The sequence below is a fragment of the Mchenga conophoros genome, linkage group LG16 (assembly GCF_057382185.1).
Source record: "Mchenga conophoros isolate Kocher_MC1m ecotype Shallow Benthic linkage group LG16, M_conophoros_male_GT1.1, whole genome shotgun sequence".
In the NCBI taxonomy this organism is placed as follows: domain Eukaryota; kingdom Metazoa; phylum Chordata; class Actinopteri; order Cichliformes; family Cichlidae; genus Mchenga; species Mchenga conophoros.
The window spans coordinates 11,528,485-11,599,804 of NC_140541.1; the positions used below are offsets into that span (position 1 = coordinate 11,528,485).

A 71,320-nucleotide genomic window follows, 5' to 3' on the forward strand; every position below is an offset into this window, starting at 1 on the left:
ACCTGTTCGCCGCTCAGACATTGTTCTCTTCATGTCAGGAGCTCCGAAACCTTGCCGACGTCAGTCGCCGCCTGATTCACCAACTGTGAGTGTTTTTCCTCTCGACTCTTTTTCTCATCCCGGCTCCGCTCGCTCTCCGTCTGTAACGCCAGTTCCGAAGCTCCGCTTCGTGCACTGATCGTTTCTAGAATAACTGCGTGTCTGTTCCAACCCACCGCTAGCCTTTGCCGCGTTTGGGTCTAGCCAGCACGCCACACGGGCACGCCGAATTACTGTGTGTAATCCGCCCGACCGTGACATAAACATCGTCATGAATTCCCTCTGACTTTTACTGTTTTTCTTCCACCACAATAAAATCACACTTCATGCACAGCTCTCTCTCTCTTTCTCTCTCTCTCTCTTCAAGAACAGTTTCCCGTCTAAAAATCAGTTTTCTGCATTATTCGCTTGCTTGTTACGCACAAGTCTACCGTTGTTTACAGCGCTGTCGGCCGCTGTTTTTTTTTCTTCCTTTTACTTACTAAAAGAAAACCTAATTTCTGCTGTTCAATCGGCTTCTGAACAAATTTAAACTTTTTAAAATTATGCAAAATGCAAAACGCTTAGGCGTGTCTCTAATAAAACCGCTGTAACTTCAGACGTAATGTTCACATGTTGATTAATGGTTTTCTTTCGTTTTTGATGTACTGCAGAATATTTTTATAAAATCCCAGGCCAGGAAAATCACCTTCATGTTTTTCTGCATTTTATCCTCAGCTGCTTTGACACAAAGGCATCTGCTGTGATGCTTACTCCTTTGATAAAGTCTTGCGAGTGTCAGCTTCCTTGTTGTAGATACAAAAATATGTAAATGTACTGATCTGAATTATAATATTTCTGCCTGTCTGAGGCACAATTTCCCGATTCAATTTCAATTGAATCGAATGGAATCGTGGATCGAATCGATTCGGGACCTTGTGAATCGGAATCGAATTGATTGTAGAAATCAGTGACGATACCCAGGCCTAGTTAGCTCTTTATACACCAAAGTTACAGTGGGATACAACTGCCAAAGTTTGGTCCTCTTGTCCAAATAACTGACAAACAGTATCCCACAGTTCTTTATGTTTTTAAAACCCATTTTGCACAGAGAGGCATTTTTTGAAAAATGTTTCTCTTGAATATTCTTACACAGTAAAAAAACAAAAAAAACAACTGCATGTAAAATAATTACACCATAAAGTCTGTTTGTTTTCCTATAAGAAATGATATGGAACATGAATAAAACTATAAACCCAGCAGTCTACAATTTCTTTAAATGCAATGATGGCCCAATGTTCAAGGACATAGATCCTTACTGAAGCTGTTTTGACAAAAATAAATAAATAAATAAAATTTAAAAACTTGAGAGAAATCCTTTGTGTGTCAGTAGCTAAACACGTACTTAGTTTAACCCTCTGTGCTCTCTTACCAGCCCTGGATTACTGAATTACACTCCCTGCCTCTATGATTCATCTGCCATCTGCTTACTGCTGCTGAGGCTATCCAGCTCCTCTCCATAGCTGTAACCATTTGCAGCTGTCTTCATGTTCTTTCCATCAGCCACAAACAACAAAAAAGAAACATGGCTCTCAGTAGTAACATATGATGAACTGGTTTAATGTTGATACTCTTGGTATTATTAGTGCCTACGGACTCTGAGCCACCCAGGATAATAGTGATGCTATAATCTGCTTCCTCTGTAACTGTGGTTCTGCCAGACACCTCAGAGTCTATTATCCTAGAGTCTGAGGTCATAAACCATAAGTTAGAGGCTCAAAGCCAACTCTGGATGTCAGCTTTGTGGTTTTGTTTGTTGAACCTGTGCAAGCTGCTCAAGAGACTAAAAATGTGTTTCCTCTTGCTGAGCTAGTCTACCTTGAGTGTCTTTGTCCTGTGCCTGAGTCAGCTGATCCCAAGTATCTAGACTAGTGGTGCAACGGATCACGGTTGATCCGTAATCCGAAACGATCCCACTCCACAATAACGACAACTAGATTCTCCCGATCGTTTACTCTTGCTGTCCTGTGAACAACATCGGCGTGGTGTTTATTGTTTGCTGTTTTCGCGATCACGTCTTGCATGAGAATATCACCAGGTAAACTTGCGACATTTTTAAACATTTTGTTATTCAACAGCATCAAGACTGACTGAGTGTGTTTGAGAAACCTCACAAGTGTCACAGATGACACATTTGGCGTTTTTTTGCTGGTTTGTCAGTAGCAGCTCCTGAAACGCAAGTCTGCCACACATCTGTTCGACCAAATCCAGTTAATCTGTGACGCCAGTTAATCTGGAACACCCTAACTACAAATGGGTGGACCTCCAGGGCAACGGAAAGCTACATGACCGTGACCGCTCATTATGTCGCAGTGGAGTGGTAGATAGAAAGCCCTGTACTGCCCTATATTGCACCTTAATTTGTTTTTATATACCGTATTTTCCGGACTACAAAGCGCACCTGAATATTAGCCGCACAAGCTAAAATCAGGGGAAAATCCTGTTTCGTACCTACATTAGCCGCACCTGACTAAAAGCCGCAGGTGTTTTAATGTTTGCTTACCATGTAAGAGAATATGCACAAAGGGGATTGTCAGGAAAGAGATGGCTGTTTGGGAACACATCCCTTTTATTAATATTTTGAAAAACAAGTTACAGGTACATATTCGTATAACTTTTTATGTATATGTACAAGTACCGGTAATTACAAGTACGAAACATGTACTATGCTTTATAAACGAGTAACAATGTAGTGTATAACAATAACCTACAGCACACCAGAAAAATAGATTTGGTCTACCTTTTAGGCTCAGGTGCAGTGACACGGCTTTAACAAGAAGAAAAGTCAGTCACTCACCACCAACTTTCTCTTCTTCCTGCGCAATAAAACCACCAAAGTCCTCTTCTCCAGTGTCAGAAACGAACAGGCTCAGGATGGCTTCATCATCCACTCTCCGCTTCTTTCCTTCGTTGTCGCTTTCAAAACCAAAGAAATCCTCGTTGTCAGTGTCAGAGTTGAACACCCTCTGAAGGGCCGTGGCGGTGTCCTCCTCTCCATCACGCAGCAGTCCTGCCCTTCGAAATCCGTTGATGATCTTGGATGTTTTCACACTTATCCGCGCTGTCAGAATACACTGGCAGACTTGGGCAAAACTTGCTCTTCGCATGCGACCAGTTTTGGTGAGTGATTTATTGCCGCTCGTCATCCACGCCTCCCACTGAACGCGTAGTGCTACTTTGAATGCACGATTCACTCTGATGTCGAGTGGCTGCAGGTGCTTCGTTGTGCCAACAGGAATCACAGCTGGAATCGAGTTTGTGCTCTTAATGGCTGCTTTCACAGAATCTGTGATATGGGCCCTTATGCTGTCCACAACAAGCAACGCTTTTTTTTGGCAAAAGAATCCTCCAGGTTGCTTCCCATAGCACTCTTGCAGCCATTCCTTCATTACGCTTTCCACCATCCACCCTTTCTTGTTGACTTTAACAGAGATGTCACTCGGGATCTCTTCACTTGGCATAGTAATCCGCTTAAAAATCACCATTGGCGGAAGTTTAAACCCTGATGCTGTGCAGCCCAGCACACAAGTGAAATTCGTTCTCTCATGGCCAGTGGTTCTCACCGTGATGGTTGATTCACCTTGCTTGTTAACAGTCCTTGTGAATGAAAGCTTCCTTTGCTCCTGTAATACTCCTCTTGCTCTTGCTATTCAAGTTTGTTTTTCGCGCTCCGGACGGACATGTGACCAGCATTGTACTCTTGTGTGTCTGATCACATGCCCTTCCGTCAGGCAACGTAGTGCCGTACAACAGCGGAACAACCAAAACAAATCCTCTTACGATATCACAAAAATCATAGACGATCCTTAGAAAAGCCGCACCTGACTAAAAGCCGCAGGGTTCAAAGCTTGTGCAAAAAGTAGCGGCTTATAGCACGAAACATACGGAGTCTTGAGTTGAATGTTTTTAATAGGCAAAAAATACTTAAATAAGTAAATGACGAGTTAAAATTTTGTCTTTTTTTTCTGCTGATCCAAAAATTGATCTGATCCATAACGAAAAAAACGTGATCCGATCCGAACCGTGAGACTTTTGCACCACTAATCTAGACTATATAGTATCCTGCCCCCTCTGCTTTTCCCCCAGATCAACCTCCAGAGACCTCTCCTCTTCTTAATAGGCTGAACTGCTGAACTGTTCCTGAATCCTGCGCTACCTATAAGCTACTACGTTATTATTGTGGTAACGAGCACGGTAACTAGTTATTATGCCAAAATCAGGAACGCGTTAGTCGTTACTGGGATTTAGATAGGGTCGTTACTCGTTACTTCGTGTGGTGGCTATCGCGGAGCTTCCACAGATTCAGTAACATTAGCAAGTGGTGGAGGCCAGCAGGTGAATGAGAGAAAGCAACACGTTCTCGGGCTGGAGAATAGACCCGAGGCGGCCGCCGGTCCAAGTGTGAACTGAACTTCAGGTAAGAAGTTATGACCTGCAGTCTATCTGGGTCAGATATAAACCAAGTTTAGGTGGAGTTTATTTTCGTTATTCTGACTTTATCCGTACTGCTAGCTAGCATGACAGAGTTTCTATACAGCTGGGTGGGTGCTATGAAGTTAATGATGTTGAACTTTATTTTGTTCATAAGTTATTAGAGTTGCCAACCGTCCCGTCTGGTATTCAGAGAAAATATTACGCGTTTCTTATTGAGGTGAAAAGGAACAGTTTGTCCCGTAATTCAGCTACAATGAAAAAGACACAAAGCTGGAGTTATTCTGTGTCTTTGCTGCACAGCTGCCTCTTCTCCTCTCATTCTCCCCCCTCCCTCTCCCGTTTCTACTTCAATCATGAAAACTGATCAGTGATCAGCTGATTGGCTCTCTTGTTTGTTTATCGCCCACTTTGCGCCGAAAGAGGAAACCAGCGGATGTCGCGCTAAACAACAGCAGCACGTTTAAGCTTGATCAGCTGTTGTTAGAATTTATTTAATATTAATTTCTAGTATCAGCTGATGTTTGCTGGAGCCACAGCTGCAAAAAAGCTGCTGGTCATGATATCGGTTTGGATATCTGGTGAGAGGGAAACATGAAGATGAAACCAGGAGATGTCCTTACTGAATCATCAGAGCTGAACAGGTGATGGAGAAACAGGTTTACCTTTTAAGTGACATGAATGAGTTGAAGGGAAGTTATGAACTGTTTCTGAGAGACAAATAACACCAGGATCCTTTTTTAGGTAGCTGACAGCTGGTAACTGTGCAGGTGCGGATCTAGCAAAGTTTTGCCAGGGGACCAGGTAGGGCATTAACAGGGAGAGGTGGGCACAAAGAAATACTTTTCTATCTTATTCTCATTTAAAATGTCTAGCTTTTAAAAAATAATTATCTGAATCTTACAACAAACGATTGATAGATTGATGCATATATACCATCAAAACAGTGTACATCACTGTCACAACAGCGTTTGTTTTCATTCAAAGGCTTTATGATTTTTCCTATAATGGTGGGCCAGTTTCTAGTCAAAATGTCCGGGCCAATTTTCTGTCCCAGTCCAGCTCTGTATGCAGCTCATCTGCAGTCTGGTGTTACCAACATCTTCCTATTCAGAAGGCAGAATTTCCGAGTTCTGAGTACAATCGAAAGCACCACGACTGCAGTTTTTGTGTTGGATGTAAAAGGCGCACATGGCGCTGTGACGTAGGCTAGAATCATGGCAGCAGTCAATGACGGCCCAGGCGTGGGATTTCTCTCGTGGAAATATGCACATTATCTTTTCCTTTCTATTGGTAGGTGGCACAGTGCACTTGTGGCAAGTAAACAAGCTAGAAGACTGGCAAAGTTATGGAAGCAACACATTAACAAGAGAATTCTGAGTAAAACCAAAGTTACTTTCCCTAGTAACTAGTTACTTTGAAAGTAACGAGTAACTTGAAGTAACTCAGTTACTTCAAGTTACTCGTTACTTTCAGTTACTTTTGAGAGAACTAACTAGTAATGTAACTAAGTTACTATTTTAAAGTAACTTACCCAACACTGGTCATCACACAGTCGTTATCAGGGAGTTGTTTTGGTGGGCTCCAGCCTTGGGCCTTAGCAGCTGGTGCCGTGGTGTCCAAATGTAGAATATTGTTGATTTCTCCTTTATGCGAGCAGCGAATTTAGCACTCTGACACTGGTCTCTCGATCTCCCGTTGGAGAGCCGCGAGCCTCCCCATGATGTTATCAAGCTTCTGTTCCGTGGTGTTGTCGTTCTTTTGATTCTGAGACCTCACAGTAGCAGTGAGCCGTTCCGCGATGTGATCCAACTTTCGCTCAAGGGTGTCATTTTGAGCAGGCCCCTCTCTGATGTATCCCATCATACGCTCAATGGTGTTGGTTTGAGTCTTCACGGCAGCTGTAAGCGTCTCCAAGGTGGTGCCCATGCTGCGTTCAGTGTGAGAGATCGCGCCTCGTCCCATCGCTTCAATTCCAGCGGTCAGCTTTGGGGGGGTTTGAACAGCCGGTTCCGCTCTCTTATTTCTCCGATAAGTCAGGGCCAAGCCAGCGCCGATCAGCAAGAACCCTGTTATCATGGTTCCGAATAGGTAGATATCTTCAGCGTCCTCGATAGACAGTCCCGCCAGGCACAAGATCCTCCAGTTCTGCCACCCATCCATCGTGTATCCGGCAGGGAAAGTCCCTCCAGGGCACTCGGGTTCTCCCGAGCCCAGACTTCTCGTTGAGAAGAGGGTGTCAATAGCATTCAGAGACCAGTTGATCAAATCCATAATTCTCTTTTAGATTTTAGAGAACGACAGTGAGAGACTGTTCTAGGGAAAAGTAATGCACACGAGACAAGGCAAGGACATAAGAGGCTAAGCAGGGAAGATAAGGGTGAGGAGGAGAGGAGAAAAGTGCGACCGCCTTCGCTGAGAGCCAAAGAGATCTAAAGAGATCTATAGTTCAAAAGGTACTGTACGGGTATCAATATTTTCTTATTTTATAGTTTTCACGGTGCTCAAGGTCCAGAGAATGAGCCGTGTGTGGTGATGAAATAAATGGCTGCACCCGTTAGAGACTCTTCTGTCGTTCTTGATGCCAAGGGCTGCTACATCCCCTTTTCTTAAAAACATCTGAGAACCAGTTGCTGGATCATGGGAGAAGGATCTATTCTATCCTTGTCCGATAGCTGTCCATCAAAGTCCCAGAACATGACTCTTGTATTTTTCATCATGCTCCAAATAATTTAAATTCGTGAACGGTCTGTACTTTAGTCAAGTCACTTCAGCACTTGGACAGTTCAACTACCAAGCTATGCTGCTGTAATGGATGCAGTATGTGGTTTAGTAATGTCTCAATGAAATATACAAGTCCTGTCCTGAAAAACATGCCATTTGGAAGAAAGCATATGTTGCTCTAAAACCTTTACATACCTGTCAGCACCAATGGTGTGTTTCCACATGTGCAAGCTGCCAATTCCATGGACACTAAAGCTGGAGAACAAGGACCAGTGTAAGATGGAGAAGAGAGTTCACTGGACAGAAAATAATTAAAGTCACACTGCTGTGTTACATCAGTGTCCATTGAGAACACATAAGAAAGGGGGAGGGGAGAAATGATTCAAGGTTCAAGGTTCAAGGTTCTTTATTTGTCACATGCATAGTTATACAAGTATAACACACAGTGAAATGTAGCCTGACACGCTCCTCGACATGTGCAAAAAAATTTGGGGGGGGGGGGGGGGGGGTGTAGAGGAAGAACATATATATATACATATATACATATATATATATATACATACATATATATAAAAAAAAAAAAAAAACCACCCAGCACGCCCCTGCGGGCGGTTTATCCTTCAAGCTCGGGTCCTCTACCAGAGGCCTGGGAGCTTGAGGGTCCTGCGCAGTATCTTAGCTGTTCCCAGGACTGCGCTCTTCTGGACAGAGATCTCCGATGTTTTTCCCGGGATCTGCTGGAGCCACTCGCCTAGCTTGGGAGTCACCGCACCTAGTGCTCCGATTACCACGGGGACCACCGTTACCTTCACCCTCCACATCCTCTCGAGCTCTTCTCTGAGCCCTTGGTATTTCTCCAGCTTCTCGTGTTCCTTCTTCCGGATATTGCTGTCATTCGGAACCGCTACATCGATCACTACGGCCGTCTTCTTCTGTTTGTCTACCACCACTATGTCCGGTTGGTTAGCCACCACCATTTTGTCCGTCTGTATCTGGAAGTCCCACAGGATCTTAGCTCGGTCATTCTCCACCACCCTTGGGGGCATCTCCCATTTTGACCTCGGGACTTCTAGGTTATACTCGGCACAGATGTTCCTGTACACTATGCCGGCCACTTGGTTATGGCGTTCCATGTATGCCTTGCCTGCTAGCATCTTGCACCCTGCTGTTATGTGCTGGATTGTCTCTGGGGCATCTTTACACAGCCTGCACCTGGGGTCTTGCCTGGTGTGATAGACCCCAGCCTCTATGGATCTTGTGCTCAGAGCTTGTTCTTGTGCTGCCATGATTAGTGCCTCTGTGCTGTCTTTCAGTCCAGCTTTGTCCAGCCACTGGTAGGATTTCTGGATATCAGCCACCTCCTCTATCTGCCGGTGGTACATACCGTGCAGGGGCCTGTCCTTCCATGATGGTTCCTCGTCTCCCTCCTCTTTCTTGGGTTTCTGCTGCCTGAGGTATTCACTGAGCACTCGGTCAGTTGGGGCCATCTTCCCAATGTATTTTTGGATGTTCCTTGTCTCATCCTGGACTGTGGTGCTGACACTCACCAGTCCCCGGCCCCCTTCCTTCCGCTTAGCGTACAGCCTCAGGGTGCTGACAACTGCTCCGTTCCGTAGTCGGTATCCATAGCCAGTCTTGTTAATGATCTCACTGAGGGGGTTCAGGCCTATGCAGAACAGCAGTGGGGACAGAGCATCTCCTTGGTAGATCCCGCACTTGATGGTAACTTGTGCTATGGGCTTGGAGTTGGCCTCTAGTGTTGTACGCCACATCCCCATTGAGTTCCTGATGAAGGCTCTTAGGGTCCCATTGATCTTGTACAATTCTAGGCATTCCAGTATCCAGCTGTGGGGCATTGAGTCATAGGCCTTCTTGTAATCAATCCAGGCAGTGCACAGGTTGGTCAGTCTGGTCTTGCAGTCTCGGCTGATTGTTCTGTCTACCAGTAGCTGGTGTTTTGCACCTCTGGTATTCTTGCCAATTCCTTTCTGTGTCCCGCTCATGTATTGACCCATGTGCCTGTTCATCTTAGCCGATATGATGCCTGACAGGAGCTTCCATGTAGTACTGAGGCAGGTTATTGGAGGGGACCGGTCCCTTCTTGGGGTCCTTGGGGATCAGGACCGTCCGGCCTTCAGTTAGCCATTCCGGGTGTCTTTCGTTAACTAGTAGCTGGTTCATTTGTGCTGCCAGACGCTCGTGGAGTGCAGTCAGCTTCTTCAGCCAGTAGGCGTGAACCATGTCGGGCCCTGGTGCTGTCCAACTCTTCATACTGGAGACCCTTTCTTGGATATCTGCCACTGTGATGGTTACTGGACCCTGTTCAGGGAGGTCGCTGTGGTCTGCCCTCAGATCCTCTAGCCACTGAGCATTGCCGTTATGGGTTGCATCCTTCTCCCATATGCTCTTCCAGTATTGCTCCGTCTCCAGCCTTGGTGGTGCTATTCTCTTATTGTTCCCTTGCCACTGAGAGTACACCTTTGCTGGTTCTGTGGAGAACAGCTGGTTTATTCTCCTGCCTTCTATCTCTCTGGTGTACCTCCTCAAGCGGCTGGCCAAGGCTGTGAGTCTTTGCTTGGCAGTTTCCAAGGCCTCAGGTATGGACAGCTTGCTGTATTTCTTAGGCACCTTATTTGTCGCACCTTTCTGCAACTCCGTTAGTTGGCTAACTTCCCTCCGTGCTACTTTGATCTTGCCCTCTAGCCTCCTTCTCCATGGAGGGTACTGCCCCTTGTGGCTGTTCAACTTGTAGCCAAGCATCTCACTGATCACTGCTGCCGTATTGTAGATCAGCTTGTTAGTGTCGGTAATCGTGGTTGTAGGTATTGCCCGTAGTGCTGCATTAACATCATCTAGCAGACCTTCTGAGGGTACTTCACGTAATCTTGGTAACCGGCTACGGGGGATCCAGGTTTCAAGCTTGGCCATGATCCTATTTTTCAGGTCAGTTCCTCTGGCACTCAACGATCCTTCTCCTATTGCACTTGGGGCTATGTACCCAATCTCGGGTGGGGGTGATGATATCTCCCCCCTGACCTGGCGTCCTGACTCCTCCTTGCCGTAGCATTTGTGTTGTACCTCGTCAATCTCTAGCTGTGAGAGCAGTCCCTTCTTTCGAATGTTGGAACACTGAGCTACTAGTTGTTTCGCCGTCATTGTGGATGTTGGGTATCGAAGAATCCATAGGTCCGTCATCCTATTCATGTAGCCCCTTCCGCCGGGGTTACTTGCGTAGTAGCATTCCAACAACGCCCTGTTTTCGTCCCTTGCCCACCGATGCCTTCTTGTTCCAGTAGCCCACTTTTCGTCAGGGTGCCCTGGTTCCTCAACACCTGACGCGGACCTTGTTGATCCGGGCGACGTCCGAGCCGGCATGCCTTCATATTTATCTGTCTCGCTCATGTCTGCGGTAGGCTTGCTTAGCATAGGGGGTCTAGCCTTAGGACCCTTACTGGATACAGACGCCCCAGGCAGGAATCGAACTTGCGATCCTCTGTTCCAAAGGCGTGTAGTCTAACCACTACGCTATCCAGCTGCCATTATATATATATATATATATATATATATATATATATATATACACATACACACATATACATATACATATATACATACACTGGGTGAATGTGCAGTAGTAGCAGCAAGCAGGTGAATTCTGTACATTAATATGAATAGACATCTGACTATTTTACAGGATAGACAATATAAACATATTTAAAATTAAAGGAATTTGAAATGTACATTGTGCCTTGGTTTAGAGTGTCTGGAAGAGAGTCCTGTCTCAGTCAATTATAGATGATGTGAGAGGGCGGGTGTGTGTGTTTAGGGCACGGATGGCTTGGGGATAGAAGCTCCTCTTGAGTCTCTCTGTCTTTGCCCGGAAGATGCAGAACCTTCTACCAGATTGCAGAAGTTGGAACAGTTTGTTGCCTGGATGGGACGGGTCCTTCAATATCTGCGCTGCTCTAGTCCGGCATCTCCTGGTGTAGGTGTCCTGAAGCGGGGGGAGAGCAATCCTGCAGCAGCGTTCTGCTGTACGGATCACTCTCTGGAGAGCTTTTTGGTCCTTCACACAGCTGTTCCCGAACCACGATGTCATGTTCTGTGTGAGGATGCTCTCCACAGCGCCTGTATAGAAAATCCTGAGGATCTTTGGAGAGACCCTGAACTTCCTCAGTTGTCGTAGGTGATACAGGCGCTGCCTAGCCTTTTTGGTCTGGACCTGAATGTGGGCAGCCCATGTCAGGTCTGAGGAGATGTGGACACCAAGATACTTGAAGGACTGCACCCTCTCCACTGGAGCTCCATTGATGATAATGGGCTTGTAGTCTCTGTGCTGACCCCTTCTGAAGTCCACCACCAGCTCCTTGGTCTTGCAGACGTTCAGCTGGAGGTGGTTGTCCTGGCACCACGATGCCAGATTCTTCACTTCATCCATGTAGGCCGCCTCATCGTTGTTGGAGATGGCACCCAACAACAAATGAAGGTCCGGAAACAGCTAATTTCATCAGATTTGAAAGCTTAAACAGACTGTGTCTGCTGATACTCTTGTCCTCATCTAGATGATGGAGAACAAGGACAGTATATGCTTTCCAGAAGTCTTCAACTCTTCCTGCAGGAGACCAGCATTTCACTGGTCTGAAGCTGTGCCCCTGAATACCCTGCTGTGCTCCATCTCTGTAATCACCATAGCTCTGAACCTCCTTGTCATCATCTCAGTCTCCTACTTCAGGCAGATTCCATTTTCTATTAGATTTAATTTGGGAAGTTTTCGAAATATGATCGTGCAAAACCTGATGTACAGAAAACCACCACTACACCTTTCTCCAAAACAGGTTATTTTAATTGTTTTACAAAGTTAAATTTAACATAATGTTATGGCAAGTTCTGTGGCACTAACATAAAGTTTCTATTTTTAAGGGAAGATTTTTTTGGTAATGGTGCTTTTTTGACTTATTCCAGGCAGCTCCACACACCCACTAACATCCTCCTCCTCCTCTCTTTGGCTGTGTCAGACTTTCTTGTGGGGCTCCTGTTGCTGCCTGGAGAAATCGTCCTAGGAATAGCCTGCTGGGCTTTCGGTAACCTTTTGTGTTCTCTCTTTAATTATGTGTCTTTCATCATTACCTCGGCTTCAGTGGGAAACATGGTTCTCATATCAGTTGACCGCTATGTGGCGATCTGTTATCCTCTGCATTACTCTACCAGAATTACTGTGACAAGAGTTAAACGTTCTGTTTGTTTGTGTTGGCTCTGTTGTGTTTTGTATAGTAGTCCTTTTAAAAGATGAGCTGATTCAACCAGGAAGGCATAATTCCTGCTATGGAGAATGTGTTTTTGTCATCAACTTTACAGGAACTGTTGATCTTTTGTTAACCTTTATTGTTCCTATTTCTGTTATCGTAGTTCTGTATATGAGAGTATTTGCAGTGGCTGTGTCTCAGGCCCGTGCCATGGGCTCTCATGTTACAGCTGTCACACTGCAGCTTTCAGTGAATCTGACAAAAAAGAAATCTGAGTTGAAAGCAGGAAGGACTCTTGGTGTTCTAATAGTTGTGTTTCTAATGTGTTTCTGTCCATACTATTGCATCTCTCTTGCAGGGGAAGACTCACTCAGTGAGTCATCCACATCAATTGTCCGTTATCTCTTCTATTTTAACTCCTGTTTGAACCCTCTGATCTATGCACTATTTTACCCCTGGTTTAGAAAAGCTATTAAACACATTGTCATGCTTCAGATATTTCACAGTGGCTCCCATGAGGCCAACATACTATAGAGAGGACCTAAATGAGTGAATAAGTGAAATCTGCTGAACATATATTTTTATCCTTAAACCGTATAATGTTATGCAAGATGCCTGGAATCATTTTGTTGTTTTAGCTCCAAAACTGTCATAAAATCAGCGGTATGTTCTTTGGTCCCTTTTCAACATCTGGTATGTAGTTGTTTGGCATTACTGTACACTATCAGTGTGTTATCAACGATTAAAAACAGAAGAACACATTTTCCTGAATAAGGCACTCAGAATGTACATAAATATGTAAAAAAATATATATATATCATTTTCAATTTGAACTCTAAGCTGTAAAATATAGAATAATATCAAGTATGTGACCTTTGGCCATGTGGTTTGTTATTGGAAATCTTTGTCTAAATAAGTCACTGTGTTTTTGGCCCCTTGAATAGCTCCGAATGAAGCTCCTCTCAAGCTACAGGCAAAAGCCTACATTGCACTGCTGGCACTTTTTGCTTGCTTTTATACAATATATTTTCCTGAGTCCATGTTACATCCCGGTCTAGGGGTACACAAGTGCAACATAAAGGCTAAAGAGGGTCCCCAAAACCAGACCCAAATAGCCAATATACTATTAAAGGTGAGGTTTATTGCCACCAATAACACCAAAACTGAAAGCATTAACTCCAGGGTTACCAAGGGTCAAAATAATAAACAAAAGAAGCCATTTCAAAAAGTGCTACCTAAACCCTGCATGACACAAAACTAAACAAAAGACAAGCACTAATGTTAGCGCCCTAATTTAACAAGCAAAAGAAAACAACAAATGGGTAGTTCACCCCCTTCTGCTTCCGTGCTCATTTACAAGTGGACCAGACTATTTACAACACTATATACAAAACCTAATTTCTCTCAGAAGACTAATACTCCACTGCACTTTGCTGAATTACCCAACTGAATTCAACCTTTCTACTACTGTTATTATTCCCTATATAAAAGTATTTGTGGTTTTGTTATGTTATTTGTAGCTTTGTGGTTAGTGGCTTTGGTTCATTGTAAACCAAAGATGGTAATGAAGGAGCTGGGCAACAAACGTTCTGTGACGTTCAGTCCTGTGACTTTATAGTGGATGGTGTTAATTTACAGGATAATATTATTAATTGTGTCTATAGACTTTCATTTTCCTGTTAAGGAAGGAGAAACGTTTACAATCAATTAGACAGAAAAAAAAGACAGCCTACCATAATAAGTTTATCTGAACAGCAACAAAAATGTGGACCCATATGACCAAAGGTACAGTACTTCCTCAGAAAACCTAAAATATTGTTGTCTGTTTTTTACAAATAGAAAACTAAAGTATTTGTCTTGTGATTATGTTAATATATAGTTTTGTAATGCTTTAAGCAACTTAAACGCTCTAAGAGGCATTCCTAAACCAGCTGAGAGATGTAACCTCAAGCATTTCCAGTGCCTGCTCCAGGGTCTCCTCCAAGTGTGTCAAGCCCAAGCAATCTAAACTGGCTCCTTTCAATGTGAAAGACTGCACTGTAAAAACTATGCAAACTTGTTGCCTCAAAAAAAAATTGAGTAAAGTTGATTTAAGACGACTAAGTTTTTGCAACTTATTCACTTTGAGTACAGAGTATAAAATCTATTTAGCTTCCAGAACTCAAAAAAGCTATGCATAACTAAGTAAGGCTTACTTAAGATGACTGTTAGGATAACTTATTCATTGCAAGTCTGCAGAATTAAGAATAACTTGATATTTCTGACTGTGCAATACTAATTGTTTACCCTACTGACAAACATTTCAAGTTCAACTAAATTAAAAACCAATTTGTGGTAACCTGAATATGAGTAAAAAATAATTAACAACACTTTTTGTAATGATGTTAAAATCGGCCAAACTTTTTTTTTTCAAATGCAAAAAAGTATAATAGCCAACGTACTGGAGACTGTTCTGCTGAACAACAAACAATTATATTGCCATCATTGTTATAATCTCACAATGAAACAAAGTCTCAGATTTAATTATTATGAAACTAAGTTTAGGCTTTCCACAGCTTTTTTTTGTACTTACATTACTTATATAATGAAAATAAAATTTTTATTTATTGTTCAGTCACAAGTGCAGTCTCTACTTTACATAACACATTTTTTTTTCATTCAAAAACATGAGCTGGAATGTTATAATATTTTAAGGATGGCTTGTTTCCAGTCCAGGCATTATTGCCTGAGTGACTATCATGGATCGAGGTGATCCAAATGTAAGTGCAGGAGAAAGTCTTTAACTTCCCTTAAGTACAGTGGCAGTGGATGTGGATTGGAGATGCAATGAGCTTGAACCTGCAGGTGACCATCTTCACTGACCACACCATCTGTGACGGAGGACTCATCTTTCCTGGTGTCCTGCAAGCAAACAATCATATTTTTTGGAACACCAACTTATTTGCTTTCTTAAAACATTTTTTCTGCACTGCGTATAGATCAGACTCCAATTTAGACAATCTCAGGCCCCCTCCCCACCGGAGAGGGGAGGATGTCAATCTGGATAGCCCTGTCCACCACCCGACACACAATATGTCATGTATATATATATATTTTTTTTTTAAAAAGGGCTATGCAAACATGGCCAATAACTTTCATTCTAATGATGTGCAAATTTATTTGGGCACAAATTTCACTGTTCAAAAACTTCACTATATACAGTGCAGACAATGTAGACCCTCTAAACCAGCGGTCCCCAAACTTTTTTGCGCCATGGACCGGTTTATGCCCGACAATATTTTCACAGACCGGCCTTTAAGGTGTCACGGATAAATACAACAAAATAAAACTAGTACCGGTACCGAAAAAAAGGCCTCCTGAGGCCACATTTGTAGGCCAATTATGTCACAGCGACTGACGAAGGCTGTCCAAATTCGAAGACTCCAGCCGAAGACTCAATTCTCAAGTACGCAAGTCTGTACTTGCGTTCTATGTGCTGATTCTCATTCCCACTTGGCTGCGAACTATTCCTGTACGAACTGGAGGCCATTACCTGATGAAGCCAAAAGAACCAAGTCATCTCAAAAAGCAGAGATGACATTCTGAGACTGCCCAAGTGGAAGCCTTCCGCCACTTGGCTACACCTAGAAATTCTGTCCATGAAAATTATGAACAGAATCAGTGACAAAGATGACAAAGGGCAGCCCTGGTGAAGTCCATCACCCACCGGCAACAAGTCCAATGTATTGACAGCTATGTCGACCAAGATTTTGCAACGAATTGAATTGCCCGTAACAATGACCAGACACACACCATACTCCTGGAGCACCTCCCTACCGGACACTCCGAGGGACACGGCCAAATGCCTTTTCCAAATCCACAAAACACATATAGACTGGTGGGGCAAACTCCATGCATCCTCCAGTATCCTCAAGAGAATAAAGAGATGGCCCAATGTTCCACAACCAGGAAAAGGGTGGGGTGCTCACTCTGGGTTAGGAACGAGTTTCTGCTCCAAGTGGAGCGCATTGTTCCTCCTGTATCTTTCTAAGGGAGGCTGAGGAGTGTGATCCCCCTATATCAGAATCAAAATCAGCATACTTTTTTAATCCCTAAGGAAATTATGTAGGTTTAGTTGCTCCAGAACAGTAACAGAAACAGACTAGGCTATTTAACAATACAATATGTCGCAGATTCACAAATTTAAGAAATAGCACAATACATACAAATCACTCAATAATATATATGAAGGATTGACAGAGGGGTTTGTAAATAAATATCAAGAATACTGACAGCAACATTACTGAGTAGAAAAGAGTGTGTGCAAAAAGGATGAAACTATTGTAGTGTTTACAGTGTACAAGATGGAGGAGTTGTTCAGGGAGATGGCCAATAGCAGAATAATTTCCTGTGTTGTTCAGTGGTGCTTTTTGATAATCTCAGTCTCTCACTGAGCGTGCTCCTGTGGCTAGCAAGCATGTCATGGAGTGGGTGGGAGATATTATCCAACATTGTCTTTAAATTGGACAACATCCACCTCTCTGACATCACCTTAAGGGAATCCAGCTCCATCCCCATAACATTAATTCAATTCAATTCAATTCAATTCAATTTTATTTATATAGCGCCAAATCACAACAAAAGTCGCCTCAAGGCGCTTCATAGATACAGAGAAAAACCCAACAATCATATGACCCCCTATGAGCAAGCACTTTGGCGACAGTGGGAAGGAAAAACTCCCTTTTAACAGGAAGAAACCTCCGGCAGAACCAGGCTCAGGGAGGGGCGGCCATCTGCTGCGACCGGTTGGGGTGAGAGAAGGAAGACAGGATAAAGACATGCTGTGGAAGAGAGACAGAGGTTAATAACAGATATGATTCAATGCAGAGAGGTCTATTAATACATAGTGAGTGAGAAAGGTGACTGGAAAGGAAAAACTCAATGCATCATGGGAATCCCCCGGCAGCCTACATCTATTGCAGCATAACAAAGGGAGGATTCAGGGTCACCTGGTCCAGCCCTAACTATATGCTTTAGAAAAAAGGAAAGTTTTAAGCCTAATCTTAAAAGTAGAGATAGTGTCTGTCTCCCGAATCCAAACTGGAAGCTGGTTCCACAGAAGAGGGGCCTGAAAACTGAAGGCTCTCCCTCCCATTCTACTTTTAAATACTCTAGGAACAACAAGTAGGCCTGCAGAGCGAGAGCGGAGCGCTCTAATAGGGTGATATGGTACTACAAGGTCATTAAGATAAGATGGGGCCTGATTATTTAAGACCTTGTATGTGAGGAGCAGGATTTTGAATTCAATTCTGGATTTAACAGGAAGCCAATGAAGGGAAGCCAAAACAGGAGAAATATGCTCTCTCTTTCTAGTCCCTGTCAGGACTCTTGCTGCAGCATTTTGGATTAGCTGAAGGCTTTTCAGTGAGTTTTTTGGACATCCTGATAATAATGAATTACAGTAGTCCAGCCTGGAAGTAATAAATGCATGAACTAGTTTTTCAGCGTCACTCTGAGACAGGATATTTCTAATTTTAGAGATGTTGCGCAAATGGAAGAAAGCAGTCTTACATATTTGTTTAATATGTGCGTTGAAGGACATGTCCTGGTCAAAAATGACTCCAAGGTTCCTCACCGCGTTACTGGAGGCCAAGGTAATGCCATCCAGAGTAAGAATCTGATTAGATACCATATTTCTAAGATTTTCAGGGCCGAGTACAATAACCTCAGTTTTATCTGAATTAAGAAGCAGAAAGTTAGCGGCCATCCAGGTCTTTATGTCTTTAAGACATTCCTGCAGTTTAACTAATTGGTGTGTGTTATCTGGCTTCATGGACAGATAGAGCTGGGTGTCATCTGCATAGCAGTGAAAATGTATGCTATGTCTTCTAATGATACTGCCTAAGGGAAGCATGTATAATGTAAACAGAATTGGTCCTAGCACTGAACCCTGTGGAACTCCATAATTAACCTCAGTGTGTGAAGAGGACTCTCCATTTACATGCACGAATTGGAGTCTATTAGATAGATATGATACAAACCACTGCAGCGCAGTACCTGTAATACCTACAGCATGTTCTAATCGCTCTAATAGGATATTATGATCAACAGTATCGAACGCTGCACTGAGGTCTAGCAGGACAAGCACAGAGATGAGTCCACTGTCAGAGGCCATAAGAAGATCATTTGTAACCTTCACTAAAGCTGTTTCTGTGCTGTGCTGAGCTCTAAAACCTGACTGAAACTCTTCAAATAAACCATTCCTCTGCAGATGATCTGTTAGCTGTTTGACAACTACTCTTTCAAGGATTTTTGATATGAAAGGAAGGTTGGAGATTGGCCTATAATTAGCTAAGACTGCTGGGTCTAGAGATGGCTTTTTGAGTAAAGGTTTAACTACAGCCAGCTTGAAGGCCTGTGGTACATAGCCGATTATTAGAGATAGGTTGATCATATTTAAGATCGAAGAATTAATTAATGGCAGGACTTCTTTGAGCAGTTTTGTAGGAATGGGGTCTAAAAGACACGTTGATGGTTTGGAGGAAGTAATTATTGAAGTTAACTCAGAAAGATCAATTGGAGAAAAAGAGTCTAACTTAATATCAATGGTACTAAGAGTAGCTGTAGATAATATTACATCTGTGGGATGATTATTGGTAATTTTTTCTCTAATGATAAAAATTTTATTTGTGAAGAAGTTCATGAAGTCATTACTAGTTAACGTTAAAGGGATGGTTGGCTCAAAAGAGCTCTGACTTTTTGTCAGCCTGGCTACAGTGCTGAAGAGAAACCTAGGGTTGTTCTTATTTTCTTCAATCAGTGATGAATAGTAAGATGTTCTGGCTTTGCGGAGGGCTTTCTTATAAAGCAGCAAACTATTTCTCCAGGCTAAATGATGATCCTCTAGATTTGTGACACGCCATTTCCTCTCCAGATTACGAGTCATCTGCTTTAGGGTACGTGTTTCAGAATTATACCACGGAGTCAGGTACTTCTGATTTGAGGCCTTAGTTTTCACAGGAGCTACAGTATCCAGAGTCGTACGTAGTGAGGAGGTTTACTGGCCTTGTGGATCAATTTATTGAGTCTGTTGGCATCTGCGAATCTTAACCTGCTCCCCCAGCATGCAACCACATAGAGCATAGCACTGGCCACAACAGACTCACAGACAAATCCTGAGCATTGTCTGACAGATGTTGAAGGACTTCAGCCGCCTCAGAAAATAGAGATGACTCTAGCCTTTCCTGTAAAGTGCAGTGTTGTTTTTAACCCAGTCCAGTTTATTATCTAAGTATACTCCAAGGTATTTATAGTCCTCCACAATGTCCACATTGATCCCCTGGATTGAAACAGGGGTTAAGTCCACCATCAATTCCTTGGTCTTTGCCACGTTGAGCTGCAGATGTTTCTGCTTGCACCATGTAACAAAGGAATCAACCTGGTCAGCCCAGTACTCTGACTAATCACCCCTGCTGATGCATCCAACCACCAGAGAGTCATCAGAAAACTTCTGAAGATAGCAGGTCTGTGCAGTGGCTGTAGTCTGTGGTGTAGAGGGTGAAGAGGAAGGGGGAGAGGACATTCCCTTGTGGTGGCCCTGGTGGTCACCACCTCAAAGCCCCCAAAGCACTCCATTGAGCTCCCTCCCTATGATTACCTTGTCAGACACACAATGTGGAAAACGCACATATTGTGGTCTTCGCGGTTAGCATTTATGTTAGGTTATCACCCAGGAGGGTTGGCCTGATGGTGTTGAATGCACTGGAAAAGTAAAAAAACATGACCCTCACAGTGCTCACTGGCTGGTCCAGATGGGTGTAGACATGATGGAGCAGGTAGATGATGGTGTCCTCAGGGCGGGGCTGGTAAGCAAACTGAAGGGGATCCTGATGTGGTCTGACTATGGGTTGGAGCTGGTCCAGGATAAGTCCTTCCAGAATCTTCATGAATGTGGGAGGTCAGTGCCACAGGCCTGTAATGCTGGGGGGCACTGCGTCTTTGGTACAGGGATGAGGCATGATGTCTTCCACAGCACTTGGACCCCCTGTAGACTCAGACTCAACATGAACAGTTTATGAAAGACTCCACAAAGCTGGGAGGTGCAGGCCTTAAGGACACGGGGACTCACCCTATTTGGTCCAGCAGACTTGCCTGAGTGGAGTCTCCTCATTTGCTTCTGAACCCGGTCATGAGTGACAGTAATATGTGGGGGAGAGGTGTCAGGACTTTCACCGGAGGCAACTATGTGGAGAGAGAGAGAGAGACAGTGCACAGTTCAATGTCCGGGCAGCAAATCCTTTCTTTGATTGTTACGTGGGCAGGGTTACATCAACGGTTGTCAACAAGAACAGGAAGCCCCCGTCCTTTCACTTTGGCTATTAGTTTGCGGCGCTGTCCCTGTCTGCCCGAACAGCGTGGAAGCCTTCCCTTCCACGAATGTGTTGTGGTCGGGAATATCCTGGTGCATCCATGATTCAGTGAAACACATCGAGCTACACTCCCGGTATTTCCTCTGACTCCGTGGAGAAGTCAGAAATACTCCTGTCTCACCGTCTCCTTCCTTGTCCTCTTCTGTCCTCCACCTCTGCATCCTCGGTGTGTTTTCCTCCAGATTTCAGCTGGTACATCTGTGGTTCTGACCGTTGAGCAGGCGACATCAGTGCGATCAGCTTATCTCTCGAGTAAGCAGCCTGTGTGTATGTAGTAGCTGTGTTGTGGTCCCATTGCTCAATAAAGGTAACAGTTCTGCGGTCACAAGCAGAACAAAAGTTCTCTTGATCCACATGACTGAACGAAAGATATTCAAACAGACCAAAGTCCAAGTAAAGAAAAAGAATAAGTAAGAAAAAAGCTAAACTAAAGAGAAAAAAGCAGGAGCAATTGTAACAGGCCTCACGCTGGTTGCGCACAAAATCTATATCTTGATGCATGCTCAATCATCCAGATGAGTAAATCCCAAAAGGTTCTTTCTGTACATCTGGACGTAGCGTTTTCTTTGGGAGAAACATTTCATCACTCATCCAACTTCAGTCTGAGCTGACTGCAGGTTTCCCCAACCTTCCCAAAGTTTCTCCCACTGAAAGCTGTACTTCCAAATGAGCAGAATCAGCATTTTTGGGTTGGCTATAGTTGGAACACACCCTTTGATCCCCTTTCTTAAAAATGGGTACCAACACCCTAGTCTGGCAATCAATAGGTGCCACCCCTTATCTCCACAAAACATTGTAGACGCGCGTAAACCAAGACAGTTCTACAATATCCAGACCCTTCAGGAACTCAGGACGAACCTCATCCACCCCAGGGGCCCTGCCACCAAGGAGTTGTTGTTTAACTGCTTCACCCTGGAGATAGACGAGTCATTGCCCTTGTCCCTAGACTGCTTCCTCCAAAGAAGACTGTGAAATGCACTACACACAGGTACACACACACACACACACAGGTCTTTATCACCAGATTCCACATTTATTTATAGTTTTCCCTGGGTTATGACTGAACACAGTCTGACAGCTGTCGGTCCCAGCTGATTTCCCTCCCCCTCCGCTCCGTCTCACTATAAAAAGGGAAGGAAACCACCATCAGTCCAAATCGCCATCAGCTGTTCTCACCGGCATCTCCAGCACCGCCCCGTTGAGCTCACTGCACCACTCCTCCCCTGCAGCCGCGCCCGGGACCACACCTCCGCCACAAAGACATGCCAGTGGTATTCTTTTCACCACCTGACAATGAGTCAGGAGCGTGCCACACGCACTATACACACATTTACATTTCATGTTCATACTTGAGGTAACTTGTTTGATGCATATTCAGAAAATTGATGTTTGAGAATATTTTACATTTTATCATTATTTCAGTTTATTTTGAAAAATCTCAAGGATGTTGAGCTTTATTGTGAAAGGTTTATGTGGAAAATAAACAAGTGGCTGGCGGAGCCAACACTATGGTTTCACCGTCGTTGTTGCTAACAAACCGAGGCATAAAACTAGTTGTTTGTCTGTCCCAAATGTGATTATTATAAATGTACAATAAAGTGAAAACTCAGCAAGAATAATATAGCCACTACAGTTGGTTGTTTGTTTGGTTTTTTTATTCTTGTAATCACAACTGATTTCGGGGCAAGATATGTTTGGAAAAAGCAAAAACAAAGGACTGTAGAGAATTTAAACATATTTTTGGATATTCTGGTGGTCGTCATAGAATTCATCTTTTTACCTTCAAAAAAGACACAACACATTCTATTAAATTGTTTATTCTCAATTGATAATTTGTGTTTAACTAGCTCAGATTGCCCCAGGCTAAACCTCTTGATCCATCCAACATTGCAATAAACAAAATAAAAAAAAGTGCTCTGGGTGAAATTAATTTTTATCTTTTACATTTTCTCTAGATACTGCAATAATATTGTGAACATAAAATTATTTTAGCCAACGCAATGAAACAAAAGCTCAGATAATGTAACAGCTGTATTTTCAAACAGAGTATTATTTGGCCACATCAACACAGTCTTGACTTATGAGATTCTGGATCGTTTTTGAATTTTGTTAGCTCTCAAACTCTGAAAGTGCTGCCGCTGATCTCAATAAACAGACTTTACTCACTTCCTGTACAGAGATTTAGAGATGGGTAAAAGCGGAGTATAGATATGTCTGTGAAGGTTCTCAGTCATCCAGGTCTTTGTAGTCTAAGGAGCTTGGAAAGACAAGTGTCTGAACTTCTTTGAGTTGCTGGACGATGTTTCAGGTGAAACATCTTCCAGCAACTCAAAGGAGTATAGATTCTACAGGTGATATGCCATAAAAGGCAGAAATAGTCCACCATCAAAGCAGCCTGTTTTCCAAGTTTGATATGTATGTGGGTTTTTTTTTTTACTGAGAACATTTTTGCTTTTGAAATTCAACATTATTACATTGTAAGTCAAATGGCAAACAAGTGCCAACTTGAAGTAGAATTTAACTCTGGCACAAATTTCACCCTGGTCTTGGCAAACAAAAATTTGTAATGTAAGTGGAAGTGCTCCTCAGCAGCCATTAGAGACACACAAATGTAAGAAGTCACTTAGTCTGAAAATATTGGCATCAGACAGGACATTCTTTTTTAGAAGAAAAAGAAGTTGTAAATGGTGAAGAAGGCTGAGTATACCAGTTAGAAAGATCAGAGAGAGAGACACAGCTAAGGGTACTGCAGAAAAGAAATTGAAATCCACAGTGAGGGATGGAGCACATAGATATCCAACTGACATTGAGAAAAAGACGAGGGGCGGAGTGAGAAGGGGTGAGTTATATAACTAATTCAGTTTGTAATGCTACATAGAGCTACAGGTCTCTCTGAAAATGGATACACAGGATGTGGCAGAGCTCTGTTTTCCACAACTCTTCAACACCTCCTGCAAGAAACCTCCTCTGTCAGAATTTGTGTTCCTTCATGTTGTGTTGTCCTCCATCTCGCTGCTAACTGTGACTCTCAACCTGCTCATCATCATCTCAGTCTCCCACTACAGGCAGAGTTGTTGTTATTTTTTTAATAGCTGTGTGTAGCTTATACATTCTGTGAGCTAATTGACTTAAGATGTTTTTGTGACCTCAGTGGTGTATACAATTAAACTATCTGATATAGAAGTGGTCGATAAGAAATGATCAAAACTGTTTTTCTCTTACCAAGAGCTAATGTTTTATTGTTTGTTGGGTTGCTTTAATTTAGCGATTTGAGGACTGTTAATTTAATAATTTTTGTGTCTTCTTGCAGGCAGCTCCACACACCCACTAACATCCTCCTCCTCTCTCTGGCTGTCTCAGACTTTCTTGTTGGTCTCCTGTTGATGCCTGGAGAAATCCTCCGAAATACAGCCTGCTGGTTTCTCGGTGACCTCACCTGTTCTATGTACAATTATATGTCTTTAATTGTTACCTCTACCTCAGTGGGAGACATGGTGTTAATATCAATTGACCGCTATGTGGCTATTTGTGACCCTCTGCATTACCCCACCAGAATCACAGACAGAAGAGTGAAACTCTGTGTTTGTCTGTGTTGGCTCTGCTCTGTTTTCTATAGCAGCCTGTTTGTAAAGGATGATCTAACTCAACCAGGGAAGCATAATTCCTGCTATGGAGAATGTACAATTGATGTTGACTTAATTACAGGAACGATTGACCTTCTTTTAACCTTTTTTGTTCCAGTTACTGTCATTGTAGTTCTGTATCTGAGAGTATTTGTGGTGGCTGTGTCTCAGGCTCGAGCCATGCACTCTCATGTTACAGTTGCTGCTCTGCAGCTTTCAGTGACTCTAACAACAAAGAAATCAGAGTTAAAAGCAGCCAGGACTCTGGGTGTTCTTGTAGTTGTGTTTCTACTGTGTTTCTGCCCTTATTATTGTGTTACTCTTGCCAGGGACGACCTACTCAATAGTTCATCTGTATCCTTTTTGCTCTATCTGTTCTATTTTAACTCATGTCTAAACCCTTTGATCTATGCACTGCTCTACCCCTGGTTTAGAAAAGCTGTGAAACTCATAATCTCTTTACACATACTGCAGCCTGGCTCCTGTGAGATTAGCATTCTGTAAAAAAAACAAAACAAAACAAAAAAACAAATAAAAGGAACACTGAACAATTGTTGAGTTATTTTGTTGCCCTACTGGTTGGCTACTTTTGGGCTTCCATTTGTGTTATTCTGTGGCGCTGGAAATGATGCTGTGTCAGTATCACTGTGTCATCGATGACAGTAACTTGTTGGAAAAGAAGGATGGAAAATATTTTTCATGTTGGCCCTATTAAATGCTGCTACCTGTAATCTGAACTCACCCATTGCTAATTAGCATTTTGTTTGTATATCATCAGAATTATCATTATCGCAAATTTGCCCAAGTATTGCAATATACTTTTGAAGCTATATTGCCCACTGCTACACAGTAATTGTCTCTTGTCTCTCTGTGATCCACAGAGAAGTTTGGTAAATGGCCAGCACCATGGACCTTTTTAGATGATCCAGACCGCAGCAGTCTTTAATGGCAGCGCCTTCAGCATTAGTACGCACATATGTAAAATTAGTCTCAGTCCTGGGCTCAGTTAGAGAGGTAAACAAAACGCACGGACAAAACTGTGGGTTTTCCATGTGTGTAACGTGCAAGAGCTGCGGCTCTGTCAGAGCTGTTTTTTTCCATGCTAACATACTTGATGATTGTGTGGAGCATACACCTGTGTGGGGAGCCTGCCGTTAATATTTAAATATGAGTTAAGGAGAGGGTCACTTGCTGTGGGGGGATAGTACTGTTCACCTACAGGATAACTGCTTACAACAACACAGCTATGGATTTAGGGGGAGAACATAAATGTAAATAGAAACTGTTTAAATAACCTGTTTAATCATCTCAGTTTATTATTGGTGAGAACTTGTGCCTTTTTAGAAATACAGTAAGCATGGCTTTTACTGTGATACCTCTGCATGTATGTGTATTTAATGTAATTTTCTCATTTCTAATTGGCACACTAACCAGATTAAAAAAACATTTGGATCACGTGAGGGATCACCTTGATATATGATATATATGTGATATTACCATTACCAATAAGTTTGATGTTGTCACGGCGGGGTGCACCGATGTGTGTGGAAACAGGACCCAAAAGCAGATGATGACGAGGAATTGTAATGATTAACAGAAAGGTGAACCTTTAATGCGATGACGGCAGGGAAATGAACCAAGAGACCAAAAACAAACAGGCAAAACACTAAGAAACAAAATACTAAATGGTACTGAGACCAAAACCTAAACTATGACTGTGGTGGAAAAATAATAAACAAAGACCATGACTAAGACTAATAATACATAACAGATGAAAACTAGAACTATGACTGAGGTGAGGTAAACAGGCTAAGACCATGACTAAAACTGTGACCCTGGTGAGATAAACAGACGAACCGACAATGGCATGAAGAAAACAAAAGGCTTAAATACAGACATGAGGTGATCAGGGGAAGTGGGGACACATGGGGGAACAGCTGACAGACATAAACCTAATGACAGGACCAGGAGAGAAAGCTAAATACAATGAAGAACACATGACATTGTCAAAATAAAACAGGAAATACTAACAACTAAACATGACAACACAACTCAACAGACCCAACATGTGATGAATAAATACCAAACCCCAAAACATAGAAAACCCAGGAACAATAACCAATAACTGCCTAAAATAAAGGCAAAATAGGAAATAACACAAACTAATAACATATCAAAAAATACAAAGAAAACTCAGAGTGCTGGGTCGGAGACCCAGCCTGTGACAGATGTGTCACATGGCCCTCTTCCTATTGAAAAAACAAAAGTTGTATCCAAGATGGCCGACTTCTAAATGGCCACCATGGTCACCACCCATCTTGAGGAGTTTGCCCCCTCACATATACTAATGTGCCACAAACAGGACTTTAATGTCACCAACCATTCCCATGTTATTACGGTGTATCCATATAAATGGCCCACCCTGTATATGTGTGTATATATAGAAAAGAATTGACTGCCCACAGGGGGCGAGTGGGGAATTTTTTTACATTTAGAGAGAGAGAGATATCTATCTGTGGTCGTGTCCAAATTCATGGGCTGCATCCTCCTGAGGCCGCATTTGTAGACCGATTACGTCACAGCGATGCGCCAAAGGCTGTCCAAATTCGTAGACTCCTCCGAAGGCACCCAACAAATGCGTCCTTCATTTCCCCGAATTTGAAGGATGGGTCGGGTGTGTCCTTCGTGGCCCACCAATATCCCAGAATTCATAGTGCGGCCCAGCCAAACTCCAGTTTCCAACAATGGCGGCCGCTACTAAGTTTTAAAATTACTCATACTGTCATGGTCCTGGGTCGTGCGACCCAGTGTTTTGTGTTTAGTCTATTTTGATGTTTATTGTTTGTTAGGTTCATTAAGTTATTCCAGCTCATTTGTAATTATATTACCCTTGTATTGAGCCTCCCTAGCCCTTCATGTGTTTATGTCTGTGTGTCTTGTGTTAAGTTCATGCTGTCGCTTCTGTCATCTTCCCCTGTACTCCGTCTCCCTGGTTCGTGCGTCTACCTGTCATGTCTGCATGGTTATGTTTAGTTCAGGTCATGTCTAATCTCCATGTTTCCTGTGTTACTTTGAAAGTCTGTATTCAATGTCAGTGTATTTAGTTTCACCTCTCCTGTCCTGTCGTTAGGTTCATGTGTGTCAGCTGTGCTCCCATGTGTGGCCACTTCCCCTAATCATCCCTCATGTGTATTTAGTCTCGGTGTTTCATGCAGTCTGTGTCGCGCCGTCTGTCTTCCCACCCTCCGTGTTTCCATGCCCAGTCTTTTGTATTCCAAGCCATAGCCTTACCATAGTTTGTTCCCAGTTTAGGTTTCTGTTTAGTTACTGCTCTTGCGCTGCCCTCATTCTTGTTTGTTTCTTTTGTGTTCATCAGCCACAATAAAGGCTCGCTTTTGTTTAAGTTCACTCCCGTATCACTTGTGTCTGCACCTGAGTCCTCCACACACAGCGGACCGTGACACATATTAATCTTTCTGGGTCACAAAATAAACTTTTAACATATTTTCAGGCGAGAAAGTAGCCATGTAAACATCAAATATCTGCTCGGTTTATCAAGATATCGCATATTTGCAAAAGTGCTTCGACGTTTTCGGAGACATCTGCTACCCACCAGCTCGATAGCTAGCCGGGAGCTCGAGGGTTACTGATGCGGCCGAGAACGGCACAACTCCCGGCACATCATTTTCAGATCACCGCGGACTTTTGCTGCTCGGGTTAAACGTAATATATAAGTCACTTAGACAACCTAAAAATGTTATTGTTGGGCCTTTTTCAGTGTTTTGTTTGTTCGTGAGTAAATCGGTTTGGCTGAGATTAAAGTTATTAGATTAGATTAGATAAAATAAAATTTTATTAATCCCCCGGGTGGGTTCCTCCTTGGTTTTTACACAGCTGACTAAACGTCAAACAGAAAACTGATTAAACAGAAGTATGAGACAGTCGAGAATTTACGCCAGTGTCCTGCTATATTTTAGATAGCAAGGAGCAGACGGCTGAGTTTATTAAACTCCACCGAGACAGCGGTGACGCTAATCAGAAGGCTAGACCGTCCAATTTCACGGCCGTTTACTTCCGGCCTACCCGACCTTCTGAGGACCCGGCCCACGTAGACTGCGAAGGCCGGGTCCTCAGGAGGATGCAGCCCATGAATTTGGACACAACGTGTGTGTGTGTGTGTGTGTGTGTGTGTGTGTGTGTGTGTGTGTGTGTGTGTGTGTAAATAAGACTAGAATTACTTTATGTACTATTTAGGTTCAGTGCTTGGTCTGTGACCAGCAGCTGGCCTACAACAACAACAACACCTCATCAATGCTGAGGTATTTCCGTGCTAAGCATGATGCGGTCCCATCTACGAGTACAATGACAGTGAATCCAAGCATTTATGGTATGGACATCAACTGTCAGTCATTCATTCATGTCTCCCATCACTAGCACAAAATGTCACTAATTGCGTTTGACTTCACTTTTTGGGTGAGAGGATGTACTGGTTAGTGGTTCTTCCGCTTCCTATGAAATGTCCGCAGGCTATTGGTAAGATGGGAGACCCATTTACTTGATCCCACAACACATAATGACTATTGAACTACCTGCGAATAATGGCATTAAAGCCTAATCAACTTATACAACATGTTAAGCCTATTTTTATCCTCATATTCAAATGTTTGTGTGTATTGAAGGGATCATGAACACAAAGCCCACTAAGGTGGTCGATGCTGCTTTGGTGAACATGATCGTGAAGGACTCGCAGCCCTTTTCCATTGTTGACGATGCTGGTTTCAGACAGTTTGTTGGTGTCTTGGACCCAACTTACACAATCCCCACCAGAAAGGCTCTAAAGGAAATGGTGGCGGAAAAGTTCAAAGAGGAAAAGGAGAAAGCAAAGAGAGAAGTGGAGAAGGCTACAGCTGTCAGTCTCACCAGTGACATGTGGACATCCATTCATATGGATGCCTACTTGGCTGTGACATGTCATTTTGTCAATGAACAAGATACACTGTCCACAGTATTGCTAGGAGTGGGACATTTCTCCAAGGCAAATACAGCCGAAAATATTGCTGAGGTGAAAAAGGTTTTGATGGAGGAGTGGGGCATCCAAAATAAAGTCAGATGCCTCGTCACTGATGCAGCACCAAACATGATTTCCTCATCTAAAATATTGAAAGTGCGCCACACAAAGTGCATTGCACATACTCTGAACCTCATTGTGAGAAAATCAATTGACAACACGCCTGGGCTTGAGGAGATCAGAGGTAAGGCTTGTAAAATGGTAAGCTATTTCCGATCTAGCGCAACAGCAAAGGAGAAGCTCTGCCAAATGCAGCAGCAGATGGGCAGATCACATCTAAAGCTCCTTCAGGAGGTTGACACCAGGTGGAACAGCACATACACTATGCTGCAGCGTCTGTATGAGGAGAGAGAGACAGTTAGTGCTGCCCTTGTCTCAATGAGAACAGATCTCACACCTGTCACTGCTGAGGAGTACCTCTCAGTTAAAGAGTGCCTGGAGGTGCTTTCTCCTTTTTACACAGCCACTACTGAACTTTCTGGAGAGCAGAGAGTATCTGGGTCCAAAGTCATTCCACTTGTCTGCATGCTGCGGTATTTAGCAATTTTAGCAATTGCTAAAAAAAAAAAAGTTCTGGATGACAAAGCCCGCCAGCTGTGCATGAACCTCACAAGAATGCTGGGTGAATGTTCGTCTTACTTGGAAACAATGAGTGTCATGACCATTGCTACCCTGCTTGATCCAAGATTCAAGGCTGTGGGGTTTTGCAGTCAGACCAATGCTCAAGCTGCAGTGAGACGTCTGACTGCAGAATGTGCCACCATCATTGAAAATGAAAAAGACCAGATAATGCCTGTCCCTCCTGTCCCATCTACCTCGTCACAGCCAGAGCCAGCAACCAGTTCTGCAACTCAGTCAGGTATGGCTTTTGTTGACCTGAAGTCCATAACACAATGAAAGGGTTCCAGCTTATTCTAAAAATGTCTCAATTTTAAATACACGTAGACATTGAGGGCTAGCAGGAGGGACTATGCGCTTACCTGCTGCTCTCTGGCAGGTAGCTCCATGCCCTCCTGGGTTTTAATTGCACCTTAGAACACACATGCATCAACACTACAATGAGCGGGTGGAGGGAGGTTTGGAGTCTTCTCTCACCCCCGTTCTCTGCGGCCTGCTGGAGCGGGGGGGCTAGGAGGAGTTGGCCGTCCGACTGCGGTCTGGGGTGTGGGGCCTCCCTGCTGCTGCGGAGTCGGGGCGGTCTGCCTCTCCCCACCGCAGGGAAAAGGGTAACACCACCTGGGTCTGGGTGCAGTTCCCCCCTCCAGGGGCAAGGGTACCTAGACCCGGTTCGTAGAGTACGCTTGGGGAGTGTGATCGTGTATACAGCGTCTCTTTATGTCTGTCTCCACGTCGGTTGAGTGTGAAGTGCATATGAGAGCATGAGGGTGGGAATGGATGTTTGTGTCTGTGTGTGCCTGTATGTCTGTGTCTATATGTCAGGTTGGGTATCAGACGCCACCTCTCTGGGGACACCTCAGGCCCTCCAAGGTTTGGAGGCCTATCTCCCCCCACCACCACTTCCCCTGCCGGTGGCGGACTCCCTCAGGTGTCGGTGCGTTGGTGGTTCTTTGTATCTGGGGGTGGGCGTCCAGGTACACGCCGGCTCACTCCTTGGCGGCCGCTTATTGGGGCTTGCTCGGGCCACTTCGGAGGTGGGGTGCCCCCGGCCTCTCGGCCTGGGGCTCGGTCACTCAGGCACAGCTGGCTGCCGGCGGAGCTCACGGGCACGTCACTGCAACTCCCCCTGGCCTCTGCTCCGCGGCTGCTGAATGAGCTCTCATCTGGGACTCTCCTTAGCTCTTACTGGGACAGTGGCGCGGCTGCCCCTCTGTGGGTCTTCCTTGGTCTCTTGTGCTCTGGGGGCCTCTGGATGTCTGGAGTTTTGATCTCCTCCATATCTGCTTGATACCATAGAGGACAGGGCTGTGGCTCCCCACACTCCCTAGCAGATCATTACATGGAGAAACCTTTGGAATGCAAGCATGCTGATCCACACAGGTATGCACACAGGTGTACACATGGGTATTCACAGACGCGGACTACAGCTTTCTTGGCTGCTGCCTCAAAGCACACTGTGCGCTGTCTATCTTGCGTGCTGCACAATATCGTTTATTATTTAGTAACTATTGATATCACTGCTAGCTAGTTTATTGTGATGGTGCTTTTTTTTCTTATTATGTTGCTCTTTGTTGTTTGCTTTCCCCTCTGTTTTTTTTTTTCTCCATACAGGTGACCCAGGAGTTGTTTTTTTTTTTTTTTTTTGTTTGTTTGTGTTTTTCTCTCTTCCCCCCCCTTCTCACCGTCTCTTCTCCCCTTTGGTTTTCTTTCTTTCTCTCCCTCTCTTTCTTTCATTCTTTCCCCCTGTCCTATCCCACAGTCATGTCTGTCCTGTTTGTAGCAACTGAAAATAAAATAAGTTCATAATTATAATCAAGGTCAGTCAAATGGACCAATATGGCAAGGCCATGATGATCCACTTGGTAAAATAAATCCGCTTGGCATCTTTCTTGGCCTTAAGACAACAATTCTGATGGCTATAGATCCAAACGGGACAAGAATAAAAAAAATGTCTCAACAGTAAGAATATGTTTTAATATCCCAAAGTTTCAATTCTGTTATTGGAGATATGTGACTACAAGAAGTTTTTTAACAAAACTAAAATCTGTTTGTCAAAATATACATTTCATTAGATATGTTTAGTATCACTTACATTTGAATATTCACATTTGATGTAATGCCCGACAATATTTTCACGGACCTTTTTCACGGCCTTTAAGGAGTCGCGGATAAATACAACAAAATAAAACTAGTACCGGTACCGAAAAAAAGAAGATTTATTCATAACACACGTGAAAAGACCCAGGAAAACAGAGTTAACGATAAAAACGATAACAAAATAACGCTGAAAACCGTTAAAAACCCTGAAAACCATACATTTCACACTTGAGCCTCAACTCTCGCGGCCCGGTACCAAACGACTCACGGACCGGTACCGGTCTGAGGCCCGGGGGTTGGTGACCGCTGGTTTATAGGAAAGTGAATCATTCGCTGGATTTTGAGTTGATTTTGCTCAATTTATTTTATCTGCCGAAACTTGAAACGTCCAAAATCATGTTACCATAATGTAAATATCATTACAGCATATGACTTTAAAAACACTTCCATGTGAATTAAAGCTAATAAAGACTAAAAAAAAAAAATGTATTTGACACTATACGTTAGATTCAATTACATTGCTACACATTTTAGAAAATCATTTTGTTTATTGTTTTCAGGTGATAGTCTGCAGGAAGCAGTTCCGGCACTCCACAGCCTCTTCTGTTCCATGCGAGAGGATTTTCTCTAGGGCAGGAGAAACTATTTCTAAGAAAAGAAACAGACTCGGCCAGTGCACAGTAAAACTAATCCTCTTTTTAAATGAAAATAACAAAAGGGCTACCTTACATAGATCATGTTTTTACTTTGCAAGTTCATGATTAGGGGTGGGTTTTGATTATCACTTTTCTGATTAAAATCCATACTAAACTGAATAAAGTGATATTGATTCATTAAAATCCTGCGTCGATTTGTAAATTAAACGTTATTATGCCTGAAACGCCAGCATCTCAGGTTAAACCTCAAAATGTCGTCAAACAGAATCAGAATCAGATTTTGTGTCGGCGGGTCCGCCCTGTGTTTACCTCTTTTTTTTCCCCCGCTGGCTTCTGCAGCTTTCATAAATCTCTGTTTACATCTCTAAGTCTCACAAGTGTCAGCTTTCTTTTAATAGATACGAAATTATGGATATATACTGATAAATGATCAGAATTGTAATATTTCTGACTGTCTGAGGCAAAACTTTCCAGATTCCAATCAAATTGAATCGGATCCTGTATCGAATCAAAATGATTCTACAAATCAGTGACGATGCAGCCGTACTCAACCCCCTAAGCATTTCCCCTTTCCAGTTCACAATCAATCCTACCCCTAGGTCAAAAATATGTATAGGACAATTGGCCTAATCTAATAGTTTGTATGAACCTGACCAGCTGTCCAGTGATTAAATGCACAAGTAAATGGAGGCAGGACTTCACAGCAGGAGCATACTCCATCATGTGCTGTGCATTATCATATGTATATTATATATATTGCTCACTTATTGTATTTACCAACATCAAGGAGTCATGAGCAAAGAAAGGCCACACCATAGTGCATGTTTAAATAGGGAAAGTTTATTGATCAAAATGCAAATAAGCATTACATTTTTTTCAGCCCCCCAATCGAGAAAAAAAAAACAATTACATGTTCAAAGCAACGCAACGGTGGCAAAATATCAGAGAGAACTCCACCCTGTGGAATGAGCAGTGATAACTAAGCAGTCTGTTTTATTTTGCAGATTCAAGCTGCTCTTCATAATTTTCGCCACCAGATGTCACCGGGGAGGACTGTGTTGAAAAGCTTCGAGTAATGAACCGTTTTTCAATACAAGCTTCAGTGCTTCAGAAAGCTAATTTGGCCATCACTACCTCTCCCACCTGCTCCTACCACTCCACACCGTAGGCAGGGCACTCACACACCTAGCATTCAACATGGAGACACTAGAGAAAGCCACCCTGCCACATCCAGCCCATCCCCAGCTTATATAACCTCAGAGAGGTGATTGCTGACTGGGCCCAGGTGGTAAATGAGGCCAATGAGCAGCAGCTGTGTCCCGGGGAGAGAGAAGAGCAAGAGAGAGACAGAGGGGTGGAGCAAGAGAGGAGGAGGTGGAGAAAAACGCCACGCCCACACAAGGGCAGTTTCAGGAGGCCCAGCTAGGGCGTAACATTGCAAATCAAACAGTAAGCCTGTAACAGACTTTAAGTAGAAAGTACATTTTTAAACTAATATGAAGTTATTAAAGGCTTATTTTTTCTGACCTGTTTTGTTTTTTCTTACTGCTGGAACACAACAAGATTCTGACAGCAATGTAATGGCAGTTACCAGAGAAGAACCGCCTCCTGTGCTGGAAGATCCTGAGGTTCCCCCGCTGATGAGAACAGACAGCGTCTATGCAAGTTTGCTTTATGACATCTACACAACACCAGGATTATCTTTACTTTTCTTAGATATAATGCTTAATCCATGAAATACTGTTAATGCTAAATTGGTACTTGAACATCCTTGTTTTTTTATGCTTTAAAGTTTAACATTTAGAATACAAGGTTAAATAATTGTTGTCCTCTGTTTGAGTGGAAAACTAACTTAGTTTGAACATGTCTTACATTTGAGTCATCTCTGTGGACTTCTAGAAATGCTATTGTTTCAAGTTGTGAAAAAAAAAAACATGTTTAATTTGATTTTGATTTTCCAAGATATTTTTTTAATTACCACTGTTGCACAAGCTTGAGCCTTGGTCCTGTTAATTGTTTATACCTAAACTACTGCAAAAAATTGGAACAATGTGGGTTTTTTTTTTTTTTTTTATTGTATATGCCACAAGACTACCTTGACCAGCTATCCAAGGTGTTGAATTAATCTGAGATCCTTTAAGCTGCGTCGAATTGACTGACAATGAATTTGTCCCACCACAGGAGCTGATGGAGGAAAGCAGTTCTGAAGGATCTGTTGATGTTCCTGCTCAGGCCCCAATGAAAGGGAAAAAAAAAAAAAAAAAAAAAAGGTCTAAGGACTTCCAAAAGAGCCAAACAGACAATTACTTGCTCAGACAAAGATTCCAGGAGTACAGAGAATGAGGAGGAAACTAACACAGGCAAGGTGTCTGCCATGAAGCTGCAGAAAAAGGAGGATGGTGAATTTACAGTAAGAAGCATTGTCTTTATTGTACGATTAGTTGCCACAAAATGGCAAGGCACTTGTTGTGGAAACACAGTTCTGAAACAGTGGTTGCAAAAGCAATAAGCTACCCTTTGACATCAAGACAAAGAAAACTACATTTTGGCCTCATCAGAAATAAAGGAGATCATGCTCATAATAATGAGGTCCTTAAATAAGGAAGTGATACCCTGATCCCAAGTGAGCAGGCTTCCAAACCAGAGAATGCGTTTGACTACATGCACTGTATTAACTGTGAGGCATTGCTCAAAAGAAAAGTATTATGGAGACATGTGTTACTATGCAGACTCTCACAAAAGTGCAGTAAACAGAAGCCAGGCAGAAGTCGAATTCAGTCTGTGCCTTCGCACAGCCTGCACCAGAAGGTGTGAGCCATAAAATTTGGGAACTACTAAATGTGATGGATCAGGAAGAGATCTCACAAGTTATAAATGAGGAGAAAAAAAAAAATCATAGAGCTTTGAGAGCAGCTGTAAGCTAAGTATGGCCACGAAAAGTCCAAACATGAATACATTAGACAGAAATTGAGAGAGATGGGAAGACTGGTTTGAGTTTCAAGAAAAGGGGGTAAAATTCAAAGAATGGAGGTGGGTTTTTTTTTTTTTTTTATAAACACTCCAACTTCAATGTGGTTGTGGAAATGGTAAAAAGGTGTTTGGTTTTGATAATGACACAAACACAAAATTCAGTCTTTGGCTCTCAAACTAGGTCATAGCTTGAAAAAGATTGCTGATATTTTGGAGTGTGAGACACAGATGTCGGAGCATGTTGATGACCAGTTTCTTGAAAACATAAAAAGGACGAGAAGTCTACTGGAAAAGAAGTGGGATGTGTGCATTTCATCACGTGTGTTGCGAACTCTGAGTGAAGGGAAATGGAACACACCACAGCTTCTTCCTTTCACAGAAGATATAATAAAAATGCGGGCCCCTTGGACCCTCCAGCGGGTGCAGGAGATGGCTGGACGGGCCCCTCGGAGCCTCCAGGGGAGACAGGCTGCTGAAACAAAAGGTGGAGTACTGGTTTGGGCTGGTATCATCAAAGATGAGCTTGTGGGGCCTTTTCGGGTTGAGGATGGAGTCAAGCTCAACTCCCAGTCCTACTGCCAGTTTCTGGAAGACACCTTCTTCAAGCAGTGGTACAGGAAGAAGTCTGCATCCTTCAAGAAAAACATGATTTTCATGCAGGACAATGCTCCATCACACGCGTCCAAGTACTCCACAGCGTGGCTGGCAAGAAAGGGTATAAAAGAAGAAAAGCTAATGACATGGCCACCTTGTTCACCTGATCTGAACCCCATTGAGAACCTGTGGTCCATCATCAAATGTGAGATTTACAAGGAGGGAAAACAGTACACCTCTCTGAACAGTGTCTGGGAGGCTGTGGTTGCTGCTGCACGCAATGTTGATGGTGAACAGATCAAAACACTGACAGAATCCATGGATGGCAGGCTTTTGAGTGTCCTTGCAAAGAAAGGTGGCTATATTGGTCGCTGATTTGTTTTTGTTTTGTTTTTGAATGTCATAAATGTATATTTGTGAATGTGGAGATGTTATATTGGTTTCACTGGTAAAAATAAATAATTGAAATGGGTATATATTTGTTTTTTGTTAAGTTGCCTAATAATTATGCACAGTAATAGTCACCTGCACACACAGATATCCCCCTAAAATAGCTAAAACTAAAAACAAACTAAAAACTACTTCCAAAAACATTCAGCTTTGATATTAATGAGTTTTTTGGGTTCATTGAGCACATGGTTGTTCAATAATAAAATTATTCCTCAAAAATACAACTTGGCTAATAAATTCTGCACTCCCTGTAGATTGGCGACAGAGCAACTGGGGACTAAAGTAAGGGCGACAGAGCTGTAGGAGACTGAACTAATGAATGAGCTATTGGTGGCGCAGGAAACTGAGCTAGGAACTTAACAGGTAGGTGAGCGATGGACTGCACAGGCAGCCGAACTAGAGGTCAAGCTGCACACTGATTAGCAGACTGGACTAATGACAACACAGGTGGCTGAATAGCAAGTTGAGTTCGTGGCTGAAGTGATGGTTGAGGTGAAAATGGAGCTAGTGGTGGAGTTGATTGCTGAGCAGGAGACACTGGAGACTGAGCTAGGGGAAGCTGAGCTGCGGGAGACGCAGGTGACTGAACTGAGGTTAGCTGGGCAGCTGACTGAACTGACAACTGAGCAGGAGCCTGAGCTAGTGATTGTAGTGACGGTTGTGGTGAAAGTGGAGTTGGTGGTTGAGTAAATGACTGCGCTAGAGACTGAGCTGCTGGTAGTAGAGCTAATGGCTGGGCTGCTAAGGGCAATTGAACAGAAGGCCGGGCGGCTAACTGGGCTACAGGCTGGGCGGCTAATGGCGAAGCTAATGATTGAGCAAACCAAGCTGCGAGGGTTTTTAGAAGGGTGGCTCAGTCCTCCTTGCCTGGGCCACCCATGCCAAACAGTTCAAAACAGCATTAAACTTCACCAAGAGGCACACAAGGAAAGACACAGCATAAGGGAAGACACAACACTGACGCAGAGAAACACAGGGCTTAAATTCACTGGGGAATAACGAGGGGAATGAGACACAGGAGGAGAGCACAGCTGGGAGAAGTCAGACATGACGAGACCAATGGGAAGCAAAACTAGAAACAGTGGGGGTGTCGAAATTCATGGGCTGCATCCTCCTGAGGCTGCATTTGTAGACCGATTACATCACAGCGACGCACCAAAGGCTGTCCAAATTTGTAGACTCCTCTGAATGCAGCCAACAAATGCGTCCTCCTTTTCTCTGAATTTCGAGGATGGGTCGGGTGTGTCCTTCGTGGCCCACCATATCCCAGAATTCATAGCGCGGCCTGGCCAACTCCAGTTTCCGGCAATGGCGGCCACTACTAAGTTTTAATATTACTCTTATTAATCTTTCTGGGTCACAAAATACATTCTTAACATATTTTCAGGCGAGAATGTGGGTGTGTAAACTTCAAATATCTGCTCGGTTTATCAAGATATCACATATTTGCAAAAGTGCTCCGACGTCTTCAGAGACATCCGTTATCCACCAGCTGGATAGCTAGCCGGCCCAGAATTCAATGTGGAACTTTTCATGTAATGATGGCGGCACAAGTAGAAGATAAAGTTAAATTTTATAGCGGTTATGTTGGTAGGTTTATGAATTTGCATAGACTTGTATTATTTATTTAAACAATCTTCGTAAAAAGTGACCGAAAACTAGCTTGTGGGTCCTGCGGTTTTTCATTGCCGCTTACATACAGCTAATTTTGATTTTTCGCAATTAGCTTTTTTGTGATATTTTTATAGGAACCAAAAAGCAAACAGTGGACTTCATAAAAATTAGAGGAGAAAACGATCACCTATTCACCGGGGTAAAAAATTCAGGCATTGTGGGATGGAGGTACAAGAATAAATCAATTTACACATCATATTCATCTTAGTACGGTTTCAATAACCCTCATTCTGTACAGAACCTGTGATGTCCAGACGGTATTCCTCTTGTGCTCTGCTGTGAAAACTTTTGGATTTAGGGATTATCATAGTTGTCATGGTTTTCTCTCTTCTCTTATTTTTTTTGTGCGATCAGGACAATTCTCGAGAAGATGGGCCTGCAGGGGAAAGTCACCCCCTTGCAGGCCAAAAAGAAATAGGACAACTTAAAGAAAAGATACAAAGTATGTGTGTTGTCAAGAAGATTTTTAAGAACAAAATTTAATAATGTACATTAAAATGTACATTTACTAAAAGTTGTGTTGTTTTTATTTGTCTGTCATTTCTGATTTCCTCAGCCTTTAGGATTGCAAGTATCCAGGGTCAGGAGAGGGAGTCAGTGGGAAGCCCACTGCTGCTACTTGGCTCTGGTTTGGCCTCATGGATGAGGTGACAGGGCAGAGGCCTTCCATTAGGCCTCCTGTCCTAATTTCCTCTCTCCCTCTGGACAATCCAGGGCCAAGTACAGCAGTGGGTGACAAAAAATAGGGGGAAGAAGAGACAGATGAGGAAGAAGATCAGCCATCCACAACAGTGAGGAAGAGGTGAAGGGATAGGGGGGATGAGAGGACATGAGATACCAAAGGGAGGCTGAGGAGAGGAGAGAACAGGAGAGCAGGGACAGGATGGACACACTTTTTTCTATACTAGAAAGATTGGTTCCTAAATAAGTTACAAATATATTCAAATAATATTCTTACTTTGTTCTGTTTGTTGTTTCATTCTGAAAGTTTTTGATTAATGAAAGTTTGTTCCCAAATCGGTTGTGCCTTCAGATATTTTTTTTTATTTGAATACATTTCTTACTTTTTTCTATTTGTTGTGTTATTCTATGTGTTTTTTATTATGAATAAATTGATGAAAACAATTTTCACTGAACTCATTTCATTTACAGTTATTTTTAACATGTATGAACATTAATCAAACAGTTTTAAAATTATATTTATTAAAGGTAAATAAAAATAAAACAATATTTCTAAAACATGAGTATTAGTTAAAAAAGGAACAAAAATATACAAATATTTAAAATTTTTCACACAGGATTAACCTAAGTGACCTGTTCCTGGACCGTTTTTTAATATAGTTTGATAGATCACACAAACAGAAAGTCTCTGGCAGTGTTGCTGGATCTGCCGAAGCAAGATCAGACGTGGATGGGGTGCTGCGACTAAGACCCGCGGTTTGTCTTTTCTGGTTGGAGAGTGGAGAATCACACAGGGTGGTCTGCAAAGAGTGTTTTAGGACGCTTCCTCCCACTGCATGGTCCATCCACGGGTTTGCAGGGCTGGCTCAATCGACGGCTGCCACACCACTAAGAGGTTTTTCAGAAATATGCAAACTGGAGAAAGTGGATTCTATATTACTACTAGTATAACGGTGCATACACACAGAACGCAATAGAAGACCAAAGAGTCAGGTTTGCATGTAACGTTGATAAAGAAGGATGATGAAGTGCGACTGTGGGTCCCATGCCAAATCAGAAGCAGATTTGCGTGGTGAAAATGCTTTTCTGCCCGATTTGCACAAACAATTAGCGCGAATGATGCGTTTGAAGCGCAAAGTAAAATACGCGCTGCATTTTATTTTGTGCATTCGTGCTTATTGCATCTGCCACTCAAGTTGGAAAAATCTGGACTCCAGCATCAAGTCGCGCCACGACAACCAATCAGGTGATTGGGTGTCAGTTATGCTGTGACTGCGTGAATGGAGTCACAGCATCAGCAGGACATGGATACTGATAAAGACCGTGGCTACGGGGTGGATCTAGAGAAATTTTCTTAGGGTGGCATAGAAATCAAATGGGGTGGCAAAATCAAAGCCTTTTTTTTTCCAAACACATATGCAGGTGGTTACATATGGTTAAAATAATTCACGTAAGTATACACGTTTTTCATATAAATATAGTCTATAACATAATTATTGTCTGTAGCCTACATAATTAAACACTTTAGTTACATAAAACATGTGAGTTTTGATTTTATGTACTGTATAGCCTGTATAATAAATAAATGTGTAGCCCAATAAGTATAAAATCCAGAAAGCTACACAACATGGGGCGGTTCATTTACAAACACAAGTCTAACTTAAGTTTCACACTGTTTTTTGTTAGAAAATAATCACATTGTTACATGCTTAAATTACACAAAATGTCAGAAATCTGCACTGTCATGAACAAAAATTTAAACCTAATTTTTCATGATTTGTTGGATTAACCCACCGAGGTCTGAAATACAACCGGCCATTTTTGACTCCTTTTGAGTTTACATTTGTATTTCACCCTCAAATTGTTTCATTTTATTTTTTTCCCCCTTGCCTGGTTTGGTATCATTCTTTTCAGCTCAACTGAATTTAGTTGTTTTTTTTCTGTCCCTCCAGAACTTGTACTGTTTTTTACTGTAAAAAACCCCCCACAGACATGTTGAGTCAATTTTTATAACTTGAAATGCAAATATAAAATGTACATTTTGTAAACATATACATATACAACTATTTATCTGAAAATGCAGCCAATACACCTGCCGTTTTTTTTTTTTTTCATTTTGTACAGCCACTTAAAAATATTACTAAAACTAAAATGAGAGAACAATCAAGTGTCGCAATAAGGCTACGTCCACACGTACACAGGTAATTTTGAAAACTGAGGTTTTCCGTTTTTGTTTTAAAAAATAATCCCGTCCACACGTAAACGCAGAAATGAAGGAAAACGCTGCTAGAAGCAGAACCGAGTCGTATGTGTGGAGGGACAGTAACTGTTAGGGGTGCAACGATACACAAAATTAACGGTTCGGTTCGATACTTTGGTGTCACGGTTCGATATTTTTTCGATACAAAAAATGTTCATGCTTTTTTAATTTGTCATCTATTAAAATTATAAATATATATTTTAACTCAAACATACAGTTTTTAAACTTAATGTTGCTGAAACAACAAAGGGATAAAATAATAAATCTATCTGATCGACAAATCACTCATCTTTGGAAAAGAGAGTTTATTACAGAGAAATGGCTCTTTCCAAAATAAAAGCTATACTATAACGGTCCCCATAAGGAGAATCATGTGCTAACAGCTGTCTAAATGACTCGGGTAAAGTTTGTAGCATGCGTGCTTGTTGTTTTTGCCTGCTTCCACTTGTCTTTGCACTAGGATGATGTCGGCGTAAATGTGCAGTCATATTCGTTGTGTTCCCACTAGTGCTGTCAGCGTAAATCTCGTTGCAGGGCTCTAGACTAACGCCATGGGCGTACCAGTACGCCTAACTTTAAAAAGTTAGCCGTACCGGCACAAAAGTTAGGCGCACACAAATTTTATAATAATTTATATAATATAATGTGTTTTTCTGGATACACTGTGCTTTTTCAGCGTTCAAAGATTGATGACACCGTGTCAGAGCACTGGCTATGAATTTCAGAAGGATCAGGTCTTAACTTAACAGAAAAGTTAACAATAGTTCTTTTCCTATTACAGCTACATCCACATCTGTCGTGCCTAGGCTGCTCACTAGGGCTGGGTATCATCACTGATTTCTATAATCCATTCGATTCCGGTTTTCAAAGTTCCGATTCGATTCAACTTAGCCTCAGACAGTCAGAAATATTATAATTCTGATCATTTATCAGTACTGACTTCCTCAGAATTGTGAACATCACAGCAGATGCCTTTGTGTGAAAGTAACTGAGAATAAAACACAGAAAAACATGAAGGAGATTTTCCTGGTCTGGCTTTTTCTAGCAGATAACCTTAAAAATATTCTACAATGTTCTGCATATAAAGTTTAAATATCTTCAGTATTGAACAACAGAAAAAATAGGCTTTCTTGTCCGAGGTCATTTAAGTGAAAAAAAGAAAAAGAAAAGAAAAAGACAGCAGCCACAGCGCTGTAAACAACGGTAGACTGGTGGGTAATAAGCGGATGAATAACACAGAAAACAGAGATTGGAGACGGGAAACTGTTCTTGAAGTACAGAGAGAGATAGAGAGAGAGAGCTAGCTGTGCATGAAGTGCGATTTTAATAGTCGTGGAAGCAAAACAGCAAAATTCAGCTCGGAATCAGCGCAAAAAGACCCAATCACAGCGCGGACCGGACGCATCGGATTCGCTAAGCTCCGACAGCGTGTCCGTCTACGGGCCATCAGGTGAGAAAGCCGAAAAAGACAAAGTTAATTCTGATGCGTCGGGTCTGTTCTGTGTTTACGTCTTTGTGTGGAGTCCGTGTACCTGTTCTCATTTGCTGTTTGGTTGTTGTTGAACTGGTTTTGTGAGCTTTAATCTGAGAATCTGGCGTTTCTGGCAAAACACAGTTATATTTAAAAGTCGATTCAGGATTTAATGAATTGATATGGCTTTATTCAAGCTACTCACCTCCCACTTCCACCTGCACTTTCCACTGGACCACGGCCAATCAGAGAGGTCCCGGCCCTGACTATCTCTGATTGGTTTAGTCCACGATAGGGGCAAAATGTGTGTCTGTTGTTGACCACAGGGAAGGTTGCAGATTTTTTTTTTTTTTTGCTACCCGAACAGTTGGTCGCACAGGTGCAACCAAATATTTTTTTTAGTCGCACCACTGAAAAATTTGGTCGCATTTGCGACCAAATTGGTTGCACTCTAGAGCCCTGCGTTGAAATGACGTTAATGCCACAACACGGCAAATCTCCATTAACGAGCTACCGCGGATCGCCCCGTGCGTGGGGCTGGACGGCCAACACGTTAATGAGCTAACTGCGCTAACGCACTAGTTCCCACCAATGTAATTGAGCATTGCGTGGCACATCCAACATACTGTTTTACTTTTGTCCATGACGCGCTTACCTTCAGGGTCATACGTCACATGAAAACCAAAATAGTTCTAAATGCCACATCTGAATGAGGGTGGGGGAGGTTCAATTTGCCATGTTGCAAGGAGAGCTTAACATCTGTCTTGCTAGCTTGCCCTGCGCTCAGTGAATTTGGGTTCGACTACTCCGCCTAGGTTGCACCGTCGAGCGCAGATCCACTGAGCACTCAACACAGACAGCATCGTCAGAAGGAAAATTGATAAAATAAATGAAAAATTTTGTATTGTTCGATACATATGCGTAACGAACCGAAAGCACTCTATCGATCGGTTCAATATCGATACGAGTATCGTTGCACCCCTAGTAACCGTATGTGTATATGTATGCATTTAAACACTGCAGAGAGTAAAATTAACAGTAAAAGTATCGTAGAAATTCATTTCACCGAAACAATAACGTGGCGCACAGTGTGACATCAAAAAAGGCGCACACCTTTGACGCTGCATTTTTTCTCGTCTACACGTAAATGCAAAAAACTGAGTTTTCGAAAATATCCACCCTGGCAGGCGTGTTTAGAAATCTCCGTTTTCAGTGACCAAAAACGCCGTTTACGTGTGGACAAAAGGTGCAAAACGCGTACAAACTCCAAAACACATTTCTAGCATTAACTGAACTTCCAAAACAGCTACCTAGATCACTTAAATGACACAATTGAAAGCATATGTGTATTGTTTGTGTATTTATACACAAGCACTCATATATATTCAAATAATTTAAAAAAATGTTCATTTACCTGTTACTACCACACACCAAATCCAGTCGTTGGTACTTGCTGGCTCGTGTAGCCACTAGGTAACAAAAGCTCAACATTGCCCCTAGCATCCTGGAGCACTTCTGTTGTGTTTTGTACATGTTTTGGAGTTTTTACGTGTTTTGAAGTTTATACGTGCTTTGTCTCTAGGGGCCACTGTAAATATACTTTTATTTATTCACTCCACATAAAATGTGACAAATAATATAATGCAAAACCAACTAGTCACAGTTCAACTTTTTAACTATTTAAATTTTCAGCTTTTTCCTTTTAAACAAATTTAAAACGAAACAACACAAAACACTGCAAACCACAAAACAATTAAATATAAATTAAAATATGAAAACAAAAAGAAGATGCACATTCTCTGTCATATGGGCCTGCATGAATAAACTTTCTGAATCCTTTATTGGATGTGGATGATTACTATACCTTTCTAATGTGACGTTGTTGTCCCTGGCTCTCAATCTCTCTCTCTCCCTCCCACTCTGTTCCTGTGCTACTGCGAGTGTAATTACCGCCCCTCCCCCCTCTTCCCAGCGTGAAATAACTTTTTCTCGATATAAAAATGAAACTATTGCGATAGACCAATACAAATTAAGCTGCACAGAGCCAAACCAATCACAGCCGCAGCGTCACGTCACGTAACTTGTTACGTACAGCTCAAGTGCCAAGCCGCACATGTGTATTTGTTTGGGAAGCAGCCAGCTGCCATGCGGCTGGGTAATCGAGGAAATGACTAGAGAAAAATCAACCGAGAGCTTGGGTGACCAGGTTACCGAAGACAACACAGATGACGGTTCCAATGCAGGAGAGATTGTCGAAAGGAAAGGCCAGAGAAGTTCCGTAGTGTGGAGGTATTTCGGCTATTTGAAGTCTGACAAAAAACAGTAACGCGCACTGTAAATTGTGCCGAAAGCATGTTCCCAAGTCTGTCATCGTCTGTCATTTGTCATCGAAAACAACTAGGGGAATCCCTGCGAAGCAGCAACAGTCAATTGAGTCTGCTTTCTCCAGCGTCTTACCATATGACAAAAAAGCTAAGAGACATAGCAACATAACGAATGCCATAGCTTACTGTCTTGCTAAAGACATGCTACCAATAAACACGGTCAAAAATGAAGGATTCAAGCAGCTAATTAAGGTAATGGATCCTTGTTTCCAACTCCTTGGACATAAACATTTCTCTCAGACAGCGCTTCCAAAGCAATATTAAATAAGTTAGTCAATTTTGTCTCTTCTTCTGTAAAATAAACTAAGATTTATTTTTAGAATTAATATTTTGTTTCTAAGTGGAACTGACAATCTAGTAGTCTGTTTTGTTTGTTCTATTTTGAAACTTAAATGGTTTAGCGGCTACCTTTTGTGTAGTTTGTAATATTTGCCTTTATTTTGCCTAAACTGAAGCCTCATTTTAAGTACATCTACCCTGTTGAACTTATTATGGGAAATAAAGATTTAAATCAAAACAAGCTGCTGATTATTTCACATTTTACTTGTGAGCAACAGCACATTTTAAATCTTACATATATAGTTATTTGGCTTATATCGTGATATATATCATTATCGCCTGAAATGAAAAAAGCATATCGTGATATGAAAAAATCTTGTATCGCCCAGCTCTACTTCTACACAACAGAACAACTACACAAGACAGCACAACACACTAAGTATACACTCCACACTAAACGTCACAAATCTCCCACATCTAAAAACTAACTCTCTGTCTCTCACTAGGTCGCTCTGTCTCGCTGCTGTTACCGTCACTCCCAACTTTCAATGTGGGCTGAAATAGAGACTCAGCGTGGCTGCAGCTTGTTGCTATGTCAGCTTAGATCAGTCATGTGATTTGGAGGTGCAGTGTGTCCCTGGACCACGGAGGGTTAATAACACTCACCTTCTTCCATTTCCAGAGTGTAACATCCAACCACCTGTGTAAAAAGCAAAATTCCCATGGTGTTGTTCAAAATGTGCTCTGGCACAATCATAAATATTGCTTGCTACTGAAAACAAGAAAAAAGCTGGTCCTACTATGGGCTGAACCATTTGTAAATGGTGGAGGGGCGGGGACACTATGCAATATATTCAGTTTTAGCATTTGTATTCACTGTTGACTGTAACTACGCTCAAACTGTTAATGCTATCTTATTTTAATAAACTGGAGCTGGAGGTAGCAGAGCTGAAGATGTTGAGGTTCTCTTTAGGAGTGACGAGGGACATACACAGAGGGAGAGCTCAGGTTGGATGTTTTGGAGATCAAGCCAGGGAAGCCAGATTGAGATGGTTTGGACACGTTCAGAGGAGGGACAGCGATTATGTTGGTAAAAGGATGTTGAGGTTCATGCTGCCAGAAAGGCAGCATGAACTCTTCCTCCTAGAGGAAGACCAAAGAGGAGGTTCATGGATTTAGTGAAGGATGACATGAGGGTGGTTGTTGTGAGTGAGGCGGATGCAGAGGATAGGGTTAGATGGAGGCAGGTGATTCGCTGTGGAGACCCCTGAAGAGCGTAGACAAAAGGAAAAGAAGTGCTTTTTTCTGTCTGACATCTTGTAAAATACTCTTAATTTTATTACCAGGAACCACCAGATTGAAGAATAAAAGCATACAATGGAGCCTGAAAAGTGTCCCTCCAGAACTTGTATTTCCCAAACTTTATACTACACTTTAAGTACTTCTCAAAAAGGGCTGCTATTGTGTGCTAATAATATAGTTTTTTGGGTTTTTTTTATGTATAAGCGAATAATGTAAACAATATTATCCAGAAATATGTGATAGCCTTTCAGCTCAAAGAATATTTAGATGTCTGAGAGTACCTGCATCTTCAAGAAAAATCCAGCATTTAGAGGCTCACACACACATTCTGCACAACCCAATTAACATTTGACTTGTTTGCTCTTTCATCCATTCACTCAAACTGCTCCCACCTGACACATTAGAATTAACTACAAAAACAAAAAGTTATCAACTGTGATAGATCAGTGTAGCAGTCAGTGTTAAAATGTAAAGATTTCTTTTTAAAATTAACTTTTACAGGTTATAAATTTCGGTTTCAGTTTGTTTACCTTTATGTAATTTGAGATATTACTAGTGTAGACATAGTCAATAATGTCTAAGCTGTCTGGAGAGAAGTTTCTAATTTAATGTTTTGTTTTTTATAAACAGGCCCTTCGGTCACAACATACTCCTGTGAAAGCTATTTTTACAATTTACTCAAGAGCCATGGTGATATTTTTTCTTGTGTAGGCTGGACCTCAAAGATGAAAATCAGACAAGAGTTTTACCTGCCAGCTTTTATTTCCAGTTATTTACATCTGAAACAGACAATCAACTTAGATGATATCGTTTGTTTAAACTAGAGATCCACCAATATGTTTTTTTGGGGGCCGAATATCAATTATTGTCATGGTCCTGCGTCCATGACTCAGTGATTTTGTGTTTTTTATTGTTATTATTTTCATTATTATTCGTGGGCTGTTTTGGGATGGTTTGTGTTTTGGGATTTTAGATACTGGGTTCTGGGGTTGTGTTCCCTCTATTGGTCCCTGGTGTTAGTGTTCCCCTGTCTCGTCAGGTTAATCAGGTCCAGCTGTGTCTCCCACCTGTGTGTGATTTCCCAGTGTCTCTCTGTGTACTTATAGTGTGTGTTTGCCTCTGTTCCTCGTCGCGTCGTCTGTGTTCATACTCTGTGAATTCCCCTGCGTGCTAAGTAACAGTATATTCAACAGCATTGGACTGTGTGTAACATTTAATACAGCTTTAGTATTAATCTACTTTTTTTCACCTCTTGTAATCCATGAAACTGCTTCAAACAAAGAGATGATGTGAGTCGGATGCATGACAACGACTTTAAGTTAACAAAACAACCCTAAATAACAATCATTAGTTCCTTAACTTCAAATATAAATGTTAATGGTGGGAACTGTAACTTTAATTTTTATATTTAAACTCGCATAACAATATTCCCAAAAAATCAATAAGCCTAAGTAACAGTGAAACTTTTGGCTATGTAAAACATTTTTCAAGCATGGTAAAGTTTATTCAACATCCAGTGTCTACAAATTGCTTTTAAATAAGGCCGAAACCTGTGGCACAAGTTGCAATGCAATCATCAACATGTTTGGAAAAGACATTGTACTTGTGGAAGTGCCCGGCACACGCAACGTTCCAAAACATGTAGAGGATATGAGGTAGTCTGCTTTGACTACTTCAACCTTCATGGTACCAGTCGGAATTTCCCACCCGACCTAAAACCTCATCAGCTGGCTGAGCTGGAATGGAGTGGCTGTAAAAATAATCAATGCATTAGAAATCAAATTAGATTCAAATTTTGAATCACAATGTAATTACACTTGCCTGTTTCAATGTAGGTCTTCAGAAATCCCACTGTTTGCATTTGGATGCTTAGTGGCTAAGGTGGATTATCATCGTCTTCATCATCGCCCTTATCTCCTGGCCAAACAATGTGGCTAAGAACAGCCTAAAATGAGATTTCAGAGACACACTTAAGAATGCAACTCCCTTAAAAACAGTTTTTTTACATGTTAAATCTGTGAAGGGACTTTTTTCCGACACTTGGCATTTATATATGGTGTATTCTATGGGGGGCTCATGATGGCACTGGATTATCTGGCAGCCTTTAAAAGAATTTCCCTCAGGATGAATAAAGTATTATCAATCAATCATTTTGTCTCACTTAACGTATAATGGTAAAAGGACTGATTCTTACTTTTCTACTCTCCCAGACCCTTCAAAGATTTTTCTACAATAACTATCATTCTCACAATCACATTCTTATTTTCAGTACTTCCTACCAAAAATTCATACAGAGCGGGGAGCCAGGGATCTTAACAAGCTGCTGATTAGTAGATGACCTGCTCTAACTCCTGAACTCTGCAGCCTCCTCTAAAAGCAGCATTAACTGTCATGCAATCTAGCTTTGTCACTGTAGTCAGCATGTTAGAAATGCATTGAAATACCTGTGCAGTAAGAATGTTGTCTTCATGCTGGGGGAAAAAGACCACTGTGTCAGGTCTTTGTTGAAGCATGGTCAACAATCCGGTGTCCTTCAGACCTTTTCTGATGTGTTTTGTCTGCCTTTTAGTTCGGCCTATCACCTAAAACCATAATTAAAAATAACCACATGACATTTTCTTAGGTGATGACAATCTAAAAACAATTTTTGAAGGGGAATCTTACTGCATGATGGAGAAGCTGTTGGAACAGCCATCTGCGGATTTCTGCACTGACGGGTGGCAAGTCCCAGGAAATGGCCAAATTGTTAATGTCATCCCTCTGCTGCTCAGTGAGGTGTTTATTACCATCAAGCTTATGGACGAGAAAAGTTCTATTTTAGTATGTTGCAAATATATTGCCTAAAAAAATCTGCATTTTCTGGGGGGGGGATATCTAGATCTGGCACATCATCGGGCTGGACAGTGACAGTGTCTCTATCAGCTTGGACCAACATGTGAATAATAGCCTTGTTGAGGCCATGCAATCGTGGCCCATCGTTCAAAAAATGAATGCCCAATTATTCTGCCTGCTACCACAAATAAGTCACTGTCTGCTAGTGATGGGACGGTCGTGAACGAAATGGCTCTTAGAGCCGGCACTTTGACGTGAACGGCGCGAGCTGGCTCCTTATCGCGAGCCGTGTTTTTTTTAATTTTTTTTTTTCTCTCACCCTCTCTCTCTCGCACTTTTTTTCCACTTCACTCAGCATGCAAGCCTTGCACTGTAGTGATGGGATTTCCGGCTTTTTTTAGAGATCCGGCTCTTTCGGTTCGGCTCACTAAAAAGATCCGGCTCTTTCGGCTCCGAACCGGTTCTTCAGGTTGTTTTGTTGCTTTAATTAATTTATTATTAACAATAATATAAAATTATGCACAAAAGGAATTAATAACGTAAAAAAAAGTGGTTTTATTTATATATGTTTATATATAAATAAATGCGGTGGCCCCTAGAGACAAAACACGTACAAACTCCAAAACACATTTCTAGCATGAACTGAACTTCCAAAGCAGAGCTACTAGATCACTTAAATTACACAATTGAAAGCATGTGTGTATTCTTTGTGTATTTATACACAGGCACTCATATATATATTCAAATAATTGAAAAAAAAAAAGTTCATTTACCTGTTACTACCACACACCAAATCCGGTCGTTGGTACTCGCTGGCTTGTGTAGCCACAAGATAACAAAGGCTCAACACTGCGCCCAGCGTCCTGGAGCACTTCTGTTGTCTTTTGTACGTGTTTTGAGTTTTTATGTGCTTCTGAGTTTTTACGTGCTTCGGAGTTTGTACGTGTTTTGGAGTTCGTATGTGATTTGAAGTTTGTATGTGCTTTGTCTCTTGGGGCCACCATAAATATACTTTTATTTATTCACTCCACATAAAATGTAATAAATAAATCATATAATACAAAAATCAACTATTCACATTTCAACTTTTAACTATTTAAATTTTCAGCTTTTTCCTTTTACAAATTTAAAGTGAAAAGAACACAAAACACTGCAAACCACAACACAATTAAATATAAATTATAATATGAAAACAAACAGAAGATGCACATTCTCTGTCATATTGACCTGCATGAATAAACTTTCTGAATCCTTTATCATCTGCAACCGAAAATAGTTGTGGATGATTACTAGTGATGGGTCGTTCGCGAACGAAATGGCTCTTAGAGCCGGGTCTTTGACGTGAACGACGCGAGCCGGCTCCTTATCGCGAGCCGTCACGTGGTTTTTTGTTTGTTTTTTTTCTCTCAGCCTCTCTCTCGCACTTTTTTCCCGCTTCACTCTGCACGCGAGCCTTGTGCTTTACGCTGGGCAGAGGGGGGAGGGGCGGTAGTTACACTCAGTAGCACAGGAACAGAGCCAGAGAGAGAGAAAGAGAGGCAGGGACAACAACATTAGAAAGGTATAGTAATCATCCACAACTATTTTCGGTTGCAGATGATAAAGGATTGAGAAAGTTTATTCATGCAGGTCCATATGACAGAGAATGTGCATGTTCTTTTAGTTTTCATATTATAATTTATATTTAATTGTGTTGTGGTTTGCAGTGTTTTGTGTTCTTTTCACTTTAAATTTGTGAAAGGAAAAAGCTGAAAATTTAAATAGTTAAAACTTGAAATGTGAATAGTTGATTTTTATATTATATGATTTATTTATTACATTTTATGTGGAGTGAATAAATAAAAGTATATTTACGGTGGCCCCTAGAGACAAAGCACATACAAACTTCAAATCACGTACGAACTCTGAAGCATGTACAAACTCCAAAACATGTAAAAACACGTACAAACTCCAAAACACGTAAAAACACGTACAAACTCCGAAGCACGTAAAAACTCAGAAGCATATAAAAACTCAGAAGCACATAAAAACTCAAAACACGTACAAAAGACAACAGAAGTGCTCCAGGATGCTGGGCGCAGTGTTGAGCCTTTGTTATCTTGTGGCTACACAAGCCAGCAAGTACCAACGACCGGATTTGGTGTGTCGTAGTAACAGGTAAATGAACTTTTTTTTAAATTATTTGAATATATATATGAGTGCCTGTGTATAAATACACAAAGAATACACACATGCTTTCAATTGTGTAATTTAAGTGATCTAGTAGCTCTGCTTTGGAAGTTCAGTTCATGCTAGAAATGTGTTTTGGAGTTTGTACGTGTTTTGTCTCTAGGGGCCACCGCATATATTTATATATAAACATATATAAATAAAACCACTTGTTTTTATGTTAGTAATTCCTTTTGTGCATAATTTTATATTATTGTTAATAATAAATTAATTAAAGCAACAAAACAACCTGAAGAGCCGGTTCGGAGCCGAAAGAGCCGGCTCTTTTTAGTGAGCCGAACCGAAAGAGCCGGATCTCTAAAAAGAGCCGGAAATCCCATCACTAATGATTACTATACCTTTCTAATGTGACGTTGTTGTCCCTGGATCGCTGTCTCTCTCTCTCTCTCTCGCTCCTGCTCTGTTCCTGTGCTACTGAGTGTAACTACCGCCCCCCCCTCTGCCCAACGTAAAGCACAAGGCTCGCGTGCTGAGTGAAGCGGAAAAAAGTGCGAGAGAGAGAGGCTGAGAGAAAGAAAAAAAAAAAAACCCCACGTGACGGCTCGCGATAAGGAGCCGGCTCGCATCGTTCACGTCAAAGAGTCGGCTCTAACGGTGTGTTCACACCGAACGCGATGGACGCGAATAAAACGCCCCAAACGCCCCTAATTTGACGCGTGTACATTCGCGTCTCAACGCGTGTCCAAGAAAAATCCATCGCGCGTCAAAATATGATATTTTGACGCGCGTGACCCGGAAATGTGGGAGGAATGTGGGAGGGAGTTGTGCCAGACCTGGTTTTGCAAGATGGCAGCTATCGAGCTAGCGCTTGAAGAGAGAGTCTCCCTTCTCTATGTACTGTGGAGAGCAGAGCAGCAGCGTAAAAGACGTCCTCGCCGTACCTGGGTCCATCAGGTCCTCCAGGCGCGTGAGCAGTTTGGTGAGTTTCACCATTTGCTCCAGGAGCTGCGCCTGGATGACGGCAGATTCCAGCGATATCATCGTCTGTCACCCGGCCAGTTTGAGGACCTGCTTTCCCGTGTCGGTCCCAGAATCGCCCGCCTAGACACCAATTACAGGCGCTCAATCCCACCTGCAGAGCGCCTGTCTGTCTGCCTGAGGTTAGTAAAAATGGTCAATACGGTAGTCCTTTATTGATACCTGTGCTAATATATGCTAAACCATCCATTTATACACTGCTAACATGGATGTGCTATGCTAACAGTGAATGCTGTCGGCGTTTACTGATGGCATAGCACATCCATGTTAGCAGTGTATTGTGTATACACTGCTAACATGGATGTGCTATAACAGTGAATGCTGTCGGCGTGTATAAACTATTGTTTATACACTGCTAACATGGATGTGCTATGCTAACAGTGAATGCTGTCGGCGTTTACTGATGGCATAGCACATCCATGTTAGCAGTGTATCGTGTATACACTGCTAACATGGATGTGCTATAACAGTGAATGCTGTCGGCGTGTATAAACTATCGTTTATACACTGCTAACATGGATGTGCTATGCTAACAGTGAATGCTCTCGGTGTTTACCGATAGCAAACTGGTACTGTTTATAATATTTCTAGTGATACTCAGATGGTCTCATCAAGTCCCGATTTAATTTAATTCGATTTATGCTGTTATCAGTGGTTGAATGATAGCATGGCTGTGGTGTCATAGGTATGGTGAGCCAGATCATCCCCCAGGTAGCGACGGCCATCTGGGACTGTCTAGTGGACGATTTCACGGCTGTGCCTTCAACTGAAGACTGGCGGTCCATCGCAGAGGGATTCCAGGAGCGCTGGAACTTCCCCCTCTGTTGTGGAGCTCTGGATGGGAAGCACGTCCAGACGAAGGCACCCCCCAACTCAGGATCCATGTTCCACAACTACAAGGGAACTTTCTCCTTTTTAAAATTTTCTTAATAAATGGATCTCTACTCCAAAATAACCTAACCTCTCTTTATTCTCTTAAGTAACTTGTCTTCACTATGTTCCTATAACCAGTGTGATGCAAAAGTTTGAGCAACCTTATTAATAGTCATTATTTTCCTGTATGAATCGGTTACAGTAAAAAATGTCAATTACATATATCATATAGGAGACACACACATTGATATACACTACATATTTATGTTATTTCTCTTTTTATGTGTTGCCAATATATGCACCTGCTTTATTTAGTGTAAAGTTATTGCACACTTTCTGTAAATCCAGTGAACTGCATTTCACTTCTCAAATATCACTGTGTGTGTCTCCTATATGATGTATTTAACTGACAATTTAAATTGTGACAAATAACGATTTGTACAGGACAATGATGGCTATTAACAAGGTTGCCCAAACTTTTGCATCCCACTGTATCAGTATATTTTGTCATTAGTATAATATGAAATAAATTCTACTTGTGTCAAGTCGGGTGCCAATATTTGCTGTGTAGTAGAACAGAGACATTTGTCATTATAAATGTTTATTTGATAAAATATATAAATTCAGTAATAAAAAGATTCAACATAAATATATGAAATTTAACTATTTACAGAGAGACAGGAATAAAAAGGACCCAGCTTGGAGTGGAAGAGCCTCAGGGGAGAAGGAGGAGAAGAATAAGAACATTGTTTCTGCCCTGGAGAGCTGCTGCCTCATCAGAAAACTACTGATCATTAGGGTCCAATGTTTCCAAATTTAGCACAGCTGTGCTGTTGTCAAAAACTAATTTATGAATTTGGAATTTCACGAATTCTCGTGTCTGAGGCGGCATGCTCTCCAGAGCAGGAACAAGGCCGAGGAGGAAATACTCTGTTGCAGACGGGCGTGGCCTCTTTAGGGACTCCAGGATAGCCAGCTCCACCGCCGATGGACCATCCTGGGACCCTTCCCTCGACCGCCTTCGAGCTCTCCTCCTCTGTGGGCCTGTAAAAAACAGAACAAAACACCACAAAGAAATGAGAAGGCTGCTACTAGATTGTCATTTTCAAAATTGAAAAAAAAACAGGATATGAACAGATTGGTTGTAGATATTTAGTAAAGGTGATCACAAGGGAATCCAAGCAAGTAAAAAGCTATCAGTGCTTGATGTTCATACCTGTGGGTGCAGCAGCAGGAGTGGAGGGACCAGGGACTGGGGAGTCAGGAGAAGCAACAGGGGAGGACTCTGCTGCATGATAACTTGACTCTATCAAGACAATATTAAATGTTAACAGGTTGAAGACAATAGTCATAGAGAATATTATATTATTATATACTTATTATTATATACAGTGGTCTCCCATTTATTGCAGCACATGAACAGTAGTCACAGTTCTCACAAGTTGATTCTCAAAGTGCAAACCTTTGTCGATTTTAAAACGTAAAAGTATTATGCCGCGCTTTTTCTCCGTCTGCGGCGCCACTTTTGTGCGCCTTTTTTGCTCCCGGTGCAGGTGTCTATTTCCGAATGAGGGTCATAGTTATGAGTGTTTTTGTGCTGTTTTTTTCTATTTGAAGTGATGGTTATCAAAACCAAACATGATAAGTTTGGCAAGCGCAGGAGACACGACACGGAGGAGATTTGTCATTTGGGCTGCAGAATGCAATGCGCATCGTTGAAAGCTGTACGGTGCAATAAAAAAAATCAGCGAAAAGGCGAGGCAGTGACGGATGAACAGCGGGACTACTTTATACTGTTTATTAATAAACAAAATATATTCCTGTATGACAACACGCATAAATTAACTGCCTACATTAATTAATTGTAAACATACCTTCTGACTGACACTCCCCTGCTGCCTCTTCGGGCTGTCCCTGGTCCTCGGGGGAGAAGTTCTCCACGGTCCGCACCATATTTCCGCTGGTCTCCCGCGGGGTGAGGAAGGGGTCCAGAAACCCCATGACCGCGAAGAACTTCCATCTCCTCCCCGATCCTGCTGCAGACCCACTCCTCTTCTCCTTCTCTGACCTCTTCTCCTTATTATATGTGTCCCTGAGGCTCTTCCACTTTCTCCTGCAGATGTCCTCTGAATAAACGCATTATCTGGTTAGCGGAAAGGTATTTGTACAACAGTGGGAAAATCGCGGGACAGTAGGCGCGCTTGCTAGCTTTTGCACGGCTTCATCGGGTCAGTCTGAAAATTAAAAAGAAGAAGGAATGAACTTACCAGGTTGCCCGATCTCCTCACTTATGTGTCTCCAAGCTAGGTCCTTTTTATTCCTGTCTCGGTAGAAATAGGAGCTGGCATCATATAGCTCGGGGTGGTTAGCCACGGCGCTGATCAGCTTTTCCTCCATACTGAATGAAGAATGAAGGGCTTTGGCTGGATCTGCCCCTTTGACCTAGGTAACAGCCACGTCACCAGGCTCCTGATTGGTTGTCGCGGCGCGATTTGACGCTGGAGTTCAGATTTTTCCAACTCGAGCGGTAGACGCGAAACGCGCGTATGCACAAAGTGCAACACAAAAACTCACGCGCGTGGTTTTATTCGCGCGTCAAACGCGCCTGACGCGCTACACTGACGCGCGTTTCACGCGTTTTGGCGTTTTCACGACGCAAATCTGCTTCCGAATTTTCGCGGGACCCGCAATCGCGCGTCATCGCGCCTTTCCATTGACTTTACATGTAAACCTGACGCTCTATTCGCGTCCATCGCGTTCGGTGTGAACGCACCGTAACGGTGCGCGTGAGTTTTTGTGTTGCACTTTCCATTGACTTTACATGTAAAGTCAATGGAAAGGCGCGATGACGCGCGATTGCGGGTCCCGCGAAAATTCGGAAGCAGATTTGCGTCGTGAAAACGCCAAAACGCGTGAAACGCGCGTCAGTGTAGCGCGTCAGGCGCGTTTGACGCGCGAATAAAACCACGCGCGTGAGTTTTTGTGTTGCACTTTGTGCATACGCGCGTTTCGCGTCTACCGCTCGAGTTGGAAAAATCTGAACTCCAGCGTCAAATCGCGCCGCGACAACCAATCAGGAGCCTGGTGACGTGGCTGTTACCTAGGTCAAAGGGGCAGATCCAGCCAAAGCCCTTCATTCTTCATTCAGTATGGAGGAAAAGCTGATCAGCGCCGTGGCTAACCACCCCGAGCTATATGATGCCAGCTCCTATTTCTACCGAGACAGGAATAAAAAGGACCTAGCTTGGAGACACATAAGTGAGGAGATCGGGCAACCTGGTAAGTTCATTCCTTCTTCTTTTTAATTTTCAGACTGACCCGATGAAGCCGTGCAAAAGCTAGCAAGCGCGCCTACTGTCCCGCGATTTTCCCACTGTTGTACAAATACCTTTCCGCTAACCAGATAATGCGTTTATTCAGAGGACATCTGCAGGAGAAAGTGGAAGAGCCTCAGGGACACATATAATAAGGAGAAGAGGTCAGAGAAGGAGAAGAGGAGTGGGTCTGCAGCAGGATCGGGGAGGAGATGGAAGTTCTTCGCGGTCATGGGGTTTCTGGACCCCTTCCTCACCCCGCGGGAGACCAGCGGAAATATGGTGCGGACCGTGGAGAACTTCTCCCCCGAGGACCAGGGACAGCCCGAAGAGGCAGCAGGGGAGTGTCAGTCAGAAGGTATGTTTACAATTAATTAATGTAGGCAGTTAATTTATGCGTGTTGTCATACAGGAATATATTTTGTTTATTAATAAACAGTATAAAGTAGTCCCGCTGTTCATCCGTCACTGCCTCGCCTTTTCGCTGATTTTTTTTATTGCACCGTACAGCTTTCAACGATGCGCATTGCATTCTGCAGCCCAAATGACAAATCTCCTCCGTGTCGTGTCTCCTGCGCTTGCCAAACTTATCATGTTTGGTTTTGATAACCATCACTTCAAATAGAAAAAAACAGCACAAAAACACTCATAACTATGACCCTCATTCGGAAATAGACACCTGCACCGGGAGCAAAAAAGGCGCACAAAAGTGGCGCCGCAGACGGAGAAAAAGCGCGGCATAATACTTTTACGTTTTAAAATCGACAAAGGTTTGCACTTTGAGAATCAACTTGTGAGAACTGTGACTACTGTTCATGTGCTGCAATAAATGGGAGACCACTGTATATAATAATAAGTATATAATAATATAATATTCTCTATGACTATTGTCTTCAACCTGTTAACATTTAATATTGTCTTGATAGAGTCAAGTTATCATGCAGCAGAGTCCTCCCCTGTTGCTTCTCCTGACTCCCCAGTCCCTGGTCCCTCCACTCCTGCTGCTGCACCCACAGGTATGAACATCAAGCACTGATAGCTTTTTACTTGCTTGGATTCCCTTGTGATCACCTTTACTAAATATCTACAACCAATCTGTTCATATCCTGTTTTTTTTTCAATTTTGAAAATGACAATCTAGTAGCAGCCTTCTCATTTCTTTGTGGTGTTTTGTTCTGTTTTTTACAGGCCCACAGAGGAGGAGAGCTCGAAGGCGGTCGAGGGAAGGGTCCCAGGATGGTCCATCGGCGGTGGAGCTGGCTATCCTGGAGTCCCTAAAGAGGCCACGCCCGTCTGCAACAGAGTATTTCCTCCTCGGCCTTGTTCCTGCTCTGGAGAGCATGCCGCCTCAGACACGAGAATTCGTGAAATTCCAAATTCATAAATTAGTTTTTGACAACAGCACAGCTGTGCTAAATTTGGAAACATTGGACCCTAATGATCAGTAGTTTTCTGATGAGGCAGCAGCTCTCCAGGGCAGAAACAATGTTCTTATTCTTCTCCTCCTTCTCCCCTGAGGCTCTTCCACTCCAAGCTGGGTCCTTTTTATTCCTGTCTCTCTGTAAATAGTTAAATTTCATATATTTATGTTGAATCTTTTTATTACTGAATTTATATATTTTATCAAATAAACATTTATAATGACAAATGTCTCTGTTCTACTACACAGCAAATATTGGCACCCGACTTGACACAAGTAGAATTTATTTCATATTATACTAATGACAAAATATACTGATACAGTGGGATGCAAAAGTTTGGGCAACCTTGTTAATAGCCATCATTGTCCTGTACAAATCGTTATTTGTCACAATTTAAATTGTCAGTTAAATACATCATATAGGAGACACACACAGTGATATTTGAGAAGTGAAATGCAGTTCACTGGATTTACAGAAAGTGTGCAATAACTTTACACTAAATAAAGCAGGTGCATATATTGGCAACACATAAAAAGAGAAATAACATAAATATGTAGTGTATATCAATGTGTGTGTCTCCTATATGATATATGTAATTGACATTTTTTACTGTAACCGATTCATACAGGAAAATAATGACTATTAATAAGGTTGCTCAAACTTTTGCATCACACTGGTTATAGGAACATAGTGAAGACAAGTTACTTAAGAGAATAAAGAGAGGTTAGGTTATTTTGGAGTAGAGATCCATTTATTAAGAAAATTTTAAAAAGGAGAAAGTTCCCTTGTAGTTGTGGAACATGGATCCTGAGTTGGGGGGTGCCTTCGTCTGGACGTGCTTCCCATCCAGAGCTCCACAACAGAGGGGGAAGTTCCAGCGCTCCTGGAATCCCTCTGCGATGGACCGCCAGTCTTCAGTTGAAGGCACAGCCGTGAAATCGTCCACTAGACAGTCCCAGATGGCCGTCGCTACCTGGGGGATGATCTGGCTCACCATACCTATGACACCACAGCCATGCTATCATTCAACCACTGATAACAGCATAAATCGAATTAAATTAAATCGGGACTTGATGAGACCATCTGAGTATCACTAGAAATATTATAAACAGTACCAGTTTGCTATCGGTAAACACCGAGAGCATTCACTGTTAGCATAGCACATCCATGTTAGCAGTGTATAAACGATAGTTTATACACGCCGACAGCATTCACTGTTATAGCACATCCATGTTAGCAGTGTATACACGATACACTGCTAACATGGATGTGCTATGCCATCAGTAAACGCCGACAGCATTCACTGTTAGCATAGCACATCCATGTTAGCAGTGTATAAACAATAGTTTATACACGCCGACAGCATTCACTGTTATAGCACATCCATGTTAGCAGTGTATACACAATACACTGCTAACATGGATGTGCTATGCCATCAGTAAACGCCGACAGCATTCACTGTTAGCATAGCACATCCATGTTAGCAGTGTATAAATGGATGGTTTAGCATATATTAGCACAGGTATCAATAAAGGACTACCGTATTGACCATTTTTACTAACCTCAGGCAGACAGACAGGCGCTCTGCAGGTGGGATTGAGCGCCTGTAATTGGTGTCTAGGCGGGCGATTCTGGGACCGACACGGGAAAGCAGGTCCTCAAACTGGCCGGGTGACAGACGATGATATCGCTGGAATCTGCCGTCATCCAGGCGCAGCTCCTGGAGCAAATGGTGAAACTCACCAAACTGCTCACGCGCCTGGAGGACCTGATGGACCCAGGTACGGCGAGGACGTCTTTTACGCTGCTGCTCTGCTCTCCACAGTACATAGAGAAGGGAGACTCTCTCTTCAAGCGCTAGCTCGATAGCTGCCATCTTGCAAAACCAGGTCTGGCACAACTCCCTCCCACATTCCTCCCACATTTCCGGGTCACGCGCGTCAAAATATCATATTTTGACGCGCGATGGATTTTTCTTGGACACGCGTTGAGACGCGAATGTACACGCGTCAAATTAGGGGCGTTTGGGGCGTTTTATTCGCGTCCATCGCGTTCGGTGTGAACACACCGTAAGAGCCATTTCGTTCGCGAACGACCCATCACTATTGCGCTGGGCAGAGGGGGAGGGGCAGTAGTTACACTCAGTAGCACAGGAACAGAGCAGGAGCGAGAGAGAGAGACAGCGATCCAGGGACAACAACGTCACATTAGAAAGGTATAGTAATCATCCACAACTATTTTCAGTTGCAGATGATAAAGGATTCACAAAGTTTATTCATGCAGGTCCATATGACAGAGAACATGCATGTTCTTTTTGTTTTCATATTATAATTTATATTTAATTGTGTTGTGGTTTGCAGTGTTTTGTGTTGTTTCACTTTAAATCTGTGTAAAAGGAGAAAGCTGAAAATTTAAATAGTTACAAGTTGAAATGTGAATTGTGGATTTTTGTATTATATGATTTATTTATTACATTTTATGTGGAGTGAATAAATAAAAGTATATTTATGGTGGCCCCTACAGACAAAGCACGTACAAACTTCAAAACACATAACACGTACAATCTCCAAAATGCGTAAAAATTCAGAAGCCCATAAAAACGCAAAACACGTACAAAAGACAACAGAAGTGCTCCAGGATGATAGGGGCAGTGTTGAACTTTTGTTACCTATTGGCTACAGAAGCCAGCCAGTACCAACGACCATATTTGGTGTGTGGTAATAATGGGTAAATGAACTTTTTTTAAAAAATTATTTGACTATATATGAATGCTTGTGTATAAATACACAAACAATACACATATGCTTTCAATTGTGTAATTTAAGTGATCTAGGTAGCTCTGTTTTGGAAGTTCAGTTCATGCTAGAAATGTGTTTTGGAGTTTGTACGTGTTTTGTCTCTGGGGACCACCACATATTTATATATAAACATATATAAATTAAACTACTTTTTTTTTCTTACATTAGTAATTCCTTTTGTGCATAATCTTATATTATTGTTAATAATAAATTAATTAAAGCAACAAAACAGCCTGAAGAGCCGGTTCGGAGCTGAAAGAGCCGGCTCTTTTTAGTGAGCCGAACGAAAGAGCCAGTTCTCTAAAAAGAGCTGGAAATCCCATCACTACTCTCTGCCAAAATCTGAGAAGTAGAAGGCACTAGATGGTTCTCTTGTCCCTCAAAGACAAGGGTCATGTTTGCTGCACCTGGAGAAGAACAGTACAAGCAAAATAAAAAAGCTATAGCTTTATCTATTGACGTAAGTAGTTGTCAAACATGATGCAAATACTTCAATGGTATCTTTTATTTTATTTCTGGAGTAAATTTTTCGAGGGATTATTTTAAAAACTCATCTCACATTAATTAAGAAAAGGATATAGAAACATACCGCTATGGATGTTTAAGCCATGTTGCAACTTTAGCATTGCCATGCTGAAAAAATGTCTCTGGACCCCAGTGCCAACAGCTGTGTCACCTATTTTAAAATTGGGAAAAGGAAAAAAAACAACAACAACACAAGTAAAGTTACAAACTACTTTACAGCACCCTTTAATGGAAAATTCTCATTTACCAAGTTGGAATGTTAAACCGCCTTTAAAGAAACTAACTGACTCTATGCTTCACCATAAGCATTACCTTGTAAAGAACAACGAAAAGGTCCTGCCCAATCAATCTGTGGTCTTTTGTAGAAAGAAGTGATCTCTCGGCTCTGGGATGTTTGATCTTGTCAAATGTCAATGATATCTGTGATTTTGGGGTTCTCCTCCTTTTCCTTTAAGAGATGCCTCTTAAACAAAACTGATCTTGGGGATCACTGGCCTTTTTCCACTGTTCTACTAAAAGATAAAGTACATTGTATGCAAAAATAACATTTTGTACTGTAAACCCAGTAAGCCAAAAAATTAAGACCCAGCACACTTTCTGGTAAGCATGTCAATATGGAATTTTAAATATACTCTGACATTTGGTATGAAAAGTAAATTCATAAAAAAAAAGGGGCTATGAATAAGATAGGAAATAAATATGAAAAATTAAAGTTAAAAATGAAATAACTGTATAACACAAATTAGAATAAAGGGTAAATTTAACTGGGAAAGAATAAGATAAAATATATAATTTAAAGTTGAAAATAAAATAACTGTACAACAAAATACACAATACACAGTATAGAACTGTCAAGGGTTGACAATTTGTTCAAACACAGTAAGAGAGAAATGAGACACTGGCAGACCGACTCAGAGTTTCAAAGACGTGCGCACGGGTGAGAGTCTCTGAGCAGACTAACACACCGAGCACCGTTTACTCGCTTTATTTATAAGGCAAAATGGGTTACATAATACTTCCTCTTTCAACTGAAGAGGGGAGAGCTCAGGCATTGTCTTAGCTATCTAACTTCTGCACACAAACTGAAAAACAACGACACAGCAGTATTCATGCTTATCTGACATCGCAGACACTGAAGTAAAGAATGCATGTATATATCCTGTCTTTGTCAAACATCTCACACACTTAAGCAAGGAATACATTGTGTTCTTTTCAACAGTAAGCTTTACCGTGTGAAAATATATAAACACTTGATTATAAGGCATACTTGTTTCTACTTGATTATACTTTAATGATTTAACTAAAATAAAAATTCTCTTAACATTCCCTCCTGATGTTAATATATTTCACATGTTTTACTCAATGCATAGTCACTTGTTAGTCACATTTTCAACTTGCACGTCATTCAGTGAAATAATTAAACAACAAGCTTGTCAAGATTGTCATAGAGATTTTCTTCTCTCTCTCCCACACTCAGCATATCATACTGACGATAGGGATCCTCCATAACTGACTGAGCCAAGACATGGTTTCCTAACATACGCTTGAACATGTTTGTCATTATGCTTCTCAGACATGGGATAATACAAGCAATGAAAAGGCAAAATAGTAACATCACACTGAAAAGGGCCAACAGGCCTTTAATCAGTAGAGATTTCCAAGAGCCGCTCAGCAGCCAGTCCCACCAACCTTGAGTATCGGTAACGTAGTCCTGCTGCTGAGCGTCTCTCAGTTGTTTCAAAACATTCAAAGCATTTGTCATGTTTAATGAATGGATGTTATCAGGTATGTAGGTACAACATGTAGTGTTAAACAATACGCAGAGACCACCTTTCTCTGCGAGAATGATGTCTAAAGCCACTCGGTGCTGCATGACAGTGATGCGAATTGCATCAATTTCTTCATTCTGTCCTTGATTAATGCGGGTTGAAGCATTTAAAAATAATCCAAAACGATAGTCCAGGGTTTCTATCCGTAGTGCGTGTTTCCCTACTCCTATCCATGGAAACAAAGCGTGTATTACCTTCTGGCTCTTGGTCCAGAGTTTGAAGTCATCTGGTACATCAGAACCAAGATATGGATCATGGGGCTTGAGGCCTGTGTTACGTTTAGCTCTGGTGTTGCTGTTCACTGACATCTTAAAGGTGTGGTCAGATACCAGAACAGGGGCACAGAGTCCGGTGCTGTTTGGTGGCAGCATGAAATAGACTTTCAGGCCACACGCCCAAGCTGCGCCCTGTACCCAGTATGTACCTGTCGATGAGCCGATGCCATCCCAATCTGGTGCCGCCAGGATCATGGAGCAGTTTCGGTTTTGTCCTAATTTCTTCAGACCCTGGGGCGTACCTGTTTGTCCGGTTGCTCCTGTGAAGTTAAAGCACACTGGGTGTTGTATGTCAGGTGGCAAAACAACTGAGAATGATTTCAGTTTTCTATGGCTGACGTTTATATGCACCCAGTAGGCTTCATTGCAGGTGTAGTTTATATTTGGGTACTGGTGGGTGCAGTTTGTTATGTTGTAGATTAAAGACTTTACACTCTGTGGGACTATATATTGTGTAGTGTTGTGGCATGTGTTGCTGTTTTGGTCCTTTATGGATCCACCTATCACCATCACAGGTTTTCCTGGTGTTGAGCAGGTCCCGGTAATGGCTTTGTCATATATGCAGAGTGCTTCAGCCTTGGTTGGGGGTTTTCCATACACTGTGGCATGGAGTGCTGTCGTGGGCATATGTGAGCAGACATAGCAGTTTGCGGCATTGTCTTCTCTGTGCACCCTGTCATGGACATACCGGTACCATGCATTGTTCAGCCACGGGTGGTTGTGTTCTTTGTCTATCTCCTTCAGGTGCGAGTTGTCGTGGGTCCACCTCTTAGGTCGGAGAATAATTGGTACTGTCTTGTGGGTTCCACTGGGCATCAACCAAAAGAGTGTCGTCATCAGGAGGATAGCCATTAGACAGAATATGTAGCACATGAGTAGTTTTCGTTTGATGTCACAAGCGCCCAAGCACAACAGCTTTGGGGCTGGAACTGGTGCTAGCATTGATTCTGAAGCTGGTTCTTCTTCTGGATTTATCAGGTTGTTTTCCTCAGTCATCTTGTTGAGATTTTATTCAGGCGTCCCTGGTGTTATTATTGGTTCTGCTCTTCGGTGGGATAGGTCAGTCTGATCTTCAGGGCGACCAGGCACACCCGAGCTCCCACGTGAGTAGCACTGCCGAGGAAGCACAGGGCGGGAAACCCGTTCAGCCCTGTCCTCCAGCAGGGGTTCACGTAAGAGTCAGGGGAACCGGCGTCTTATTGTGGTGCAAACACTTTCTTCACGTGGGATTGATGAATCCACGAAACTCGTTCGGCTATCTTACACGCTGTGGGTGTGGTAAGTAGCACCTGGAAGGGACCTTCCCACTTTGGAGCACTCCAGTTTTTCCGCTGGAGGACTTTAATCAGAATCCAATCACCGGGGTTCAACCTGCAAGAAACTGAAGAAAAGTCACTCGGCAGTTGATTGCTTAATCTCACTTCTTTATTCTCAAATAGTTTTGTCATCCATTCTGCCATTGTTGTTTCTGCAATAGATTTATTAATTGGCTCACTCATTATGGGGAGTGGAAAATGTCTGCCATGTACGATTTCAAATGGCGTTAGACCACCTGTTCCTTGAGTTATTCTCATCCATAATTTAACCAAGCTTAGACATTCAGGCCAAGGTTTTTTAGTCTCTTCCATACATTTCCTCAACCTTTGTTTAATTGTGCCGTTAGTTCTCTCGACTAATCCTGCACTTTGTGGATGATAAGAACAGTGATGTTTTATGCTGAAGCCTAAAGCTTCAGAAACTTTACTTATTACTTCATTTACAAAATGTGTGCCATTGTCTGATCTTATCAGAGATGGAATACCGTACGTTGGAATAAAATGATTACATAGACATTTTGCTACTGATATTGCATCTGCTTTTTTCACTGGGTATATTTCTGGCCACTTGGAAAATACATCAATTATCACAAGTGCATATTTGGAGGATTGTGATTCATTTAATTCTATGAAATCCATGTGGACAGTGTGAAATGGATGCGGTGGTATAGGGAAATGCCCTCGCTTTGGACGTAGATTTCCCTGTGCGTTGTGTCTTTGGCAAATCATACATGTTCTGATAAACTCTTGTGCTGAACTTTCAAAATTTTTTGTATAGAATTGTTTATTAAGAATATTAATCATCCCTCCTGATGACACATGAGTTTTCCCATGTGTCACTAAAGCAGCAGTTCTATGCAAAGATTTTGGAAGCACTGGTTTGCCATTACACATCATGAGGTTGTCTTTTAATTCTGCTCCATCTTTCACCCAAGATTTTTGTTCACTCAGCGATGCTGTTTTCTGTGCATCTGCTAGTATTTCTAAAGGTATTAGATCTATGATTTCTGTTGTTAAAACATCAATTTGTTTTTCTGCAGCTGCTTTTGCTGCTTTGTCAGCAAAGTTATTTCCTCTCGTAATTTCTGTGTCATCCTTTTGATGAGCTGCACATTTGCATAGTGCTAATTCTTTTGGCAACGTTATTACTTCTAATAGCTTTTTTAGAAGGTTTGCATGTTGAACTGTGTTGCCTGAGGAAGTTGTCATTCCTCTGTTATGCCATATTTTAGCGAAATGATGAACTGCTGAATAGACATATTGACTGTCTGTGTAAACATTAACACTTTGACCCTTATATAAAGTACATGCTCTGATGACTGCGGTTAGTTCTGCGCTTTGAGCAGAGTTTGAGGAGCTGAGAGCTTTTGCTTCTATCACTTTATCAACAGTTGTGACCGCATAACCCACACAATTTCTACCGTGAATGTCTTTTGACGCTGAGCCGTCCACAAAAACATTACTGAAACTGCTCTGGGGGGAGCTGTATATATCAGTGCGAGGTTTTGTATCTTCCTCTAATTTTTGAATGCAACAGTGTTGTTCTCCGTCCAGAGAAGTCGGCAAAAGTGTACTTGGGTTTAGCTGGCCACACTTCTCTATTTTTATGTGTGATTGTGTAAGTAGAATCCCCACATAAGAAAGTTGTCTTGCATGCGTGAGGAAAGAGAGGTTCGCTTGGAGCAAAATAGAGGTCACTGCATGTGGGACTTTGATGATCAATTTATGTCCTAGAACAATGTCTGCACATTTTTTAACTGCCTCTGCTGCTGCTGCGCATGCCTGAACACAGGTAGGTAATCCAGCAGCTACAGAGTCAAGTTTGCATGAGTAGAAAGCTAATGGACGTTGTTTTTCTCCAAAAGCTTGAGTTAAGACTGCTTTCATATACCCTCCTGCACCATCAACATGGAGAACGAAAGGTTTTCCATAGTCTGGTAATGCTAAGACGGTACATGTCTGCAGTGCTATTTTCAAATCAACGAAAGCTTTTTCTGCTTCTGGAGTCCATTGTACTTTGTCTTTTAATGCTAGATCTTTACCATAAATGAGGTTCTGTAGTGGTTGAGCTAGTAATGCGTATTCTGGAATCCAGCATCTACAGAAATTGCACAGTCCTAAAAAACTCATCATTTGTTGTTTAGTTACTGGTTTTGGGGCATTTTGGACTGCTATCTTTCTGCTCTCTAACAGCTGCCTGCCTTGTCCTGTCAATTTGTGGCCAAGGTATGTTACTTCCTGGCTCCACAATTGCAGTTTATGCTGTGACACTTTATGGCCTTGCTCTGCGAGATGTTGCAAAACTGTTAATGTGTTTTCTTTGCACTCATCTTTTGTATGGCCTGTGATCAATATATCATCTACATACAACAAGAACTGCCCTGGGGCAGGGAGCGTACAAGATGACATTGATTTTCTCAAAGCCTCTGCATACAGAGTTGGGCTATTCTGGAATCCCTGAGGCAACCTTGTATAAGTATACTTTTGATTGTCAAAGGTGAATCCGAATAACTTCTGTGAGTCAGGGTGCAGAGGTACGGAGAAGAAGGCATTGGACAAGTCTATTACAGAGAACCACCGTTCTTTTGGTGTTACTTGATTTAGAATTGTGTGTGGATTTGCAACCACTGGAGGTATTTGCTCTGTTACCTCATTTATTGCTCTTAGATCATGAACTAAGCGATATTTTCCTGTATTAGCCTTTTTTACTGGAAAAATTGGTGTATTACACGTGGCTTCATTAGTTTTCACGAGAATACCTGCTTTTTGCATCTCTGCTATGACTGGTCTGATACCTTCTTTTGCCTCTGCACTCAAGGGATATTGTGGTTTTACAGGCCTATATGAGGTTGTAGTTTTCACCACTACTGGATCTGCTCCTTTTATTAGGCCTACATCCGTGGGTCCTTGAGACCATAATGTTTGTGGCAGCTTCTCTAGTTCTGGATGTGCTTCAATTGTTAATACTTGTCATTCATCTTGCTCTGTTGTGGCTAAATGTGTGGCTGGTGTGGCTGTCACCGGCCAACACAGCGTTAGCCTCATGCACCCAGTTCTACGGCCTTTTTGCCAGTCCTCACACTCTATTTTGTCATATCTGTCCATTTCTACATTTCTCAGCACTGTGCCTAACTCAGACCAAGGCGTTTGGTCGTTGCGTGCAACAGATACATGAGGGTTGCACATCTTATTTAAGCGCTGCACTGCATCTGTCTGTAACACTGAGCATACTGCATTACCACTCTGTGTCACATACAGGTGTTGTAGGACTAGTTTTTGCGGTCCTAGTCTGTGCACTTGTTGATCATAAATTTTGTCTGGACCTGGGACATATTTATACCACAAGGTGTTGTGATATTTTGCTGGGTCCTGTCTATGTGAGTGCTCAGGTAAGTACATATTAGCTTTGGCCTCTAATGGTTCAAGTTTTGGTAAATCTAAGGCCCAGTAATAATTTGGCTCACCTAAACCTTCACAAACAAAAATGTCTTCAGTTTGGCTCTGACTTTCAGAGAGTAGGAGTCTGGCTTTCATGCCACTTTCTTCAGGAAAAACTCCTATTTTTAATTTTGTTAAAGCATCTCTTCCTAACAAATTTAGTGGACAAGATGGATCATAGATGCACTGATTTTTGCAGGCACGGCCACTATCTCTATGTGACATAAAAAGGGGGTCGGTTAGATGCTGTTTTGTCACATGTCCTGAGGCTGATTTCACGATTAAGGTATCTTTTGAAGAGGTTAAATTTGGGACTTCTACTGTTAGGACAGTTTTACAAGCACCTGTGTCGCAAAGGAATTTTATTGGGACCCCGTTAACGTGCACTATAACGGTGGGCTTTGCTTCTGAGCCTAGCAGCAGTTGTTCAATGTTGTAAACTTCCCCTTCACTTGTTTCACTTCCCTTTTCTTGTGCTAGTCATTCATCACGGCGTCTGCGCCTGTCATCTCCACCTTCCTGTTCTTGGCTTACATTTCTAGTTTCGAGCAAAGTGCCCGATTTTACCACAGTTATAACATCTCATATCTCTTCTATCTCTTCTTTGTCCTGCTTTTTGCTTTCCCCTACTTTGCTTAAAACCTGCCGTGTGTTGCTGTCCTGAGAAGGCTATAAAGCCTGTCTCTGGATCAATCATGAAAACTCCTTCTGTTTTTTCTTTTTGTTTTTGAATTTTGACTGCATGCTCAGCATATTGTAGGGCTTCAGGCAAGGTTCCTGTATTTTGAGTGACCCAGTGTTTGTCTACATGTGCTTTTATCTTAGGCAGTAGACCATTTAGGAAGGCATTTTTTAATTGTTGTTGAAAAGCAGACAGTGGATCGGCATCATAATTTAGCCCTGAGTTTTGTCTAAAAACTGGGCGTAGGCGATCCAAATAGTCTGATGCTGTCTCTCCTTCCTTTTGTTTGCACTCTCCTATCTTTCCATAATCTGGCCTTGGGGCTAAAATAACTTCTATTCTGCCATACAAGTTATTAAGCTCCTGTATTAATTGGGGAGTGTCTGGCCCCAACACGTCACCGTTTAAATCATTTCCTGTAAATTGACCTCTAGCTCTAGGAAGACTTAAACCTAATAAATCTTGAAAAACTTGATGCATCTCATGACCATTTAAACCCCACCCCTGACGGATCAATTCCACTGCATCTCGCCACGGCCGGAAGCCTTCTTTAAGGGGTGGCACATCTTTTAGTACATTCTCTCTGTCTTTATGAGACCAGGGTCGGAATGCATAAATTAAAGGCTCACCGTCTACTGGTATGACTCCTTGGGCGTCTGGGGGACCAGTGGGTTGACCGTACCTGGGGTTAGATAAGGCTACCATTGGAAACTGACCTACAATTTCTGTTTTTTGGAATGACCATGCTTAGTCATAAGATCAAGTTGTTGTCTGGCCTCCATATAGGGATTTGAAACAAAAGGTTTGTGAGGAGAGCTTACAGGAAGTGCTGACGTAGGGTTAGGTGCAGCTGCTGCAGGCTGTGCAGGCTGAAGAGCATAAGGAGGGGGGTACGGTTTTTCTTCTCCTGCAGTTTTCTGTTTATCTTTAGTTTCCTGCTTTTGGGCACGTTTAGCAATGCGTTTATCGTTTTCTACCATCCACGCCTTGAAAAGGTGCCATTCTGCTAAGCGTTTTGCTTTTTTCTTTTGGCTCTTTTCCTCAAATAATTCTTTTTGTAAAGCAGCCTTTAAAGCAGTTATTGATTCTTGATTGCATTTGCCTTGCCAGGCTGGGCAATAAATTTTATGTGGATTTCTCCACCTATTTGCACTGACTCTTCCTGCATTTGGACAGTTTTTTTCCAACCATCCTTCATCTGCTGTTAATTTTACTTTAGTTTTAGAGTTACCCATTTTGAACTAATTACGTCAGAACTGTGACACCTTCTTTGGCATGAAAAAGTGAGAATGGGTTTTCGATAACAGCCTTCTACTCTCCCACTAATTGAGAGAGCGGTTATCAATTTTACGTGATGAAGCACAACCCTTTTTTCCACCTTTACCAATACGTGAGTGTACACAGGAAAACAGTTTGAGAAGTGGTTCGACCGCGTATTGGGTCGTAAAAACAACTCACTCCTCACAAACAAAGCGCGTTTCTATGATTTTTATTGAGATTTTCCGTAGGCCTATTTATTTGTGTAACACCTTCACCTTCAGCCACTCTTCTTGAGTGACCGGAAACCTGTTCCGTTGCAGCCACTCCCAGAGCGACCGGAACTTTTAATAGCGATTTTTCTAGAATTTCGCTCTTGCCTGTCGTCTTCTTAGTCCCGCATGGACACTGAGATCTGTCGGCGTACCTAGGTTTACACACTACTTAAAGGAAAATCTCAATATCAACGTATTTTAGCGCTTGGTGGAATGCGTGTCATATTCACCTCTACTGTGGCGCTGCGTTTTAAGATCCGGTGCTCA

The 71,320-nt window shown here is 42.2% G+C and overlaps 5 protein-coding genes and 1 pseudogene across 6 annotated transcripts; 5 read left to right on the forward strand and 1 right to left on the reverse strand.

Annotated features, from left to right (window-relative positions):
* The first annotated feature begins 11,795 nt into the window (after positions 1-11,795).
* Positions 11,796-13,010, forward strand: LOC146556347 (trace amine-associated receptor 3-like; annotated as a pseudogene).
* Positions 13,011-20,278: 7,268 nt separating this feature from the next.
* Positions 20,279-25,187, forward strand: LOC146556348 (trace amine-associated receptor 13c-like). Of its 2 annotated transcripts, XM_085248620.1 has the most exons (3): positions 20,279-20,300; positions 23,805-23,949; positions 24,195-25,187. In XM_085248620.1, exons 1-3 carry the CDS (start codon positions 20,279-20,281, stop codon positions 25,009-25,011), a joined length of 984 nt encoding a protein of 327 aa, XP_085104746.1. In that variant the 3' UTR covers positions 25,012-25,187. The 2 variants fall into 2 exon arrangements, with proteins under 2 accessions (XP_085104746.1, XP_085104744.1); XM_085248618.1 differs by lacking the exon at positions 20,279-20,300 and having other exon boundaries at positions 23,783-23,949.
* Positions 25,188-28,767: 3,580 nt separating this feature from the next.
* Positions 28,768-29,755, forward strand: LOC146556349 (E3 SUMO-protein ligase ZBED1-like; the record flags this gene model as incomplete). The annotated part of the gene is made up of 2 exons (XM_085249529.1): positions 28,768-28,864; positions 29,187-29,755. Coding segments are annotated over exons 1-2 (615 nt in total), but the record flags the coding sequence as incomplete, so codon positions are not given.
* Positions 29,756-29,806: 51 nt separating this feature from the next.
* LOC146556350 (E3 SUMO-protein ligase ZBED1-like) lies at positions 29,807-30,472 on the forward strand. Its single transcript, XM_085249530.1, has one exon. The coding sequence runs from the start codon at positions 29,825-29,827 to the stop codon at positions 30,470-30,472; it is 648 nt and encodes a 215-aa protein (XP_085105656.1). The 5' UTR covers positions 29,807-29,824.
* A 23,880-nt stretch (positions 30,473-54,352) lies between these two features.
* LOC146556351 (uncharacterized) lies at positions 54,353-56,351 on the reverse strand. The gene is made up of 4 exons (XM_085249412.1): positions 56,191-56,351; positions 55,798-56,049; positions 55,140-55,229; positions 54,353-54,967 (listed from the first exon to the last, which is right to left on the reverse strand). The coding sequence occupies exons 1-4, from the start codon at positions 56,318-56,320 to the stop codon at positions 54,708-54,710; spliced, it is 732 nt and encodes a 243-aa protein (XP_085105538.1). The 5' UTR covers positions 56,321-56,351; the 3' UTR covers positions 54,353-54,707.
* Positions 56,352-57,041: 690 nt separating this feature from the next.
* LOC146556352 (uncharacterized) lies at positions 57,042-59,040 on the forward strand. The gene is made up of 4 exons (XM_085249386.1): positions 57,042-57,202; positions 57,344-57,595; positions 58,164-58,253; positions 58,426-59,040. The coding sequence occupies exons 1-4, from the start codon at positions 57,073-57,075 to the stop codon at positions 58,683-58,685; spliced, it is 732 nt and encodes a 243-aa protein (XP_085105512.1). The 5' UTR covers positions 57,042-57,072; the 3' UTR covers positions 58,686-59,040.
* The last annotated feature ends 12,280 nt before the right edge of the window (positions 59,041-71,320 follow it).

Coding starts and splice junctions, on each gene's coding strand:
- LOC146556348 (XM_085248620.1), top strand. CDS start 20,279: ATGATGGAGCAGGTAGATGATG. Junction 20,301..23,804: donor GATGGAGCAGGTAGATGATG/GTGTCCTCAGGG, acceptor AGGATGTGGCAG/AGCTCTGTTTTCCACAACTC. Junction 23,950..24,194: donor ATCTCAGTCTCCCACTACAG/GCAGAGTTGTTG, acceptor GTCTTCTTGCAG/GCAGCTCCACACACCCACTA.
- LOC146556350 (XM_085249530.1), top strand. CDS start 29,825: ATGCAGCAGCAGATGGGCAGATCACATCTAAAGCTCCTTCAGGAGGTT.
- LOC146556351 (XM_085249412.1), bottom strand. CDS start 56,320: ATGGAGGAAAAGCTGATCAGCGCCGTGGCTAACCACCCCGAGCTATAT. Junction 56,050..56,190: donor TGAGGAGATCGGGCAACCTG/GTAAGTTCATTC, acceptor GCGTTTATTCAG/AGGACATCTGCAGGAGAAAG. Junction 54,968..55,139: donor TCCTGCTGCTGCACCCACAG/GTATGAACATCA, acceptor TGTTTTTTACAG/GCCCACAGAGGAGGAGAGCT.
- LOC146556352 (XM_085249386.1), top strand. CDS start 57,073: ATGGAGGAAAAGCTGATCAGCGCCGTGGCTAACCACCCCGAGCTATAT. Junction 57,203..57,343: donor TGAGGAGATCGGGCAACCTG/GTAAGTTCATTC, acceptor GCGTTTATTCAG/AGGACATCTGCAGGAGAAAG. Junction 57,596..58,163: donor AGGGGAGTGTCAGTCAGAAG/GTATGTTTACAA, acceptor TTGTCTTGATAG/AGTCAAGTTATCATGCAGCA.